The 72,089-nt window shown below is 42.3% G+C and overlaps 1 long non-coding RNA gene across 1 annotated transcript; it reads right to left on the bottom strand.

Moving 5' to 3' along the window:
* Window positions 1-12,860: 12,860 nt before the first annotated feature.
* On the bottom strand, window positions 12,861-43,125 carry LOC311272723. The gene is made up of 4 exons (XR_014624593.1): window positions 43,026-43,125; window positions 39,044-39,518; window positions 36,298-36,337; window positions 12,861-13,049 (listed from the first exon to the last, which is right to left on the bottom strand). It is a non-coding gene; the product is annotated as an uncharacterized lncRNA (long non-coding RNA).
* Window positions 43,126-72,089: the final 28,964 nt, after the last annotated feature.

Raw genomic sequence — 72,089 nt, 5'->3', positions numbered from 1 at the left:
ATTTTATTATTCTGCTTGCAGTCAAAATTGAGGCGCCAGACTACTCCATCAGAACTGCTCGTCAGGCAGTCGAATAGCTTCAGAAACCATCTCCCCCCTGAAGCTTTGGGGCTGTTTCTGACAACTTAACTGACAATCTGACATTCACACCCACCTCACTCCATGAATGACCAGCGGTGCTCTTTTGTTTTTCATTCTTTACACCGCTAGTTTTTCGTCACTTTTCATGCGAAAAAACGAGTGCTACACTATGTTTTACAAAAGAAACAGTCTGAAAATGTGCATAGTTATCCCCAAATTTGAATGATTTTATCTGACATTTTAATTTACCACTAAATACTGTAGAATATATATTCCAACTTGTGGTTAAATCTTGAGCACCAACGCAGCTACAATATTGGTACCTGTCAGCCGCGTTGTTTGGAGCAACTGTTCACACTCGCCTTCGGAGCTGGTCGGAAAAACACAAGCTTTTAAAGCATATGGCTGATGTGCGCACCTTCGCCTGGCTGTAAAGCAAAATTGACATCTGCTGTTACACAAAAAAGGATATGTAAAATTTTACCCACCTGAAAAAATGTGAGTGGAAAGATCAGAAATGTAGAAAATTATGCAAAATCTTACAAAATGGTTTTGACGTAACAGTATTTGTTTATTTCCTCTTAAAGTCCCCTGATGAATCAACACAAAAACGTGTTATACCTGCCATCAATCTTAATGTCATCTGCTTTGAATAATCTTTCATTAAGCTCTCACATTTTAATTTTGCAATTACTGTAGAATTGCGCTTGAAGCTTTACCGACTAATATAAACATGCTGTATTTTTTGTAACTCTGGCTCAAAAATTAGCAGGCTACAACATGGAACGAAGATGAGAATTATACACACATGCCATAACAGCAACTATCCCAAAATGTTACAACAGATTGCATGTGTCAAACATACATGTCTCCCTGCTCGCGCTGTGCCGACTGGGACGAGGCCATATAGAGTTCAGGGAAGAGTCAGCTGCTGCAGCTGCTGCTGCGTTTCCTTGGCAAGACGGAGATCTTCTGCATTGCCAGAGACTAAATTAACAAGCCCTCCCGTAATTAAGCAAGTTTATTGGCCCCCGGGGAGTCCCTTCTCCTCATACAATTCCCATTCAGCCTTGTTTATATCCCTTTCTTCTTCCTCTAGTTCCTTGAGCCGGGGAGCGAAGCAATCTTTATCATGATTAAACATAAATAAGTGCTGTTTGGTGCGGGCACACATACGCACGAACGCCGCCGACAGGAAACGCTACTTAATCGCCATAAGATGCTTGCAATCACATATGTTTGTATGTGTACACAAATTTGTTTGCTGAAAATCCAAACCAAACATGCATAGATGATGAGAAACACACTCACACACTCATCAAATACTCTGTTCATGCAGTTCTTTGTGGCACAGACACACACACACTGATTACACATTACACACATACATGCAGGTATGCATGGGCGAGGAGACAACATTCGCTAATGATGTGCATCAGTTCGCCTCAAAGGTTTGGACTCTAGTCTGAACCTCACATCTGTCATCCCTCTCATCTCTGTTTCTGTCCCCCTTTCAATTATATATTTATCTTTGTAGTGGCTGAGTGATGCGTTGAGCCCCGATCTGCTACTGATCCCAGCCCACATCCGACAGAAATAGAACATCCTCCTTATCCTACTATCAACCCCTGAGGCTTATGCAAATACTTTTCCTGTGATTTCACTTCCCTTTCTTGGTCAGGTATAGTGCTTTTCTCCCTCGATTTGGTTAGCGACGAGATGACAGGCTGAAAACGGGTAAACAGCTGAAGAAAAAAAAAAAAAACCCCGAACAAACAAATGTATGTGAGAGGGAGAAAGATAGAAAAGGCGGCGAGAGCTCAGAGAGGAGGATGTACATCAAGGGAGGTGTCGCTCTAATCAAATCTTAGCTGGAGGTTGATTTGATGTTTGCAATATTACTTTTACTGATTTTTTTCTCTTACATGTGTGGATCCTCTGGTGGTGCTGAGGCTCTTAGCATGGTTCCTAATATGAAAATCAAATGAAAATCAAAATGAAAGCAGATTGGTTTTTCGCAGCGGCAGTCTCACAGAATCGGTAAACAATACCTTAAATGCTCAAATAGTGGTCATATATCTATCAGATCCCATTACGATGTCATTATTTTTGGGAGATAGTCGATCTCTAAGCTGGACAGGAGTCAAAATACGTGTGGTGGTGAAGGAGTGGTGACGTCTCGCGTCATTTGGGCACTAACATGGCAGCTGACAGCAGCAGAGAAAGGGACAGATTTTAAAGTTTGACAGTAATGACATAATTGATTGCAATTGAGGTGGCAAATCTCATTGGATGAAGACAGTCAGCCGATTGAGTATCATGAAATCAAACCACATATTACAAAACAATACAATTTCTGCATTAATAATTACATGTATTTACATTTAGTACATTCACAGTATTAGTTTTTATTGTTCGTGGCGAATCCTGCCACTCCCATGCTGGATTTAGATAGCAGAAGGATTCACAGGCCCACAATGAATGTGTTTAATCTCATTGATAACATCTTAATATTTTATTGTGCAGCAGTGTTACATGCCCTAATGTTGTGTTGTTTTTCTCCTTCAGTGTTCTACTATTTCTCAGTGTCCTGCCTCTCCAGGTACCGCCCTCGCCCTCCTGCAGTGGGTGGTTGATTGCAGCTGCTTTAAACCGACTCATCAGGGCCAGGAGCTTAAAGACCGGGAGAGAGCTACAGCTGGTGCCAGTGGGCCATTTGGCAGACATCAGTCTGCATGTCTGGCCTTGTGCGAGTGTGTGCCAGGGTCAGAAAAACGAACTCTCTCTGAGGGAGGGTCAGGGTGATGTGTCTATGATCTGAATAAGTGTTTAAATTTAACATTTAGTTGTTTATAGAGTTTATTTATCTATCTTTTCTTTTGCAAGTTAGATTTGTCGTTGCTTCATGGTTTTTATTTAAGTGGCTCTGCTGAACGTCTGTGTTGTGGTGGAGGTGGACTCCGTTTCTCAACTAATGTGTTGCTCCCTGTTAGCAGAGCGGAGAGAGGCACTGAGACGAGATAAAACACAGGCTGAAATACACAGGAACTGATTAAGGAATAAAAACAAGTGAGCAGTAATGGCAGTAAAAGAGACAGAGAGGAAATGGACAGTAATGCATGACACATGAGAATATAATCTCCAAAATAAAACAGGAAATGACTAAAGCACAAACCCAAACCCAGACAACTTCCTCCCCCAAAGGGATGTATCAAGCAGCCACAGAAAAAATGTGACCGCACCTACAAAACAAGGCAATGTCTATTTTCTGCTCGTTATCATCAGGAAATGAGGTTTCTTGCAGGGAATGACGGGACACAAGAAGCCGCCACAGTGAACTGTCGATGAGAAAAGAGTTGCTGACGACAGGCAAGGCTTCCTACCTCCAGCTCCACAGCAAGGTTACCAACTCTTCTGTGTGCCCTGCTGCTGTGTGGATAGTCTGGTTCAGCTAAGCCTATTTCAGGTGGCCATCTTCTTCTTTCACTATCTGCTTATGACTGTCTGCTAGAGGAAACAACAACAACCTCTGAGGCAGCAACCTACACAGTGAAAATTACAAGTTATCCTAGCACTTACCTGGTGGCTAATGGTACGCACCTAAAGGAGCTAGGAGCACATTTTGATGCTCTCGATACCTTTGTCACATCCTGGAAAGTTGAAATTATTTTGGACTTATTAGAACGTTTATCTGGCTGCACACATTAGCATATAGATGGTAAACACGGGTTTCAACTTTTTGAACTTCCACCAGGCTTCATTACCCGTGCAATGAGTGTTCAGGGAACTAATAATTTCCGTGACATGTATCGCTTGGTAGTGTTCAGGTAAGTCTAAATTTGGAACAAATTATTCTCGGCAATAACAGATGTAGCAGCGCAGACATTGAATTTGTTAATGAAATAAACTGTGAGGAAAAACACAGTGCTGGGGAAGTGTTAATTGGCCCTGGAAGCTCCTGACAGCAGCAGAGTCAACCAGGTGGCAGGTTTCATACACACAGACACACTCAAGCACGTGTGCGCGCTATGACAATTTCATCACCTGTCACACACATTCTGACGAAATCGTACTAGGACCCAGTTTATCCACACATAAATGCTGTAGGCACACACACAAACACACACACACAACACAGCCCTGCAAAGCCCCGATTTGTCAGGAAAACACGATTACAGGGACAGAGTGAGAACAGACAAAGTGAAGACGAATAAGGGGAAGACGGAGAGGGAGGAGTAAAGCAGAGTGCAGAAGAGGAAGAAACAAGAAGGGGAGCGCCACGGGCAACATGGCATCCTCATCCCGAGGATTAGTGCAAATCTGACAGGTCGCCATGAAAACAGAGCTGGGACTGCAGCCGGCGACAGAATGAAACGGGGAAACGAGCGCGTGGGCCCCGGGTACTGTACGCTGCCAGGCAGACCAAACACACTTACAAATACACACACATACACACATGCCAGCTAAAGACATGTCAGCTGGGAAATGCCATACCTGTAGCACAGTCGGAAACCCCTAAAAGGCATGTCGCTGAGCAGAGATGATGAAAATATTTTCATTGTGTGTGTTGTCGTCTCGTCTAGGCTGGGGGTTTTAGACTGAGGCACAGGTGCATGGCCTCAAGGAGAGGATGTTGGGGACAGCAAAAGGACAAAACACGCTTGCTGCATGTGGTCTCATCGCTGTGTATTTGCATCATGTTGTCATTGCACCAGAACCTGCGGCCTGACGCAACAGATGTGGACATTTGAGCTAAACCCCCCCACCCTCAGACTAAAGCATCATTCCTTACCAAGGTCATCCATAGTAGGCTACAACATAAATTCTATGTCTATGTTCAGGTTTTAGAGCAGCAACATCACAGAAGCACTACACAGTCCTCATCTAGCACACCTGTTTGAGGGCTTCACCCTCCTGCAACCAAACCAGCATGTACTCGGTGATCTGTTATCCTCTAATTTCCTCAAAGGGTTTTTCAGTTCTGATTCACATAAATGCCGTGACAGTGTGACGAAGATCTCAGCTACGATTTCCACACAGCGGTTTGTTGCATGTGAGACAATGTGAGACTCCGCAGCCACCATTAGAGGTGTTCAGCACACGCACAAAGCAATCTTTCACATCAAATCCTTGAGATGAACTGAGCGTACTAAATCATCAGAGCCACTCACTGAGTATTTTTTACCATTGGCGCTTTCCACACTGGTCACTGGAAGTGCTACTGTGAGCTCAGGCGCAATATTCATTAGTGTGTATCTTAAGTTAAAAGCTTTCTGAATTATGATGCAAAACACTGTGTCGCAGATACAATAGGCCAAAGCCATTAACCTGATCGTCAATGCGTAAAATACAATGAGCGGAAAGAGAATCAGAAACTGACCTGAAGTGAGAAACTGCTGTAACATCTGCTCACTTAAGGATGTGCATTTGAACAATGATCCGACCACTTAGCTTAAAGAAATAGTTCGTCTTTTTAGAAAAATAACTTGTTTTTGTTCAGAGAGGGAAACAAAGTCGACACGGCCTGCCGAGTGAACGCAGCACGACGCACAGCAGCAGCAGCTTCAGCTCTCCGTGGGTGTCTACACGGCCTGTGCTCAGGCAACAAATGTTGGAGTTATGCACATCAAAAAGGAAGAAAATACACTTGAGGTGTGAAAATACACTTTTGGAAGTGCATTTTTATGTATATAATGTGGGTAAAATGAGCCGTTGCGCCGCCTCTGTGCTGTCAGGAGCTTCTATCTGTACTCATTACAGAGCTCACCTGACTCTTTAACCCCACTTTGAACTCCAAAAAAGTTCAGGGTGAAATGAAACTAATCTGATACGACAACATACTAATTTGAGTTGATTGTGAGAGCGGCCAAAGTAAAACCATTAAAATGAGTGGCTAAGTTTGTGCATCTCCATGCCGTGTGTGTTGATCCATCTCCCTTGCCTCCCTCCTAAACTCTGCTTTGTTTCAACCATCACGTATGACTTCATCCTGACTGTGTTGCTTGGGGCTAAATGAGAAGGAAGAGGTAAATTTGAGGTTATGAAACAAGTTTTTGGCAGATACAGATTTGATAATTGCTTCCTACTGAAGGAGGGATAAGTTTAGAGAGCGTACATGTTCATGATTTCTTCTCGACCGTTTTGGCAGTTTCTTCCCAGACTTTTTTTCCTTCCTGTGACTTTTTGGTGAACCCTCCCTCCTGCCTTCCTTTTTGTGAGAGCGGAGGACTCTGAATTTCGTGGAAAAAGAAAAAAAAATAAGTCTATCAGACTCTCTAGTGGTCTTTTCTTTATTCATTTCTCACCGTCTGAGCCTCCCAGGCCAAGCGCACTTTGCCTCATCGGTGGATGGGGGACTTCTAATCTATGATCCTCTCCTCTCCTGCTTCCCCCTCATCTTCACTCATTTCACCTCTTATCTCCTCACTTCCCTCCTTCTCCATCAATTCATTTCCTCTCATTTTCCCTCACTTCCTCCTCTCATTGCTCACAGTCTCACTCAGAAAATGTGCCTAGAAATGAGATGATGTAAGAAAAGCCTCTGCTTTTGCAAGAAGCAGACGGGCACCCAAACAGCGATTTCTATATTTTATTATGAAGTCTAGACATCTTTTTTCTCGGTTTGGGAGCAAAAAAAGAAGGCAAAGCACAAAAGAGTGATGGCAGCGTGTTAACTTGCACAGACATACTTCATATACCGCTGAGCCATAGTGCGGCATATTCAAAGATCAGCTGCAGCTTCTTTCTACCAGAAAGTAGAGTCGATCACCCGAGAGACTGCCTCCAGGTTAACGTCTCTAGTGCTCCAGCTTCACTCGCAGAAGAGACAACCGGTGGGGAAATAAAGATTTCTTTAAATTTACTTTTCATTGACGTGAGCAGGCGGATCAGAAGGTTTTCCCTCTGATGCTTTAATGTTTGGAAGTCTTGACAGAATTGCTCCTGATTAGCAGAATTAGCATGTTGCGCATTCTGAACAATTTTATTGTTTCTCTCTCAATACCTCGGAGACCAGAGTAATGACAGTGGCCAAGATTAATAAATAAATGAATGAGTGTCAGTGGAGTGAGAAACAAATGATGAAATAGCGCTTTATTGTTCTGTGGGCACAAGGCTCTCGCCTCCTGTCGCTGTACAACCGAGGCTGAGAAGGTTTCACTGGAAAATTAGGCGTCTCTAATGCCAGCTAAGCTTTTAAGCTGCTCATTTCTGATGCTGTTGTTACCTTGCTTCTCTCTCTCTCGCGCCCTCTTTCTCTTTGTTTCGCTGTCTCTTCCTCTTCCTCGTGTTTGCTGCTTCTTTTTCTTTTTGTTCTGTCTGCTGCATCTTTCTCACCTCTTCTACCTCGCTTTTGCGCCTCCCTTTCCTTCCCTTCTGTCTGCTATCTCTATCGCTGCTGCCCGCCGAGACTTCCATTGTTGCGGTCGGTGGCTGTGAGTTCGAGGAGAGGACGACGGTCAGGCTGAGGCAGCCAACCACGCACAGCGCCGAATAAAGCTGCTTTTACAAAAGTCCCAAGACCTCAGCTTTCAGACGCTTCGCATCTTTGTGAGGATCTTCATTGACTTCTTTTATTCCCACAAAACGCGGCCTGATTTAACTAGGCCATTTTTCGGCGCGGCTGAATTATGCCCGCATGAGAATTTGTTTGTCAAAGAGGAGACAACAGCTCTGCAGCCACTTGAACATTCAATGGGTTTAAAGTTCCCAGCAGACCCAGCCTAGAGGCAAAGCTGTCATAAAAGACAACTTAAAGGGTAACTCCACCAATTTTACACATTTGAAATGTGTTACCACGTCCTGAGGAGTACTTCTGCATGTGTGAAAAAAGTAGTGTAGAGCTTTTAGTCACTCCAGAGGAAGCTGCATGTAATCTGATAAATTGCCTACAGTAATGTCACACAGTGGCCAAGTTGCATTGTGGGTAATGTAGGTGTTGGACTCATTATGGACAGTTCAAAAACAAATGCAAATAATACAGCATGAACCAAAGATATCACCTTTTTATCCCACACATTCTTCTTTCTTTTTGAAACCTAGTGCCTACATTACCCACAATGCAACGTAGCAATTGAGTGACATCACCGAAGGCAATTTATCAGATTACATGCAGCTTCCTCTGGAGCCACAAAATGCTTTATACTACTTTTGTCTTCCACATATACAGTAGTACTCCTCAAGACCTGTAAACACACTTTAATGTGTAAAATTGGCTGACCTACCCTTTAAGTAACACTTCTATTGAAGCAGTTATCTTCAACATCCAGTTTGGAGTGGTATTAAGTTTTTTTTTTATTAGGACTGTGGTGTCCAAAGAAACAGACAAGAGGATGAGCAGGATGGTGCATTATGTTCATCACAGCTATCAAGTACTTGTTTTCATTTGTGGCACATCTGGACCACAAGAACCTGAGTATTACTGAGAAGGCAATGACAATTAAGTGCTTGGCAGTGATACTTTAGGTGATGCTTACTACCCAGATTCAACACCTTGCCACTGTTCACAGAATTCTGATTATTTAAACTTCTAGTCCTGTTTTTTTTCTGTTGAGCTTTTCAAGTTTGTTTTGAGACTTCAGCTCACCAAGAAGTCCAAACAGCATCTCTGAACATCTTCATGTAATGGGCGCACTAAAAAAAAACAGGTTTGTTGTTTGATGTTTTACAAGCATCAAGCTGAGCCCTCAGTACCGACTCGGCCCGTAACGCAGCAGCAAGCGCAGCTCACAGTGCTTATCGTGTCTACACAGCTTTGAAAATCTAAAAAATTCAAACTGCGACTTCTGTTTACAGACTTTGGTTAATTTTTTAAAGGAAGATGTATCAAAGTGTCAAAATTGTTTCTATGACTGACTTTACAGCCTAGCTGCCAAATTAACATGTTGGTGGCGTTAAACAATCACACTTGTAGACTGCTAAGAAAGTGACCGCAGTTCAAGACTGGATTTCAGCATTTGCAAGCATGAAACCACTGGATATTTTTAAGGAGACCTCAGGACAAATTCCAGCTTTAGAAGCCAAAACACGCTCTTTTCCTAACCCTAACCAAGTGTTTTTTGTGCCTGAACCTAACTAGACCACAAGCACAGCGTTGTCACAACATAAAATAGAATGTTTAGCCTAAAGAAAGGTACATTGCCAACATTTATTCTGGTGGTTGGGTTCTAAATTTAGCAAGAAATTCTGTTACATACAACATTTTGTGACATGTACTGTACTCATGAAATCTGCTGTTATATGTGATGTACTGTAAGGGACTGTACAAAAATTATTGTGGCAGGTACATGGGTCTACCCCTCATATTTTACTTTTAAAAAAGCATAGCCCTCATGTGTTATTAATGTTTGTCCTCATGACTTATTGAGTTGGTACCAATTTCTTTTGCTAAACTAAAAACGACAAAACATAAAACATTTAAGATGACGTTTTCTACTTTAAACCGCTAAATCTGTGAATGGAATAGTAATTTTCAAAATAACCACATTAAAAGGCCTTTATTATACTGTATATGATAAAGAAAGGCTAAAATAAAACATAAGAAATTAGGGTAAGAAAAATAAATAGACCCTACCCTGCTTAGTTAAATGAAAAATGTAATTAACCTCAAATATTTTGAGCTGCAGTCATGAGACAGACATGCAAAATGTGTGGAAGTGTGTGAATATCTGAAGTATAAAACGGGGAGAATGTGTGAAGGAGACATGGAGAATAGGATGGCGAGAGTAGAAAAAGAAAGCAAAACTTGAGAGAGATCGAGTCCAACTTCAGGACGAGAAGCTCCTTTTCATGTTCCAGCGTTTCATTTCCTTTCAGACAGCAACAAAGCATCAGTGGGGAGAGAAGGTGAGGCGAGAGGGGGGAGAAGGGGGAGGGATTTGAATGAAAATGAGTGGACATGTTAAGGAGAGGAAGGTGTTTTATCACAAGTCCTCCCGAGGGTCCCTCCTGTTCTGTGGCCGTGCACGGGTACCTTATGGCTGAGCGCAGGAGTTTTTAGTGAGCTCCGGGGGGAATGCATTTCTTGGTCACACACACACACACAGAAAAGAGATATCATATAGCACCCAGAGCAGTGCAGAATCCCGTTCAAAGCCTCCATATGATTCCCCTTCACACGGGATCAGCAGTGGAAGAGGAGAGCGGACGGAGAGCCTCAAAGCCCTCACCCCCCGAGGAGCCACATAGATGGATGGATGGAAAGACAGAGACGGAGATGAAGGTGGGATAAAGACGAACAGAGGGAGGACAGGAGCATCAAACTGTGGCGGCTGGCGATGCGAGGTGCATAGGAATTTTGGCAGTGAAAGAGAGAGAGAAGGAGAGGTCAAGAAGACAGGGAAGCTGGCGTGAAAACCAGATTGACAGAGACATCGGCTACAGTATTTATCTCATCAGGGAAGTTGTCAGAAAAGCTTTGAGATTTGCAAAGACAGAGTTAGATTGGGGCGTCGGCGAGAGAAAAAGCTTCTGAATGACAAAAAGAATAATTGAAGAATTATTTTCTGTGCTTTTCTGTCTCCTCATGTCTTTTACATTTCGTGCTGATTCCTTTAATGAAATAACTTTGGCAGGAAAATCAGATCGGGTGACAATGTGTGACACTTCTTTGAAGCTCTGGTGGACATTTCAAAGATATTTCAAGGGCATCCAAACCCCCTGTTTTCAAAGAGCACTTTAGCGATTTATCAAACTACTCCAACAGGCGCGTCATTGTTTATCACACAAATGTGATTTCATCCATAATTTTTTGGTAATTTTTGCAGGAAAATTTCCTTCAAAAGAGTGTGAAAACTTCCTTAAATGTTCCATCCAACTTCTCTTAAAAAAACTTATCATCCGAAAAATAATTGGACGGAATAAAAAATAACAAGACAGTTGTCAAAGCTGCTAATGTCTTCTGGCTGAGGAAGAGGAGCAAGAGATTAGCTGAAATCAGCATGAAGATGGCTGAACTCCATATGAACCCTGACAGCATTGAGTCTGCATCGCTTCTTTTTAAACATCCACTCTGGGGACACAGATTTCAAAAAGAGTTCTCCTCGACGCCTCAAACTATTTTGCATCTTTTTATTTTTTGTCTCCCGCTCTTCCTTCCTATCTTATCCAAACACCTGTAACGACGACTCACTGAAGCGTGAGCGGCACGCACACACACACACACAAACACACTCGGGGGATAGACAGGACAGGACTGCGTGACCTCTGTGTGAACCTCCGACGCCAGAGACAGACACATAGACTGAGGGACAACGAGACGAGAAGCTGACAGGCAGGTTGACACAGTCAAGTGGGAGTAGACGAGCTCCTGTTTTTGACACTCGCTCCAGACTTCAAAAAGAATTTTTAAACATTTATTTTCTGCACTCAAATCAATTTTACTGTCTTTTTCCTTTCGTCTCCTCTAACCTGTCAAAACATCTGTAACAAAGACTTCAAAAGAGCAAACGCACACTCAACTCCCTGTATACAAGCTCAACACACACAACTACTTCTCTGACCTCTAACCATATCAGACAAGCAACAGCTGGTTTGAGACAGACTCCTCTAACACACACACACACACACACACAAACACGCACGCTATGGCGGCAGGGGAGCGTAGGCTAACCGGAGTAAATGGAGAGGAGGATGGATTGTGGTTGTTTGTCAGCACAGCTTCAATTAAAGCTGTCAATAGCCATTATAGAAAGTGCCCGGCTCCTCCTGGAACTGAACACACAAACATTTACATGGCACTGCATCCCACAGGCCACACAATCACTCACACACACACACATAGCAAGACATTGGTATGTCCCACAGGCCACACATGAAGTCACCATGGCTTGGTATAATTTGCGATGTAACACAGCTCCCAGGCTGAAGGAAGCAAGACTAGGAGATTTGCTTCAACTCATTGTTGTCCAACATGGTGATAGGGCTGATGTAAACAGATGTTATTTCAGTGTAGGTGTGGATTGACACTTTTCCTATCTGCTTTTAGTAGTTGTTCATGATTTTTTTTTCTTGAATGTTTTAAAGTCCCCCTTCACAGAATAGTGTTTCTACCTCGTTCACTTGGATGTTTGACCTTCACTGTGCAAAATTAAAAAGCTATTGCTTTTCCTGTATAAACCCCTGTGCATTATTTAGAGGCAAGTCGCGAGGCAGGTGCAGTCAGTTTAAGTTGATTTGAGATTTACAGATTGCAGGTGGTTAAGTTACAAATGAGCTCATCGTTTTGATGCTCAGCAACATTTATGAATTGAACTCAAGCACACTGGTTAATATGACCTTAAGATTATGTTCAAGTATAAATGTGAGGACGTTGTGTGAGGGAGACCTACAGTGGCTTTGAGGGTCAAAACACAACAACACCTAAAAAAAACGACGACATTTCAGACACAATTACACTTCATGAAACACTACTACATTTTGAAAACACAATGACATTTTGCAAAATACAGCAACATTTTTAAAAAAAACAACATTTTGGCAAATGCAATGACATTTAACATAACACAACATGCTGGAAAACACAATGACATTTCGGAAAAGACAACAACTTTTCACAAAACTTAACAATACTTCCGAAAGACAACAGCATTTCGGAAAACACAGCAATGTTGTTATAATGTTGTTTTGTTTTGTGAAATGCTGTCTTGTTTTCTGAAATAATATAGACCCTTTTGCGTTGAAATTAACAATATTTGCAAATATTAAGTGCAATAATTAAGTAGATATGTAAATAGTAACTAAGTAACTGACCTTATAGTGGAAAAGTCAGACACAAATGATTATCCAAAGCATTATTTTATTAATTTATTCAACAGTGATCACAGAACAAACAAGTGCAACCAATGCAATGGGACTTAGCCGTAGCTAATGTGCAGTCCTTGTTCCTGTGGTGTCAGTATTGGGAGACAGACTAGAAGAGAGACGGAGGTATCACGTGAGAAGTCTAACAGGGGATGTTGCAGTTATGTGGTCTTCATCAGTCGTCCACCAGGCACAAACCGAAACAAGCAAACAGGTCATGAATCAACAGGCAGGCACAACAGTAACAGGTTGGAATTCTTCTGCTATAGTGGCACGATAGATGATCTGCTCAAGGGCTAGTTGGCATGTAGATACATTGATGAAGGGAAATGAGGGGGAGGTGGGCATTGAAGTGATGTTCATGCGGCAAGTGGGAATAGTTGAGGACTACAGCTGTGCAGAGAGGGAACTGGCTAATGGGCAGAAAAGTGCAAAAGTATATTTTGATGAAGACGCTGCCATAACAGTTTCATACTATGGTCAGTTTGATTTATAAAGAAGAAAATCATGAATCACAACTTCCCTCAAGGGGCTAGTTACCTTCAGTTCTTTGTTTACCAGCCTTTGTGTTTTGTTTTTTTTGTACTTCTCTTGTTTTGGTTTTACATGCCGTCTGTTTTATTATGAATAAAAATGGCTAATTCAACATCTGGTCGAGGAACAACATAAAAATAAAACGTTTTGCACTACACTAGGGCATTTACACATGCTGATCAATGTGCATAGTCCCTGTAAATTAAAAAAAACATGTATTAAAAGATAAAATAATTGGATGAACACACCAATTACTGTGCTGTGATTTTACTTTGCAACCTGAAAAAACATGGCAGCTGTTCTGAAACATCAAATTTTTCCCAAAACTATACACCAAAATCAATGTCTGAATAAATTTGAAGCAAGAAATAGGCCGTGCTGCTGCAGAACCGTGGTTTAATTTATACCAACTAGGCTTAATTTGAATTTAGGCAGCAAGTCATGTTAAAAAATGCAGATCAAGTTGATCTAATTCTCGAAATTTGGTTTTCAGAGTCAAATCTCATATTAAGGACTCGGCTCTCATGTGTCATGTGTAATTGGTTGTTTGAGGCTAAAAGCTCACGCAGTTGGATAAAAACACATGCACACACATACACACATGCTTAAAACCACATACATACACACAAATTAGTACCTGCTTCTCCATGGTGACACACCCACATTTATAAATCATACAATCCCCAGGCTGTAAAGCTAATGGGCGTCCTCAGTCTCCTCTACAAGCTGTCTTTCTTTTGCTACCATGGGACATGATAAGCACAAACACATGCATTCACGTGCAAGAACACCACACACACACACACGCGCACACACCTTACCAGAGGGCACTGCTATCAGCAGCAGTCTAAATGCCAAGTCACCCAGCTAACCATGCAGAACTAACACTCTTCACTGACGTACTGCTTCTCACAACAAAAGGGCATTAAACACTTACTGCATGTGTGCAGGTATTAAGCGTGAATGTAATGTCACACACACAGGCTCACACAGATTTTGGACAGGTGTGGCCAACGGAGATACAAGGACCGAGAGCATGAGAGATTACAATCAGAAACTCAGAGAAACAAGGCCAGAGCTTGCGCAAGGAGTATATCTCAATGCGTGTGCATGTGTGTGTGTGTTGTGATGAATTGTAACAGTCCAGCAGGCTTCAGGCCAGAGGACAGAACCGCACTGAGGTGAGGCCAGGCCCACCTGCCTGTGTGTGAGTGGATATGAGAGCAGAGTGCAGCAGCAGGGCAGTCTGCAGGAGGAAGGGTGTGAATCTGGGTGTGTCTTGAGTCCAGGGCTACTTTTTCTAAATATTCCAATCTGAAGATTTAATGCAATAATTTAATAAATAATGGTATATTTTATTCATTCATGACTTTTGAGATGTTCAAAGACACTGAAATTCTTATTCACATTTTTGTCCATTATGACTATTTGTCATCATAACATTTTCCTCATTACCTTCATAGTGGAGAAATGCGACATGTGGCTAATTGCTCTGAAACTGCTGTGCTGTTTGCGACAGAAACTACAAGTAATTAAAGGGGATTCTGTTCTGCAATTACTTCTTCTAAACGGCAAATATTTAGAAGACTGTCTAGCCATCCACCAGTTATCTATAAACTGCTTATCCTTTGCAGGGTTGCGTGGAGTCGGAGCCGATCCCAGTTGGCATTAGTCAAGGGGCGTGGTACACCCTGGACAGATCACTGACGCATAGAGTCAATCAACCATTCAAGCTCACAGTCACACCTACTGGTAATTCAGTCACTAATTAACCTGCATGTCTTTGGACTGTGGGAGGAAGTCAGAGCAGCAGGAGGAAACCCAGAAAAAGGGAGAACATGCAAACTCCACCCATGAGATGATGACATTGTTTGGAAAGCTGTCAGAGGTTCAAGCTTTTGTGCTCATCAACGTAGCGCTTGCTGGAGTCAATTGCTTAATCTACTGAGTAAAAGGTTATCATGACAAACAGTCTCAATAGACAAAACAAGATAAACAGTTAACTGTGGCTAGCAACTCTTTGAGCAATCACCAGCTTTTGTCCCACAAAAACCACTGAATTTTTGTCTCCTTATATCCAGCGGTTTCACACATAGAAATGTTGAAACACGGTCTTGAACAGTGGTCATTGGCTTGGCAGCCTTTCCCCTCGATATGAAAGTCAAGTCATAAACATGTAAGTTAAACCTGACATGACACACGTTGTAGTAATTTAGCCTATGACATGTATGAATGAGAACATATCCGTGGTTTGCATAGACATTACTGTCAACATTTTATTCAAGCTTTGGCACAGTGGTTTGAGCTAAATGCTAACATTGACAGTTGACTTACAGTTTAAAGGGTGCAATGTCTCAAATGTTCACTGTATTAGAGTAGCATGCTAGCACACTAGATACACAAACCAAAGTATCCAACAGAAAACTTTATTCTGATGATGGGGCTAAAAGAAGAGTTCATATCGAAGCTAAAAATGGAAAGAACCCATGTGTCTATATATTGAAGAAGGTTATTTCTTTTGGGCTTTCATGTTTGATTTTAAAGGTGTGGGACTGCACTGAAGAAAAGAGAAAGAAATGTTGTTTTGATTTTATCAGGGTGAATGTAAGGTTGATGTTTGAATCCACAACTACCTGGAGAAATGTTGCCTGTTCCTTGAACTAGGACTGGTTACTTTAAACTCAAAGTAGTGCAGCAGCTCTACTTTACTGGCCTGATAAATTGTACACGAATCTTGATTTGTACTCCACTCACTTCGCCCCCTTACCAACAGCATTGGTAATAGTAAAAGTGATGAAAAATATTTCAAGTCTGCCTCTGACATGCAGCATTGAAAATTAATCACCAAGGCCAAGATTCATAAATAAGTTCTTTGCGATGAATTCCTGTAGACAAACATTGGTATGATGAAATTTTATCATAAGGCTCATCTTTATAAATGAGGCCTCTGGCGCCTGAGTGTGAGACTCACTCCTAATGAGTCATAATGAGTGTCCTAATTTGAGGCGGCAGAGCTGAATCCAAATTTGAGTAACGCAACATAATATCAGCTATTTAGTGGAGGCTTTTATCCAAAGCACCTTGCATTACAGCAAATATAAATATTTTCAGCCTGAGTGGCCCCAGTGGGAATTAAAAAGGACCATTAAGAATGTGGGTCAGTGTTTGTTTTTCACATGAATCCTTTTGATCTGAGATAGAAGAAAAAATGAAACAGTAGTTAGTATTTAAGACCCTTTCATGCTGCTACATGAAGGTATATTTTGTAACTGTTAAGCATGTTGTGTTGACATTATTTATTTTCTACAAAGATGTTTATCTCAGAGTGTTTTCAAATGAGAATGTTGCGGCCAAGTTACCTTTACCCTTATCCTAACCTTCATTTTAAAAAGGTACCCTGTGGAGTCTTTACTTGTAAACAAACATGTTTACATTCAGTGTTTTGCGTAAAAATCTCTTACATGTGTCATCGAGGCATTGCACAGGTGTTGAACGCATTTAATTCCTCATAAATCATTTCCAAAGACAATCTTTTCATGTTTTTAAACCATCGATTACAGTCTTCTTTTGCCCAACTTTTCCTGCTACCGCCACCAACTGTAAATCAGGGCAATAGTGTTTTGTCCCTTTATATGATGATATTATAGATATTGTTAAATAATATAAAACAAGTTTGAGGTGAATGTAAAGCTTGAACAATATTGATAACAGTTTTTATGTAGACAAAAGTATCTCTTTTTCTTACAAACATTACAAATTTAAAACATTTTGACATTTCTGATTTCTACAGTACATCCATCATATTGTACTAATAATGTTATGCTAGTTAGCTTTAGCAACATTAGCTGGCTCACATTAGCAATATTATGTTATTTTTAGCTAGCATTAATAACTTTTGATAGTTGAACAAACTGGCAACCACTTGAGGGGGCAGATGATGGAACAACAGCGGACGTGAATGACTTGATGTGATCAATAACATCTTTGAGTTTTTTTAACCTCAATTTCTCGAGCCCAAAACACTGGTTCCTGCTTCTCAAACATGAATATTCACTGCATTTTTTTTTCTTCTAGGACAAAACAAGATATCTTTCGGGTTTTGTACTTTTAGCAGACAAAAAACAGTATTGGCATACATTTGGCTTCAGTAAATTGTGATGCAAATTTATATTATTTTGTGACATTTTATGGACCAAACAATGAATTGATTAATCAAAGAAGTCCTTAATTGAAAATGAAAATAACTGTTGTTTATTTATTTATTTATTTCGGCATGTTATTAGACAGTCATCATCACACATCATCTTAGTTAAAAATCAGGTAGTACACATGGCCGAAAGGGAAAGCGGGAGAAGCAGATGCTTATCTAGTCCCGCCCCCGTTGCCCACAGAATACATTATTTCCACAAGTTATATTTCTTTTGTATTTTGACGTACATGTTACAGCAGCATGCAGTGAACAGAGCTGCAGTCCAGCTCTAGACAGTCAACAGAGTCAGTTGAATTCTTCACAAAAGTGGATATTTGTACTTTTCAGTGTCAGCTATTGTTTGGGTACAGTTGGTACTTGTTTAGTCTTCCCTGTAGTCTCAACATAGCGTTTGCTGATTCCTGCCTCTGACCTTTACCAGACTCTCTTGTTGGTTCAGTTTATAACGATCAATAATCATATTTACATACTTTTTTTTGAAAACACTCAGATTTGCAGATTTTTTGAGTTCCTCATCAAGATTATTCCATTGTCTGACACCCATGACCGACATGGTAAAAGACTTTAATGTAGTTCGTACCTTTCTCTTTCTGAAAACAAAGTTCCCTCTCAGATTGTGTCCCTCCTGTCTTTGCAGCCCTAAGAAGTTAATGTCAATTTAATTTACCCTCTTATCAGTCGATTTAAATCCCAGGCTTAGCTTACAACAGATTGTCCATTTTTCTTCCTGATTTGTTTCAGCTGTTTGTCTTCTTTGTGATTTATAGCCTGCATGGACTAAATATTTGCATAACCACCCCCGCAGTCAGCAGGAATATGTAGAGCTTCACCTGCATGCTTGTGTGCGTATATGTGCAAAACTCAGCTCTATAGCACCGCTAGTGGTGAAAAACTCTACATGGCACCTTTAACCCAAACCCTTTACCCTCATTCCTAACCCTTATCTGCCCTCTCCGACGTATTTAAAAACAGATATTTTGCATCTTTACACCCTCTGCATTGCTCATATCCGTTTCTAGTCACATCTTTTGCTCTATCCATTTATCCCTCTTCATCTCCTCCTGTCTTTATCAATCCATCTCTAAGCGAGTCAGTGGCAAGAGTATCCAGACTATACATCATAGCTCATCTTGTCATCTATCATCATACTGGACGGATCTGTCGCTGGTTCATTATCTACAAGTCATCTGGTGCACTGTTCAAAGGCCACCTCCTCGGGCAAACAGTGGCAAATTTCTTGCATATGTTCTTGAGAATGAAAGGATTCAGATTTTGGGGGGTTTTTACTGCTTTTTTCAAATTAATATTCACAGAAAAGACAAGAACGTTCCTCTTCCACTTTATTCTGGCCAAAAGGGTTGACTTTGCCCTCAAGATATTAAAATTGTATTATGCAGTTTGGAATTAAGTTTGCTGGACACATGCAGTTTCTGCTGTAGTACCACCAAGTTTTAAATTTTTCTACTGGCAAGGCTGTAGAAATAATTCAGGAATAATGAAGGAATATTCTAGTGAGGTTTGGTTCCAGGTAGACATCAAAACACAAAAGCGGATTCATCTTTCCTATTCATTTTTATGAATCAGCGCTTGAATTGAATTTCATGTTTCAGCACGTCAAGGTAGTCCCAAAAAAGGTGAGGATGATGAAACCCTGATTCATGAAGCTAAAAAAATAAACAGGTTGCATCAGGGTTTTGCATTTTAGCCTAGTTACTTGTTCTGTCCATTGCTGCTGTGACACAACGGGCTCGCATTCTTGCTTTATGGTGTCATTCTTTTGTTTATTAAGCCTCAGGACCAATGAAGCATAATGTTTACCTGTTTTATGCAAGTCAGAAGAGAATAGAGCATTGAGAATGTTCCTGCTTTCAACTCTCATTATTGTTAGTTTCACATGCCTTCTGAGTACAGGTGCAGGTGTAAAGGGACCAGTAGTTGTGATTAGGAATGTTTAAACATCAGATGTGGGATCCAAATCACCAGGCAACCACCGCTTTAGGAGGAAGCTGTAGTGAACTGTGGATAGCCTGCAGGCAGAGAGCCAAACGAGTGGGTTTATGTTAGACGAGAAAAAATAACGTATTATATGTTCCCTGTTGGTTGAACATCAAACACTGGAGAGGCCTACCAAACTAATGTACAACAGTAGACACACAAACACAAGCACACACTCCAATCCCCCAATTACATATGTACACTTAAATTTTTGCTTTTTTAAAAATGCCTACGGTAACACACACGGTTCTTTCCTTTTCAATTAATCAAAGGCTGGTTCCTCAGACACTGTGACAAGTTTGCAAACACGTCTTTTCTTAGCCAAAAACAAGATATACTTGTACTTGCAGAATCTCAGAGGAGAGCCTGGTAAAAGAAAGATGAATAGTGAGACAACAAAAAACTAGGCCAGGAAATTTAGTGGGAATAAGCCAAAAATGAATATCATCACCATTTACCCCAGTCACAGATGTTTCTAACTGGAATATTCTTGTAATCAGATGAGGCATTCAACTTAATTCCAAGAATGTGACAGTGCATACATAAGTCAAACACAGGCAGCTGTATTGTCCATTCCTAATATGACTATATGTAACTGTATTACAGGATGTTGCTGTTACTGTTCTGAAACACACATTTAACAATGTTCCTCACACAGATACAGTACAGGCAACCAGACCAATCCATTCATAATTAAATACACTCTAACACAATCACATTTACAAACAGTTACATGTACATGCAAACACCTACACGCGTGGCCTCTGGACCCCACACCAGGTGCAGCTGTGCTTTACAGAGCAACAGCAGGACTGGAGCGGGGCTATTTCGGGCTGTGGCGGCCAGATTGAATTAAAGCCGGATTAATCCCTGTAGAATTTGTGTCATTCTTCCAAGCAACACTAAATCCAAATCAAATTATACAACCCGTCCCCCGCTGCTGCCACCGCCGCCATCCATCCATCCATGGTACTGTAGCAGTCAGCCTCGAGTGTGCGCATGTGTGTCTGTGTGTGTGTGTATCACTGTCTTTTTCTCCCCCTCACTTTCCTCCCCTGTTTTCGTCCCTCATTCTCAACCACATGATCTATCTGTCCTCCATCGTCCCCTCCGCCAACCTTTTGCTCCTCTCCAGCTGTGACTGATGTAAGGGAGGTTAATTGATAGTGACAGCCCCTAAATCCAGTAGAGGAATCGTTAAATGAAAGAGGACTTTGGGACGGTCAATCGAGTTCAGCCAACTAAGGCTTTTTTCCTGGTACTAGCCTAATACTGAGGCACACTTTCACTTATTACAATAACCCACACGGACAAAAACACACCCAGACAATACAAAAACAACAGGACTGTACATACAGACATCTGGATCTTAGCCATCTGGCACCGACTCACATTTAAAGGAACACATCATGTTTTGGGGAGAATGATCCCCCTCGTAAACAAACACTGAGTTCATCCCTGGGTATCGTGTACATTTTAAACCATGCTGGCTGCTGCTGGGTGATTGGCTTTTTGTCAAAAGTTTAAAATTGAGAATTACTAGCAGAATATGGGTTCAGATCGGGTGTTTGCCTAAAATGGAAACATTAATGTTTCAACAATATTAATCAAATAATATTTTGTTTTTTTTACACTTAAGTTGATGCATCTTAATCTAATTAGTCAATTGAATTTAATTTTAACAGGTCTCATTGAATTAATTTGATTTAGCACGCTGAACTTAAAAAATATGAGAAAATGTAATTGAATATTTAAGTTCAGAAAATTTTTAGAGAGAAATCAATTGAGTTAACTGAAAATATACATTTTTTAAATTCTATTTTACTTAATAACATTATTACTTAAACGTTACGTTGAATATTTTCAAATTATTTGGTTTTACAGTGTACTTTTACTATTAAAACTACAGTGACAGTTGTGCATGCTGATTAATATGAGTTTTGAGCTTCAGCTTAGGCTGGATTGATCTGGGCTGGGTTGGACTCAGGCCAACATTTCAGGCCTGTTCAGTGCTCTAATGTGCATAAAAATCTATCTGACGTGACTCGGGCAGAAATTGTCAAGGACAAGGACATTTATTAGAGTTTTAGTCATGTTGCGCTCATGTGAAGTGATGTTCACCGACTTTCCTTCCTCATGATCGGATGTTTCCCTGGACGTTACAGCAACAGTCAAATGAAACACAGCCAAGGCCGGATTAACCATATGGGCAACTGGGCAATTGCCCAGGGGCCAACGACCTCTAAAGGGCCCAGGGCAGTGAGGGCACAAGCAAAATATCTGGTTATCTCTCGCTTATATATGTTAAACTGTCTGCCGGAGCCGTTGCGCTGCACAGAGACCCTGCCCCTGTCTGTGACTGTGACCGTGAGCTGAGACCCTCTTCTCATTGGTCAGGCCGTATGAGGCGGATCAAAGGTGACGCCAATCAACGTGCACTGAGCGGCTTGCGTGACGTCAAACGCCGCTACACAACTCAAAAAATGCAGACATGGAGAAGCTAAGTGGGAGCGCTAAACGGAAATTAAAAAAGGAGAAGGACATCAGAAACGCAGAAAATTTAAAGTATATGCCGAAAATAGGTAATTTCTTCACTCCAGTTAACGTTACCAACTGTTCTGCTAAGGCAGCTTCCGTCAACGAGGACAGCTCAGCTAGCCAGGACATTTCTTCACTGCCGGCGCTAGCTAATGTTCACAGCCCGGACTCGGAGAGCGAAGAGCCCCCGGCAGCATCTTCAACCGACAGCCCGGATTCTGCTGCGAGTGCGACCGTTGAGGGAAGCGGTGATGGGTCTCGAGTCTCACCGCCATCTGAGCCGCTCGTCGAGTCTGCGAGCAGCCCCTGTACCTCAACGCCTCTACTCCCTGGGGATCCTGCACTGTGGGGGCCCGTTACGGAGCAGCTCCGGGAAGAGGCGATCTACCGAGGGCCTGCAGCTTTCCAGAACCGGGCTACCAAGTATCCTGCATCAGTAAGGGAGTCCGGACTTGGGAGTAGGACACGCTCCCTCACCAACGACTTGCTTCATTGCCGTCTCCCAAACAACCAAATTGTGCCAAGGGAATGGCTTCTTTACTCGCCATCAACTGGATCGGTTTATTGCTATGCCTGCAAACTCCTGTCATCCCAAAAGCATACATTTATCAGCGGATTCTGTGATTGGAAACATCCAGAGAGGATTAGTGATCACGAAAAGAGTGCAGAACATAGACAAAACATGCTTTCTTTATTGCACAGGTCTCAATACGCAAGCAGAGTGGACGCTTCTCTTGCCCGACAGTGTGAGGCAGAACAGCAGTACTGGAAAGAAGTCCTTAGACGTGTGGTTGCTGTTATTAAATTTTTGGGAGCGAGAGGACTGCCATTTCGAGGCGACAACGAACTGCTGGGCTCCGCGCACAATGGGAACTATTTGGGACTGCTTGAACTGATAGCGGAGTTTGACCCCTTTTTAAAGGAGCACCTTGAGAAGCATGGCAATAAGGGTAGAGGTAAGCCATCTTACCTGTCCTCAACTGTGTGTGAAGAATTTATTTCATTAATGGGTGACAAAACTAAGCAAGTGATAGCAGAGGAAATCAGACACGCTCAATATTTCTCTGTAATCGTTGATTCAACACCAGATTTAGCACACGTAGATCAGCTCACATTTGTTTTTCGTTTTGTCAGTGCAGATGGCAGAGTAGTGGAAAGATTCATCGGGTTTGAGCCCATCCACAGCCACACAGGTGTAAGCCTAGCTGAATCTGTGATTGAAATGGTGCGAGGCTTGGGGTTAGACTTGTCAAACTGTCGTGGCCAAAGTTACGATAATGCTAGCAACATGTCTGGCAAATACAGCGGGCTCCAGGCACACTTGAAAAAACAAAACCCACTAATTCATTATACACCGTGTGCTGCCCATTCGCTGAACCTCGTAGGTGTTAACTGCATTGATAATTGCTGTGAGGAGGTTAACTCTTTTTTTGAACTGCTGCAGTCTCTGTATACATTTTGCAGCGCATCAACACATCGCTGGAATACAGTTTTCCATAACAGCGAACATTACATTAGATACACTCTAAAATCCCTAAGCACCACTCGATGGAGTTGCAGAGCAGACTCCACAAAAGCTCTCAATGAAAATTACGGGGCAATTAGAGATACATTAGCCAAACTAGCTTCAGACTGTGATGAGAAAACACAAACTAAACTCGAAGCTGCTGCATTGGTCGCAAAACTTGATAAACTGGAGACAGTAATAATGACTATGTTGTGGGACCGGGTACTGCATAGATTTAAGGCAACAAGTGACCAACTCCAAAAAAGCGATATGGATTTAGCTACTGCTCTTGGCCTTTTGCGGTCACTGCATTCATATGTTGGCACTCTACGAGAACAGTTTGCAGAGCTCGAAGAATCAGCACGAGCTGTCAGTGCTACACAAAACTACCAGTCTGACACTCGACGCGTGAGAAAAAGAAAGAAATTTGCAGACGAGTCTGGTGATGACAGCGAAGTAGCTTTTACTGATAGTAGTCAGAGATTTAAGGTTGAAACATATTATGTCATCATTGACAGACTTTGTTCGTGCCTATCCAAGCGCATCGAAGCCTACACACATGTGTGTGACCTCTTTGGAGTTTTATTTGAGAGGGACTGTGATGATTGTGATGTGCGTGAAAGAGCTGCCAAGCTAAGCTCCACTTATCCGACAGATCTGGATGCTTCCTTGTCAGACGAACTTATTCAGTTCAAGCACTTTGTGCAGAATGAGACTTCACCTGTACAGCTGCTGCAAGCTCTTGAGAGACATGGACTTAAGACAACATTTCCGAATGTTTATGTTGCACTAAGACTGTTTTTAACCTTGCCTGTGTCTAACTGTGAGGGTGAGAGGTCTTTTTCTGTTTTGAAACGAGTTAAAAATGAGCTGAGGACCACAATGTCACAGACAAGGCTCTCTGCACTTTCTCTCTTGGCCATCGAACATGAACTTGTTAGTGGCCTTGATTTTGAAGATATTGTACACCAGTTTGCACATTCAAAGTCAAGAAAAAAGCCAGTGTAAGATGTGTTTGCCAAATGAAATCAAGCATTTCAAATTTAAACATGCACTTCCCCATTATTTAGGATTAAAACTGTGTATGTTGCCAGATTATGTAGCATTTCTTTTTGTCTTGTCTAATTGAGAGGAATTGACAGATTTCCAAATGTTTATGTTGCACTAAAATGGCTAACCCTTGCCTGTCCTGTTGAATTCTGAGGTGACAGGTTGTTTTCTGTTTTAAAATAAGTTAAAATGAGTTTAGGACCAAAATGTTTATTTGAACAGATGATACTGCATTTTATTGATTTTTTTCCTTGTGGTGGCTCCATGAAAATGCTGTAAATTGTTTATTGTTGTTGAGAGAAATCTGGCAGATTTCACAATGTTTATATTGCACTATAACTTGATTGTCCTGTTGAATTCTGAGGTGACAGGGTGATTTCTGTCTTAAATGAGCTGAGGACCATAGCAGATTATGGATTTTTGTTTGTGTCTTGTCTGTGGACTTCCTCTGTGATGGCTCCATCAATGCAATACATCTGTGTTGGGAATAAGTGTTGTTAAATAAATACTGGATGCTTTGAAAGTGGTTGCTTTTTTTGTTGTTGTGAAAATGGAGGACACTTCCCTCCCTCTCTATGTAGTGGGTAAATTTTGCCAGATTATACTGATGCTGATGTGTTTTGTTTTCATAACATCATATGCGAGTGAGTGGCCTTGACAAGAGGACATAGTGGTGCATTTGTAGCTCTATGAGCATTTGCACATCTGTACATCAACATACACTTGATGACAGTTAGATATTGAAGTATTGAGTACATTTACTGTATATTACTGTAATTTATTCTGTATTTTGCCAGATTATAGTGATCCTGGGGTCGTGATGATGGGGCCCTTGAATATTGTTGCCCAGGGTACAGCAAAGTGTTAATCTGGCCCTGAACACAGCCTGATGTTGAGCAAAATGACAGCTTTTTCTGGGTTTGAAATATTTGGGATAATGTAATGACACAGCTCAACAAAATATATAACAAAGGTCTAGTCGACATTTAAATGCAGAATAGTGCATATTATATCTTTAACTGATTGTACATTTTTCATTTCTTACATCAAAATTGAACTAATTCATTAATCTACTGTGAACAAAAGTCAGGTGTGGAAGCTCTTCATCTTGTTTTAAACTAAATTTAATGACGTGTTGATACATTCAGTATAGAATACATGGAATCAGGTAAGAAACTTCCACATGTTGGTTAATTTAAATTGCAGAACATAAATTCTCAGAAAATACAGAAGGACGTGACCTCGGTGCCCTCAGTGGTAGCTATGACCCTGACCTCCTTTGGTGTTTTTATCATGTAAATGAATAAGGGTCACTGTACATTAATTCCACTTCAACTGCATTTATATGATTATGTGTACAGATCTGTATATACCAACATCATTTTATTATTAAATCATTCATCATCATCATCATGATATTCTACAGGGAACTCTTTTTTTCAAAGTCAACTACAAATATCTCTTCAAATCTGCTGAATACATTTGAGTATATTTAAATTTCATGTTTTCACCAGAGACTGTAAACAGACATGAGATGAAGAGGAAAAAAAGAGTGACGTAAGCGAGATATTCAGAGGAGACTGGGTCACTGGGTCTCAGTTTGTCCTGGTAGCGAGTCATAATGGGGTTTGCGCTTAAATCAGAGAAACCCACTGCACTGCTCTAATCTGGGAAATGTTAATCTGCAATCCCCTGAACCACTTTGTAAATCTCCTGATAAGAATTCAAGAACTACTTTTTTTTATTTTTTTTATGTCAACCACACGAACCTACACAGATTTGTAGTGTTTCCATGTTTGATTTGTAGGACTGAAAAAAAGGGATTGTAAGTGTGAGTTGAGTATCATGCATTGTGTGTTTCTGCGTGGGTGGTTAAGTTTATATTTGAGTGTGTGAGTTTTCTCTCTCTCGCTCTGTGTTTGATGGACATTTCGGAGGTGTGTGGAGAAAGAGCGAACATGCACGAGGGGGGAGTTGGGAGAGGAGAGAGAACAGCAGCAGCCGGTGGCGTGAGGCTGGGAGATGAGTTCATTTCCTGACAGGGCTGACATGCTCAGCCAGCAGGGGAAATCTTGTACTTTCTCTCTCTCTCACACACACACACACACACACACACACACACACACACACACACACACACTCACAGAAACTCATCATTTTCTCCCTCAAACACGATTTCACATCTTGTTGAGCAACACCTTAGTAATGTACCGTCTTTAACGTATACATAACGCACACACGTGCACGCCGACTGACAGCATGCGATGAAGATGGAGACCGAGTGTGTTTCTCTCATGGGAAGATTTCTTTGTAATTGTTTGAGAGCTTGAGAGCGCTCACCAAATTAAAAACAACACTTTTAACTCAAGATGTCCCCGGCAGATTTCTCTGTCTGTCTCTGCCAATAGAGCCATGGAATGTCTTTGAGTGAGGTTGGACTGAGTAGCCTATTGAACCTCACTGCTTTTTTGTAAGAATCAAAATCATAATTTTTAAAGACTCAAAATATTTTTTTGAGGGAATTCAGCATATCTGATGAAGTTGATGTACTTGCACTGACTGTCAAAGGCCACAATCACACAGAGACCTGTCACTACAGGCACAGTCGCTTAAAAAAACACCTTGGAAAAGTGTGTTTTGGGCAAAACAGCATGGCTGTCATGTGTAATTAATGGAAAAAGCAGTGTGACTCCGTGCCTTGTGCTTAAAAGTTCACAATACTTCTGTAAGAAACGGCTAGAAAAACATGACGTGGTGCACTGGAGAGGAGCGCATGCAGGGCACGATTAACCATAGGAAACCGGTTGTTTTGCCTGACGATGTGTTTTTAGCAAAGCGTCTCTGTAATTGGTCGCTAAGTTAAGTGTGTCTGCGTGCTAACTTTTGTTAAATAGCCCTAAAAATTCAAATTTCAACACCATGCTGGGAGAAAAACTCATAATGCATAATCCAGCCTGGTCTCGCCAAATAGCATACAAATAAAACATCATTCTCTTTGTAAGGTGACTTTATATATATTGTATTTATAATAAGCCCAACCATCATCTTTTCCTTAACCTAACTGAGTCATTTTAATGCCCAAACCTAACTGAACTACTCGCTTTTTAGTGTTACTGTGACAGCTAAGGTCACCCAGCTATGGTGACGAAGTTAGCCTGATAAAGGTTACCTGACTTTGTTGATTCAAAAACTGGGAGTTAAATGACTAGAAAAGCTTAAATGGAAAAGCTTAAAGCTTAATTCTGTCGGTATGACACATAACATGTCTTTATAGGGGGAAATTCCACTAAAATCCAATAAAAACTGCTGTGTCTCATTCTACCAGTATAACAAGACATTTGGCCGTTGATTTGGAGTCGATGGCTCAAATGACCTGGGAGCTATTGAAAAAAATCGGGCGGGATATTCGCCAAAAATGGTGATTTTTCGTTAAAAAAGAATTTCCACTAAAATCCAATAAAAACTGCTGTGTCTCATTCTACCAGTATAACAAGACATATCGGTGCTATGGCCATCCAACAAACTGCCATCAATGGAGCCATGCCGATAGTGTGGCTAAAAAATTTAAACAACACCCAGCTGTCCTCTCTATTTGAACCCTAGGCAGAGTCTTTGTTGCCCGAGGCTTGACACAGCTGTAGTGCCAAACAAAGAGACAGACATGATGATGAACAGAGGAGCAGCAGAGGAGAGACGGGGTGGAAGCATAACTCCGCACTTTTTTCTTTTTCTTGGCGGTGGAGGTCAGAGGAGGAGGTGGTATGTAAAGGTGTGCAGGAAAGACAACAGGAGCAAAAATAAGGGGAGGCAGGGGATTGAATCGGTGAGACGAGGAGAGTGACTTGTGAAACCAAAGGCTATTGTTTTTCTGGACTACAGGATAAGAACAGAGACGGACAGAGACGAGAAACCCAGAAGAAAGAAAGAAAATTAAAAATAGAGCAGGAGATTGAGAAATATTGTAACATGTTATGATAGCCCAATCCACAGCGCAGCCTCTGACACTTGCTTTTTCCTCTCCATCGTTCTCCGCACCTCTTTGAAATGCTCCTCATCTCACGGGGCAAGGAGTAAAAGATGAAAGACAAGACACAGAAGAACAAGAGAGAGTCAGGAAACACGGTAGCTGTAGGTATAAAAGAAAAAGAAGAAGAGGAAGACAAAAGGTGTGGAGAGATCAAGATAAAGGTGAACAGAACAAGGTTAGAGCAGGGGGAGAAAAAGAGGCAACCCATCATCCAACCACCTCGCCTCTCCTCTTATCATCTCATCCCATCTCGCCCTGTCAAGGAACGAGCCAAGCAGAATGAAAAACCGAGGGTAACATGCGAAAAAAAAAAAGAAAAAAGAAAGATGAAGAGGGTGGAGCGAGGTGAGTTTGACAGTACTGTATTATCCCCCGTCTTCTAAATCCTTTTTCCCACGCAGGTGCATCCTGAGAGAATAAGCCCTGTTTCATGAAACTGTTTGTTATAGAAGCCCTATTCTGTCTGCCATCTTATTTCCCTTTTTCTAATAAATCACTCAAAAAGTAGACATCATACCACATGATGTGCCCGATGTAGAGGCATTTATAGCCCTACAGTAAAGACATATATAGATATAGAGACAAAAAGTCTGGATATCTTTTTTTTGCTCTTCTCTCCTCTGAGCTACTGTGAGATTGGTTTTTATGATTATGGTTTATCTGATTCACACCGCCACACAATTTAAACCTTCAAGACCTCCGAAAAGCAATACTGCTAACAGTAAAATTTATTTTTATAGCACTTCTTAATGGCATTACAATGCGCTTCATAATAAAATTAAACTACAAGAGACGCATTAAATAAGATAACCAATAAAACAGCAAATACAGGTACGGAGAATAAAACAGGAGCAAAGAGGCAGACACAATAAAATGTGAAGGGAGGGGAGAGTATATAAACAGTAAAGTGAAAGAGCAAATAAAGCTGTTCAAGGAATAAAAGAGCGGAAAAAGCTCAATTTTAAGGTCACATGTGCATCTTTTTGAATCATAAAGTAAGTTTTAATAGTCGGTAAACCTTCAGCTTAGACGCTACACTTAAATCCACAACACCTCTGAGAGCGTTTTGTATTTATTGAGGAAGGTCAGGTTGTTTCTAACGCAGGCACGGCAGGCAAATGGGCTTCTAAATCACAAGAAGGTCACTTACGTATGGCGTCCCATCTCCAAACACTCATAGCTATTCAATCAGATGCAAACATGTCTTTCAGTATGCCCATGTAAGCTCTCAAGTAACCCCTTTGAAAGTGGACAAAACACCCACTAACATCTGTTTTTTGCCTTCAATGTGAATGTCTAGAATCGGCATTTAATCCCACATCAATTGATTGTGCAGTAGTCACGGGTATTTAGCAGCTCCGACTTCAATCAGCTGTGACGAAAACACAACGCTCGGGTGAACACGTGAGTTGCGGCCCTTTTCAGGCGCCATGATAGTTAAAGGTGATATATTATGCTCATTTCTGCTTGTTGACATGAGTCCTTGATGTCTAAATGGAATGATAGTAACATGCTTTGGTCGAAAAAACCGAAGGATTGAGCACAGCAGGGTTGTTTACACACCAGTTTCACAGCCGGTTTCAGTGCCTTTCCCTTTTATGCTAATGAGCTATTGTGTGCGCCGCCCACTTCTTCCTGCCGGCCGGAGAACGTGAGGACGGCATCGCGTGACCATGGCAACGAGCGATACACAGCAACTTTCAATAAAGTTGAGGAAAAAAAACAAAACAAAAAAAACAACGAGCAATACACAGCGCGACGCAGCTTTTCTGTGTCCGTGCCTGCATACAACTGATAGTAGCACAGCAGACATGTAGCAGGTAGCCCCTGTCTCCAGCTCCAAAACAAAGTAGTGATTGCTTTACTGCAGATAACGTTTTGGTACTCTCAGGTCTGGTCTCTCATGCCAGCAGCTAACGCTACAGGCTGTAGCATTCGCTATACCGTTAGCTGTAGCCTACAGCTAACGCTACGGCTAATGCCACGGCTAACGCTACACACGTATTACATGTATACCAACACACAGAAAAACGGTCAGAGGACAGTCTCCCAGAGCCATGACATCTGCCCAACTACAGCAGCTCCTCGGGCTGTCACACAGTCAGCAGTGCATTCAGACAAGACACGCTTCTAGAAATTTGCTTACACACTGTCCTTTAGCACAACATGCTAATGAATTAACGTAGCTCACTGGCTGTGAATAACAGAGACCCGTTCACACCGTTTCCTCTGCATGTTCACCGCGGAACAGCAGCGAAACGTCCGCGAACAACTGACACACACAACTGAGACGATCTCACACCGTCTCCTCTGTTTGTTCACAGCGGAGCAGCAGCTCACTGTCCGCGAACAACTGAGACATTTCACCCCGTCTCCTCCCCATGTTAACGGCCGAGCAGTGGTTCACCGGCTGGTTAGAAGCGATAAAATGTCAATATCCTAATTCATTTTCTCAATTCACCGTCATGTTTTAAAAGAGTGCTGATATGACAAATTAACGTTGCGTATCATTAACATTATCGTGAATCCTACGGCCAGTAAGCCCAACGTTGATAACTTCACATGTAATGTTAGTTCAGCCTCATATTTACACCCATGGTTAGCGTTAGCTCATGTGCTAAACGGCCAAAGTAACACAAACTATACTGTTTTTTAAATACTTACAGTTCCATCACTGACAGCGGGTATGGATCCATGTTTTAGGGGACAATCTCGTTGCCAGTCCAGCGTTATACTGACCCTGGTTGCTGAAACAGTCCGGGGTGAAGTGACTGGCACAGACCATAACGCTTCTGCTCACTGAAGCTGGGACCCTGATAAATAAAAAGTAGCCTCTTCGCTCTGATATCCTCTTTGGTAGGGAGGCGATGTAGCGAAACATGAGGATCCGTGCATCCGACGACAGAGCAGCAGTGCTTGGCTTTCGGGGTGTACATGGTAGCGGTCAGGCTGTAGCGTACAAGTTAGCGAGGAGGAGAAAATGGCGGATCCTCGTTCAGGTAGCTGGCGTAATGTGGGAGGAGATACCCAGCGCGAGGGCGGGGAGTATGCAAAAGAGTCGAAATCCAAACGGCTCATTTAGAGACTCAATTCCTGACTCTGCCAGGTACAAAATATTGACTTAGTTGTCAAAACTCATGCTTAGGGGGTGGGGAGGCACTCCGGATACGCAAATATACATACTAAAGCAAGGAAAAAGTCAGTTTTGCATAATATGTCCCCTTTAAGGATGCTGGCTTGTTCATACTTTTTCATCTGTCTCTGTTCAAGAAGCGCTTTGTTTTTAAGATGCAATATGTAAGAATCATATCAAAACAAATAGGGGGCAGCATACCACCAGAGTAGCCGATGCTAACTGTAGCTGCCATTGGCTAGTTAGCTCAGTTAGTCGTGCAACTAGCAGTTCGGACTAGAAGCTCAGGACCGGGGGAGTGTTAGGAGCTTTGGACCGGGACGGGCTGGGGCTAGCTGGTTAGCAGTAGATATCGCAGTAGATATCAGTAGATATCAACACAATACAAAGACATCATATTGTCAAAAATTGCTAATTTAGATGATTCTTGATTGTTTTCAACGAAAATTCTTACAAATTGCCCCTTTAAAGAGAGACTTCCACGCTAGTGAGCTGCCTGATCGGTATTAACTCGCAACAAGAGATGGGAAAGAAGCAAGACATGTCACTCCTTTAGCATCTTCCGTTATCAGATTCGGAAAAAACAATGTGTCAAAATCCAGAATTATATTAAGACTTTTAAAAACAAGTTTAAAGTCTTCTGGATGTACTCTGATGAGGTGTTTGATCTGCTGCTTTCTACCTCTCCCTGCTTCTCCGGTGCATCATGATGGAGAACGTGACGCACAAGAAAAAAACACAAAGGCAAACTTGTTTTTTATCAATGTGAATGAGTGTACCTGCGCATAAAAAACCCTGCACGTACGCGCTAATTTTGGTGTGGTAACAGAGAAAGAGGAGAGGGAAAGACGGGAATGTGATATCAGAAAAACTGAGAGAGAAAGAGAACGAGTGTATAATCCATGTGGCTATTTTATAATTAGCTGACAAAGCTGACAAAAACCCCAGCAAGTGACTGAAGCATTAGATTAAACAACGTTCTGTATTTAACAGCCACGACCGCACGCTCCAGTGCTCGGGGAGTGTAATCAGAAAACCTCACACACATATCCATACACACCCTCATACTCATGTCAGACAAGTACATGCACACACCCACCCTAACCTTCCATGGCTGCCACAGCGCCGCAACCACCACTGGCTCTTGACAACAGTCTAATTGGTAATTATTCACATGCCCCCCTCCTGGGAACCAGCAATCCTAATGAAACCGCTTCGGTGTCTGGTGCACAGACAGGTCTTTAGCACGCACACACACCCCCGCGGAAACACACACACACACACACACACACACGGACAAAACTTGGGGTGTGTAAGAGGTCGTCGGGGTCAGGCGGGAAGTGAAAGGTTACGGGTGGATGAAAATCAGGCTGCAGATACAGGGTAATTAAGTTGACCTTTGCAACTGACATTGACCCTGCACACAAAGAGTGTATCAGTGAGACATTGTTGGTGATTAATAGAAAATGGTTCATGCATGAACTCTGCATAAATGCTGCTTTAATTATATGTTTGGTGGCTTACAGAAAACCTCTCCATGTTGCCCATTTTGTTGTTGTTTGAGATGTTAATTAAAGTCAGAAACTCCGAGAATTCATTTCTAAAAAGCAACAAAAAACGAACGTGCCTCTCTGATCTGCTTCCATCTAGAAACACAAAGTACTTGCATGACATGAATGATATGGATTATACACGTCTTAGAAGCGCACGCTGACTGCCGAGGCATAATCACACTTGACGCATTATGACTCACTAATGCTTGGCGTTAGTGTCATTCTGTACAGCATGTGAGAAGGTTGGCAGACATTTTTAGATCCAATATGATGATGGCTAAAAAGGGCCCCGCTGATTGCTGTCATGTTATAATCAAGTCATTTGCATATCATCACATTTGATGAGGTAGATTACTTGGCGGAGAATTCTGTGACTTATAATATCAGGGTGGGTTGATGGCAAGAGCCGGGGAGAGGGGGAAGAGATTGGCAGAAAGACAGCTGTGAGAAAAATAGCTGAGGGACGGAACAGAAAGTAAGAAAAGTAGACTTTAACTTCTCAAAGACGGGCAGGTTACTCACCGTCCCGCCACTCAGAAGAAAGTCGGAGAAGATAGTGAAGGTCACCGTGAGGGAAGAGGGAGAATCAGTATTGTCAATCACAATAAATTAAAGAAAATGACAAAGCAAATATATTGTGAGAAAGGTCTCTCACCAGGATAAATAAAGGTGAAACACGGTTTACGCCGCAGACTGTTCCTGCTTACAGATGCTCTTTACAATTATCGGATTATAAACCAAGTCTCAAGAACAAAATATGTTCCTGTTAGCTTGTCAAGTGTCTGTTTCTGACTGTTTCTACTAAAAAGAAAGTATAAACTCATACAAACAAAAGGCTTTGAAATGCATCCAGCCAGGCGTGTAATGCAGAGTACATAACATCAGAGTCACTGGGTTTTTAAGCACTACTGCTGCATAGACGTATGTGTTTATTAAAGGGGAAATGTCTTCTGTGACCACAATGAGGTGAAATTTACATTTGCTCAAGTGGAGTATTTACTGTAATGACAGGCCTGAGATGCTATGGTTTTATTTGAGTACTGTTGTCCCATTGTAGTCCCAGATTTTCACTCCAGGTTTCAGGGGAAATACATAACAAACCCTCCTAATTAAACAACAAATACATCCTTTTTGAAAGGCCGACTGGCATTTTCTGATCCCATGGCTCTATTGGCAGCATGACATTATTTCTCAGTGGCTTCCAGTTCTGTTACAAATGATCTGGCACTGTTATAGATCAGGTTTGGTTTAATACAGGCACAATAATGACTTGTTAGGTGTAGAAAAGCTTGTGGTCAGTGATTAAGGGTACCTCGGTTGCATTGTGGGTAATGTAGGCACCGAGTTTTGAAAAGTTAGAAGAATGCGTGGAATAACAAAGGTGATGTCTCAGGTTCTGTTGTATCAGATTTGATCGTTTGTTTTTAAAGCAACATCATGAGGAAATCAGCAGTTTTGAGCGGTTTGGTGCCCCCTACAGTTTGAGTGCAACACCACTGTCGCAAATAGAAAATTTCCAGGTTTGACGTAATACTCATTACGTCCTAACAATGTTATGTGCTGTAAACATGTATGTAACACTGTGATCCTACCCTCTCACTGAAGTTACAAGTGATGAGACACAGTCACCATTCACTCGATTACAAGACACTGTTTCATCAAAATTAGTTTGAAGTTGTTATTTTACGGTGAAGGAAAGTTGCATAATGTTGCTTTAAACTGTCCACAATGAGTCCAACAATGTTATACAATACAGACCAGTGGACTGCTTTCCAAAAACCTGTTGCCAACAAGTTAGTTTGCACTAAGCTGTTGCTGCCTCTTAATGCACAACCCAACCTGCCTCAATGCTACTTTGCACCTTTTGCATCTTTTCAGTTTATTTAGTGTATTTTATTCTATCTGACTTGTTTTGCGTCTGTGTACAACTACTCCACCTGCCTTAAATTGCCCCCCGGGGACAAATAAAGTTTTTTGAATTGAACTGAATTGAATAATGCTGCACAGCTACTGAGTGACATCACTGGAGGCGATTTTTAAGGTTACATGCAGCTTCCTGTGGAGCCACAAAAGGTTTTATAGACTATAACTTTTTTCAAATATGCAGTACTACTCCTCAAGACCTTTAAACACACTTTAATGTTTAAAGTTGGAGGAGTTACTCTTTAAGTGCTGACAGGAAACAGGAAGAAAAAAAAGCCATCTCCTGCATCAAACTCCATCAAACAAATTTTGAAAACTTTAAATTTTTTGCGCCGTCCATCCACAGACCTTGTCCCTTTATGGACTTTCTGGCTCCATAACTACATGACACACACCAGTTCCTTGTTTGCTCCCATGACAGGAGTCATAATTCTTAAGGGAGAAGAGGGCATTTGCTACTTAAATGTAAACATGTCATAGTTGGGTATTTATTGAAATAGACAATTCAAATGTAATTCCCAGGAAGACAGTTTCTAGTTATCAGTTACTTTGTAGATTAGGATTTCAACACAAGGCTGGTAAAACTTTGTTTTCAATGGTTCATTTTTAAGGAACTTGAAGGAATTTGTAATCCTCCAACTAAAATTTGTACAAACAAAACTTTTCAAATTATGAGTGAAAAATCTTGTGTCCAAGATTGAGTTTATTTATTTCATTCAGCATCATTTGGGGGGTCTCATCATCTCATTAAATCCAATTTGCGGGATTTAATTAAATCATTTGATTTAACAATCTAATAATTAAACACTCTGAAAGGGATTTTTTTTTTCTTACAGCGGAAGAATGAGGACATTTTTTCTTAATTTTTCACTTCCAATGAAGGCTTTAACTTCTTATTTTTTAACCCTTACTCAGACCACGAAGAAGAAACAAAGCCTCAGCACTGACCTGTGTTTCAGTTTGCCGGTCTGGATCAGCGGGCGAATAGCTGTAAATGAGAACAGCAGTGAATATATGTATTAACGGTGCCAGTGTCAGCCGACTAAGATCACAACCTTTGTCACACCACCTCCCCCTTATCTCTGAGTATAGACCGACTATATGATGAGATGAAAGTAGCATGAACATTAATTATGAATGCAGTAACCTACAGTCATCCTCAAGTTTAGCCTTGCTAAATCGTAGATGAGGCCTTGGAGGGGAGATGTATGTGGGTTGTAGGTAGTATAGGAGGGAAAACATGTATTCTGCATCAGCCAAAAACAATATGGAGTTCATGAATAATATAGGAGCCTATAGGCAGGCTGCAAAAGACAAATGAAAACCTGTGTGAGGAGGGGGAGGTGAGAAACTGAAAGAAAAATAACAAAGAGACAAAAGAGTAAAAGGCGTGATTCTCAGTAAACCACAACTAATGCATCCGACTTTGACTTTGTTTGTGAGTGAACGCCGGGTATTAATTAAACAGACGCAATGGGACCATGACATGACAACGAGAAAATGAACGACTGTTCAGATCAGACAGATAGCATGACTGCGGCAAAACATCTGGCGCTCCTCTGACTGACACACAAACTCCATGACGGCGCACAGATGTCTGCGTGTCTTAAAGAGTCACACCGAATGCGCACACACACACAGACACACACGCAAACACACACAAAAGCCAGATGAATCACTGTGTCATTCATTACCCCTCAGGGTGCCATCCTCTGCACCACGGAAATATGGCGGATTCCCTCTTTAATAAATGTGGAGGCTGCTCCCATTAATATATTTATATCTGCTTATGCACCTTGTTGAAAGCACATCCAGGGAGATTTCAAGCTATATGAGCTTATTTCTTATCTACTAAGACAACTGAGCATGCCAACCCCCACCCCCCCGTCCTCCCCCAACATCTTTTCTTCCCACTCTCCCCCCCATGCCCATCTCCTTCCCTACATTTTTTTTCCCCATTTCTCCACACTGCAGAAATGGGATTTGAGCATTTGGGGTTCACGCAGCGGCCAACGAGTCTTGAGGACTTAAAGTTTCTGTTCCGTTTCAATCGTTTAGTTTGGGGAAAGTTTGAGCGAACCCACTCACAGCCTGAAGACATACAATATGATAAGAAGGCTGGCTCATATCTGATAACTAGTTGCATAAACACAGCGAGAGGGGAGGACAGCCTACGCCGGCTGATGCAACACAAATAAAGCGAGTTGTGTACCGCAGCTTATATTACAGCCTTGTGTTCATATATAATAGCACTTCATTTTCCGACTGGCCAAGCTGAGCGAATGTGCACAAACCCACCCACGCTCCCTCCTCCTCTCTCTCCGTGGCTATTCCTCCTTCTTCTCTCTTGCTCTGGAAAGTTTCAGAAGTTTTCATAAAGTTGTGAAGCACCTCAGGAGGTCTCACTAGCGCCGTCAACAAGCCGGAGCCGAGAGTTTGTGCGTCTCACCTGAGAGCAACATAACAGAGAGAGCGAACAGGGTTTCGGGTGTTCGGAAATCTGCATCTGGATTTTTGGCTTTTTGTAATAATCCCTGTACTATTATCTGTGCAAACTGTGTTGTTTCTCCAACGTAAGAAGGGAGTTTGATTTTAGCGGATGTAAAAAGCGAACTACCAAATTTGAACCCTCTCAATCTCTCTCCCTTGTCGCCTCTAGTTACTTTATTCATATAAATTTCTATGAATGCATATTTTGTTTCATTTGTTTGTTTGGATTTGGAGTTTTAGGCATTTTGGTGCTGCAAATATGTAATATTATTGAGTCAGGTGAATATAAAATGGGCGAAATAAAGTTCTGATTTGTTTTCATAAATGTTTTTATAAATATAATGTTTTATATATTCATTATTTATTAAAGTTGTATTTCTTGTTTTTAAGCCTCTGCGCTGGCGATATCTGTGGCCCATGGCAAGAACATGTAGAGGGAATTTCTTCAAATCTGGCACAAAAGGATGAACTGACTAGATTTTGGTGGTCAGAGGTCAAAGGTCAAGGTCACTTTGACCTCATTGTGTCCCGTTCTTGTGAATTGGACAACTTTAGAAATGCATCTAAGGAATTTCTTCAAATTTGGCACAAACATCCACTTGGACTCAAAGATGAACTGATCAGAATGTTGTGGTCAAAGGTCAAAGGTCACTGTGACCTCACAAAACATACTTTTGGCCATTTCTCAACAATTCATATGGTAATTACTACAAAATATTACACAAATGTGTACGGGATAAAATTATGGAAGTCAAAGGTCAACTTCACTGTGATGTCATAAAGTTCTGCAAACAATCTTCTGGCCATTATTAAATGTCACAGCTCAGGAACAGCAGCTTGACTGGTGTGCTGATGCATACAACTCAAGCTATCTACCTGTATTTTTAGCACCATCTCTGTTTATCTAATACTTTGGTGTTTTGGAGCAAATGAAGGCATGCTAACGTATGAACATCATACCTGCTAAACATCAACATGGAAGCATTGTAACTGTGAGCACATTAGCAGTTCTAGCATTGAGATCAAAGCCCCACCGTGCCTGCTGTAACTACAGCCTTATTATTGTTGACTCTTGATTTTAGAGTTGTTGATTGTTCTTTTTCATAATTCTTAAGACATCAACTACTATTTGCATGCAACCAGAAATTGTTCTGTTGTCATCCCCCAGTTCTTGTATTGCAATTGTGTGTTGCTCTTTACTCACCAACTGCTAAATACTCTTGACCCTGCTGGGATATTATCCAACGCTTTCACGTCCTTGTGATGCAGGACTCAGCCTCACAAACACAGAGACTGAGAGCGTGAGCATCTCTTTAACTGTCCTATGTCTGACCTCTGTGGTTTAAATGGTCCTGGGCCCTTAAACCAAAACCTTTCTCTTGCAGCAAGTGACAAAGGAGCATCACCTCACACCTATTACCTACATGTCTGTGTGCACTGTCTATAGCCGGGACTGTCATGTGCTGTGGTTGTTATTAGGGAGGTTACGGAGAGGTGACGCTGAGGCTGAGTTTGTGTTCATGTGTATGAATGTCACATGTACTCAGCAAATTCTCCAGACACAAGTGATCGGTGTCGTCACTCTGGCTACGGGCTTTCCTGTCATGGGAACTGTTCCAGATGTGGTTTGTTCGGATCAAAGGAGGGATGATGTTGAGTGCTTTGGGGAAAAGAGGAAGCTGAGGAAGAAGGAAAAAAGGGAAGAGTCATACCACAGCACTGTTTTGTTTGAAGTTGTTGCTCATCAATTACAATTACAATATTTTCCCTCTACCTATTAACTAGTCTGTTGTAACCACTAACAGAAGTAGAATGAAACTTAGTTCACTTATTCAAGACTGTACTAAGTTTTAAGGCATTGGTACTTGACTTTTACTCGTCTACAATATTTGGTTACCTTACAGATTAAGATTTTACATACAAATGTATTAATAATCTTACAATATAAGATAAAACAATTAAAATTAAATCCAACTTGACATTTAGATAGGATTGAAACAGTACTGCCTATGGGAAGAATGAACAAGAGTCCATTCCTTTATTAAAAGGTCTGTTTTTTCGTCTTGTCTCTTGTCTGTGTGTATCTGTCTGACTCGAATTGCGATGCAATACACATATCTGATTGGTTGGGTAGTGTCATGTGAGCGATTAACAACGCATGCAATTGGTCTGCGAGTTTCCCTGGCTGCTAGTACTGTAAAAGGTGTAAAAATGTAACGGTAATTGATCAGTCCGGGTCTGGATAGGATGTCGTCTGGGTCTGGACATGCACAGTGGTGCACCTATTAGTGATTTCAGGAGGCATGGAGAGGGATGCCAGGATAACAAAAGGGGATGCATTTTGGTCATTTTGCCAAAAAGGAGGATGGCATCCCCCCTCAAATCTCCTACACGTTCACAAATCAGTAAATCAGTTTAATATAATCTAATGATAATATAAAACAGGTATGGCCTGTGGATATTATATCTCTACTTTTATGACGTGATTTCGATTGAAGCATTTTCACTCATAGAACTATTTCCGTGGAGGTCACAGTGAGTGGAGTGACTTCAATCATTGGTTTTAGGCACACATTAATAATATTCAGGAGAGAGACATGGACTTAAACTCTGATCTCTCTAGGGAAAAGGAAGCAAAAATAAATAAATAAATAAATACAAATATAGTCTGAAATCTACATTACCAGTACTGACCAGACATTGGTCTTTATTTTATTTTTAGAGGTTTATTTTAGAGGAATGTGTGTATCAGAAACTATTTTGAAAGAGCATGGTCGTGATGATTTGTCAAATTGAACCAGTCACACCCAACACGTAATCATCTCCCCTACGCACTGCACAGAGCTCGAGCACAACAAAATCATTTATGAGTCAGCGCTGAGTAAAAAATAGTAGGAGCTGAGGAAGTTGTCTCTTTGCTGGAGTAAGCTTCTCTGTCTGTTATGACGCAGCAATCCCTGCAGAAATTCAAGTCTTGCACAACCATGCGAAGGGAATGTATATTTGGGGGTGCGGATAACGTTTTTCAAAACAGAATATCGACAGCGGTGAGGTGAAAGAGAGTGCATTTCAATAACAGATCCCCTGCACGCAGAGGGAAGCAGAAGTTTTTCAGACCGGAGAAGTAGTGCGACACAAATAAAAACAACAGTTTGGAGAATGGAAGTTTTAGCGGGTGCGTGCACACGTTTAAAAACGACTGTTAACCTCTGTGCTTATAGGAAAATTGTTGTCATTTTTGATTTTCCCTTTTTTTTTTAATTTTGTTCGACAGGAAAACGCCTGCAAACAACAAAAGTCTGAATTCAATAAAAGACAGATTTGGCTGAAAGTATGTCGTCTGATTTTTACATTTCCTATAAACTCTTAGAAAGTGTTCTCCTTTCATTCAAGGGCACACTGTGTGCATGTAAGATGCTGAATGGCAGCCAGGCAGGTGGTGTCTAGCAACAGAGGAAGCTAATGACACTTTAAGGTTTCACCACAGGGGGTTCTGCTCACTGCCTGCCTGCCTGCAGCACGCTGACATGTCCACTGCTTTGCCCTCGCTAACACTGGTCTGATGTGTGTGTGCGTGTGTGTGTGTGTGTAGTGCACGTATACGTGTGTGTATGTGTGTGTGCTCTCCATCCCCCCTCTCCCACGGTGCCAGTAGGAAGTGAAAGGTAGAATTTATTCTGAATATCGATCGTCTGGCATCTCTGTGGGTGTTCTGTGGCGCGGCGTTCAGCTGGGAGCACAGATTGATGCCTTGTCAGTCTGTCGTTGCAGTGAGGAGAGAAGGGCTGTCAATGATACATAAATCTACAGCAGAAGGGTAACCGGGGGGGCAGAGGGAGAAATACAGACATGTGTTATTGACTAATTTGTTGCCATATTTGTTCTCAAGTTTGCAACACTAATGAAGTGGCCCCACAGCTGGTGCGGCTGTGGGAAACAGGCCATGGAGTAACTTTTCTTTTTCACACTCGAGTGCAAAGACTCAGTTTTGTCGATGTATGTAGTCATTTTAATACTTATATTTGTCTAAGAATCCGTCTAGCAAAATTTTAGATACTTTCTTCTTGCACTGTTAAAAGCTTTATCAGTGTGTTGCTTCAGAGAGGAGGGAAAGAAAATAAGACAGAGCTATTGGCGGGACATGAATTGAGAGTAAATAACACAAAGAATGCAGACACCTTAAGTAAATGTGCAAACAATATTTCAGATTAAGGACAGTGCTTTTCTAGTTTGTTTCGTCTCAGTGTCTTCTTTTGTAGGCAAGCAAGCAAGATTTAAGAGTTACATATTTAATTCTTTGTTTAGTTTTTATTGTGAAGTTTATCATCAACGCTTTCTTGGGAATTATTTTGCTTTCGAGACCAATGGCCCACTGCAACTATTACTGACATATAGTCAGTAGTTATGTGTAAAACTGGTGCCTTACGTTCTCTTTTGCAAAATGTAATGAGTTTTTCCAAATATTTCAACTTTTGAAACTACGGCTGACACATCAGAGTGTCACGGAGAACAGAGACAGCCGTCCCAAAGTATCTTCAGTCTGGTCTTACCAAATTTGTATGAAAAACATCAGTATATAAAAGTCATTTTGCATTACCACAGTGCATTTTTTGCTTTTCACGTGTCATTTTAAGCACCGAAAGTCAAGCAGGAAAAAAATGTGAGAGTCCATATATACGGAGGAGGACAGGGTGGATGGATGGGTCAAACAAAAACAGAACTTTTACCCAGGACACCTGCGTTCGTGTCCCATGTGAAACCAAACGTCAACAGTTACTTGTTGAGTTAAAGCAACATTATGTAGAAATTGGCAATTTGTGCGATTTGGCTTAACTACAAACAAAACTCATGACATCATAACAATATTATGTGTAGAAAACTAGTTTGTTGAAGTAAACACGTGTGTAACGCTGTGATCCAACCCTCTCACTGAAGTGACACAAGTGATAGAGACACCATTCACCTGATTACAAGACACTGAACCATCAACATGATTTTGATGATATTTCAAGGTAAAAAAGTTACATAATGTTGCTGGTAACCCATGTCAACAAAGGGCACCTGATTATGATGAGCATCCAAACAATGTCCAAAAGATCAAAATGCATAGACATGACACATCAAATGTTCTTGTGCTATTTAAATGTCATCACATGAGATCACATTGGTATTTTCTCTGGTGTTACCTTCTGTTTTCTTCTTTCTCTGTGTCTCCTGTGCTCCTGTCCGTCTCTCTCTGCCTCTGTGTGTCTGCGGCGTGGGCGTGGCAATCCCTCTCGTCTCTCCTGGCTCCCCGCTGATTATGCACACCTGCCAAACTCGCCCACCTGCCGTCTATCTACTCATCAACCCAGCGGTATGTCTTCACTGGCTCTTCACCCACCTGGGGCCGGATCATTTTTTAGCTTCTGTGGTATCCAGTGCTGGGTATCTCTGCTTACTATTCCTTGTGTGGATTACTTTTTGGATGGTCACTACCTTTAAATAGATTTTAAAATGAAGAGTAAAACAAAAACCTACTACTCAAACCACCTAAATGAATATTGTCAACTGTTGCTAAAAAAAAAGTCTCAACCTGTGTGAATTAAAGAGCAGCAGCAAAGAAACAATGCACCAGAAAGCAAAAAATATCATGATTGTAGCCAGGATCAATTTGTCAGAGGTTTTGTTTACTCTACATTAGCAGCTCCCTCTGAACAGATGTGCTGCGCTGATCTATTCGGTTCACTCAGTTTCTCAACAGACTAAGGAAGGTGACAAACAACAGAGGCTTCATTAAATTCAAAGAGCTTCCTGCACAGTCGCCTGAATGAATTCATATTTGCTACATTTCTTAAATGTATTGTGTGTATTGCATATTTTCGTTGTTGCTGTTCATTCGTACATGTTGTTCAGTTTTAATGAAAGAAAGAAACAAATCATTTTAATCTTAATCAGCTAAATTTAACGAGGTTGTTAAAAATGTTTACACCCACTTTAAAGTTAAACACAAAATGTTTGACACAACTCGATGTCAACGGGGGGGAATGGTGTGGATAATACATGGTACAATCACCGGATGCCAACTAACTTTAATCTCCCCTTAAATCCCTCCTGGAAAACGGTCTGTGACAGTGCGATGCCTGCCAGCTGTTACCTCCATGAATGTGACTGTCGTTCAAGAAAAAAAAAAAAAAGGAGCACGTCACAAAAAAGTGTTTCATGAAAAGATGTAACCAACAGCCCTTCCTCAAATGATGGTCACATCTGTGCTCGCACGCAACCAGCCTCTCTCCACTGATGGCACCACGGAAGTGGGCCGTGGAGAAAGCACTTACTGGCATGATGAGGGCACAAATAGCACGAGAGAGCGAGAGTTGGGCGAGATTAGGTTGTTGAAATGTACTATAAATACACAGCTGTGACAGAATTTACTTTTGCCCCCGTTTCAAATAAGCCGAGTTACTGTTTCTGCCATTAAATTCAAAGCATGTAAATGTGCTGATTTATTCAGCAGGACTGAGGTGGACTGGAGCGGAAACCCAGAGAGGATGGCAGGATGTAAGAAAAGTGTTTTGGATGCTCGGTAATGCATCTGAATGTGAGTCAGTTCTTGTAGTAATCACGTGGTTACACACATTTTTGAAGACAGGCATGTGAAATAAAAAGGAAAGGAGATTTGTTCAAAGGGAAAGTACAGGTCATTACAACTTGGGTTTATATCCTGATACAACTGTACTCAACGGAATGGACTGCTTATGTCTCGGAACACAAATTACAGCTAAAAGTAGGTCAAAAGGACAATCATAGAAGACAATCATAGAAAACAAGAACTTTTTTGTAAGCAAGCGCACCTGTAGGACAATACACATACGTGATGCGTTCAATGTAGCCAGCCCTTTAGTGTCCATAGAGTTCAGGAGTATTAAAGTTTCCATTAATGCTTCTGTTGTTTGTTCAATAAACATCTTTTTAATTCCTCAAGCAAATTTTACAGAGAGAAGTGTCAAAAAGCAACGATGTAAAACACATACCCAACTTCTTCAGTTAGCTAATGCTTACAAATCTCAGTTTGCTTTTTGTCAAACCAGCATCTCTGCAAAAGTGGCCATACGAAGAAAAACTATCAGGAATTTTTTAGGCGGGGGGATCAAACCATCAACCCTGCAACTGGTGGATAACCCACTCTACTCTACCAGCCCTCTGTCTTAATGGGTGGTGATCAGTATACCTGTGTTGGATCTGGCACTCCTTATGTATTACTCCCAGTCTTACAGTTTGAGCCCCTTTTCATTTTAGAAACCATGCTGATGGCTCAAGAGCTGAAGTAAAAAGAGCTGAAGTAAGGAGATATAAAGGCAGTTACATACACATATCAAAAGACACACACAGGTGGGTGATCAGGTTCTCGCTACCGCCTTCCTCTTCGCTTCCTCTTATTTTTTTACTTCCTCCCATCACCCCTCAGCCCCTGGTGAATTCATCTGTGATTCTAAAGATGTAATTTTCTGCGGTACGTCATAAATTATTCATGAGTGAGCCTGGGACGACAGGTTGAAAAAAGATACACACACAGTGGCAGGGGTCCTGCTGTGGCTGATCACTAGGCTGAATAACATTAGCAAGGTTTCACATGCGACCAACACCATCATGGGTATCTGAAGTGGACCCCACACCCTCTACTCACCCACCCTCTCTGCCTTCATCAAGTGCTCTCTGCTGTCTGTTATACCTCCTGCCAGTGTTTATTCAAAGGATTTAAAATATCACAGCTGCTGTAATTTAACTTATTTCCCATTGTCATTATTGCTAATGAAAGTCTTCAATTTGCTGCTCTACTGCAGTTTTGCTCTACCTCCTACCTCTACCTTGCTCATGTTGTTTTGAAAAAAATCCATTAAAAACAGCTTGCACCAACACCACTGCCTAGACTAATGTAATTTATAATGCTGATCAACGCAGGTATTGCAGTTTTCACTAAATAGGCAGTTAATTATTGTTTAAATGTAATTTATGCTACTGTATTTTCACCTTTTCAATTATTGCACACTGTCACATGCAGAGGTGGTTAAGGCTGAGGTTAGGGTTAGGGTTTCGAGCTACGGTCGTCTTTTGACTGATTGACTCAAAATTGATCACAAATGTTTCCATACTGGCGAAAGAAAGAACAGCCGATTGTTTCAATAGCTTCCAGGTCTTTGGACCGATTGAGTCGAAATTTCCCCAAACATAGTCCTATACTGGCTGAACGAGACACAGCAGTACCCATTGGATTCGGGTGGAATTTGTATTTTTGGCGAATATTTTAGTGAGAGGGACAATGTTTCATGAGGCCGGCTTAAGGCTGAGGCTAGGGTTAGGGTTAGGGTTAGGGTTGTGGGGCTAGGGTTAGGGTTATGAGGCTAGGGTTAGGGTTACGGTCGTCTTTTGACCGATTGACTCGAAATTGCACACACATGTTGTCCATACTGGCGGAAGAAAGGCCAGCAGTTTTTATGGGATTCCGGTGGAATTTGTATTTTTGGCGAATATTTTAAAGAAAAAAATGGCCTTTTTCATGAAAACGTCGGCCAATTTTTTCAATAGCTTCCAGGTCTTTGGACCGATTGACTCGAAATTTCTCCCACATGTGGTCCTATACTGGCTGAACGAGACACAGCAGTCCGCATTCGATTCGGGTGGAATTTGTATTTCTGGCGAATATTTTAGTGAGAGGGACAATGTTTCATGAGGCCGGCTTAAGGCTGAGGCTAGGGTTAGGGTTAGGGTTAGGGTTGTGGGGCTAGGGTTAGGGTTATGAGGCTAGGGTTAGGGTTACGGTCGTCTTTTGACCGATTGACTCGAAATTGCACACACATGTTGTCCATACTGGCGGAAGAAAGGCCAGCAGTTTTTATGGGATTCCGGTGGAATTTGTATTTTTGGCGAATATTTTAAAGAAAAAAATGGCCTTTTTCATGAAAACGTCGGCCGATTTTTTCAATAGCTTCCAGGTCTTTGGACCGATTGACTCGAAATTTCTCCCAGATGTGGTCCTATACTGGCTGAACGAGACACAGCAGTCCGCATTCGATTCGGGTGGAATTTGTATTTTTGGCGAATATTTTAAAGAAAAAAATGGCCTTTTTCATGAAAACGTCGGCCGATTTTTTCAATAGCTTCCAGGTCTTTGGACCGATTGACTCGAAATTTCTCCCACATGTGGTCCTATACTGGCTGAACGAGACACAGCAGTCCGCATTCGATTCGGGTGGAATTTGTATTTTTGGCGAATATTTTAGTGAGAGGGACAATGTTTCATGAGGCCGGCTTAAGGCTGAGGCTAGGGTTAGGGTTAGGGTTAGGGTTGTGGGGCTAGGGTTAGGGTTATGAGGCTAGGGTTAGGGTTACGGTCGTCTTTTGACCGATTGACTCGAAATTGCACACACATGTTGTCCATACTGGCGGAAGAAAGGCCAGCAGTTTTTATGGGATTCCGGTGGAATTTGTATTTTTGGCGAATATTTTAAAGAAAAAAATGGCCTTTTTCATGAAAACGTCGGCCGATTTTTTCAATAGCTTCCAGGTCTTTGGACCGATTGACTCGAAATTTCTCCCAGATGTGGTCCTATACTGGCTGAACGAGACACAGCAGTCCGCATTCGATTCGGGTGGAATTTGTATTTTTGGCGAATATTTTAGTGAGAGGGACAATGTTTCATGAGGCCGGCTTAAGGCTGAGGCTAGGGTTAGGGTTAGGGTTAGGGTTGTGGGGCTAGGGTTAGGGTTATGAGGCTAGGGTTAGGGTTACGGTCGTCTTTTGACCGATTGACTCGAAATTGCACACACATGTTGTCCATACTGGCGGAAGAAAGGCCAGCAGTTTTTATGGGATTCCGGTGGAATTTGTATTTTTGGCGAATATTTTAAAGAAAAAAATGGCCTTTTTCATGAAAACGTCGGCCGATTTTTTCAATAGCTTCCAGGTCTTTGGACCGATTGACTCGAAATTTCTCCCAGATGTGGTCCTATACTGGCTGAACGAGACACAGCAGTCCGCATTCGATTCGGGTGGAATTTGTATTTTTGGCGAATATTTTAAAGAAAAAAATGGCCTTTTTCATGAAAACGTCGGCCGATTTTTTCAATAGCTTCCAGGTCTTTGGACCGATTGACTCGAAATTTCTCCCACATGTGGTCCTATACTGGCTGAACGAGACACAGCAGTCCGCATTCGATTCGGGTGGAATTTGTATTTTTGGCGAATATTTTAGTGAGAGGGACAATGTTTCATGAGGCCGGCTTAAGGCTGAGGCTAGGGTTAGGGTTAGGGTTAGGGTTGTGGGGCTAGGGTTAGGGTTATGAGGCTAGGGTTAGGGTTACGGTCGTCTTTTGACCGATTGACTCGAAATTGCACACACATGTTGTCCATACTGGCGGAAGAAAGGCCAGCAGTTTTTATGGGATTCCGGTGGAATTTGTATTTTTGGCGAATATTTTAAAGAAAAAAATGGCCTTTTTCATGAAAACGTCGGCCAATTTTTTCAATAGCTTCCAGGTCTTTGGACCGATTGACTCGAAATTTCTCCCACATGTGGTCCTATACTGGCTGAACGAGACACAGCAGTCCGCATTCGATTCAGGTGGAATTTGTATTTTTGGCGAATATTTTAAAGAAAAAAATGGCCTTTTTCATGAAAACGTCGGCCGATTTTTTCAATAGCTTCCAGGTCTTTGGACCGATTGACTCGAAATTTCTCCCACATGTGGTCCTATACTGGCTGAACGAGACACAGCAGTCCGCATTCGATTCGGGTGGAATTTGTATTTTTGGCGAATATTTTAAAGAAAAAAATGGCCTTTTTCATGAAAACGTCGGCCGATTTTTTCAATAGCTTCCAGGTCTTTGGACCGATTGACTCGAAATTTCTCCCACATGTGGTCCTATACTGGCTGAACGAGACACAGCAGTCCGCATTCGATTCGGGTGGAATTTGTATTTTTGGCGAATATTTTAGTGAGAGGGACAATGTTTCATGAGGCCGGCTTAAGGCTGAGGCTAGGGTTAGGGTTAGGGTTAGGGTTGTGGGGCTAGGGTTAGGGTTATGAGGCTAGGGTTAGGGTTACGGTCGTCTTTTGACCGATTGACTCGAAATTGCACACACATGTTGTCCATACTGGCGGAAGAAAGGCCAGCAGTTTTTATGGGATTCCGGTGGAATTTGTATTTTTGGCGAATATTTTAAAGAAAAAAATGGCCTTTTTCATGAAAACGTCGGCCGATTTTTTCAATAGCTTCCAGGTCTTTGGACCGATTGACTCGAAATTTCTCCCAGATGTGGTCCTATACTGGCTGAACGAGACACAGCAGTCCGCATTCGATTCGGGTGGAATTTGTATTTCTGGCGAATATTTTAGTGAGAGGGACAATGTTTCATGAGGCCGGCTTAAGGCTGAGGCTAGGGTTAGGGTTAGGGTTAGGGTTGTGGGGCTAGGGTTAGGGTTATGAGGCTAGGGTTAGGGTTACGGTCGTCTTTTGACCGATTGACTCGAAATTGCACACACATGTTGTCCATACTGGCGGAAGAAAGGCCAGCAGTTTTTATGGGATTCCGGTGGAATTTGTATTTTTGGCGAATATTTTAAAGAAAAAAATGGCCTTTTTCATGAAAACGTCGGCCGATTTTTTCAATAGCTTCCAGGTCTTTGGACCGATTGACTCGAAATTTCTCCCAGATGTGGTCCTATACTGGCTGAACGAGACACAGCAGTCCGCATTCGATTCGGGTGGAATTTGTATTTTTGGCGAATATTTTAGTGAGAGGGACAATGTTTCATGAGGCCGGCTTAAGGCTGAGGCTAGGGTTAGGGTTAGGGTTAGGGTTGTGGGGCTAGGGTTAGGGTTATGAGGCTAGGGTTAGGGTTACGGTCGTCTTTTGACCGATTGACTCGAAATTGCACACACATGTTGTCCATACTGGCGGAAGAAAGGCCAGCAGTTTTTATGGGATTCCGGTGGAATTTGTATTTTTGGCGAATATTTTAAAGAAAAAAATGGCCTTTTTCATGAAAACGTCGGCCGATTTTTTCAATAGCTTCCAGGTCTTTGGACCGATTGACTCGAAATTTCTCCCAGATGTGGTCCTATACTGGCTGAACGAGACACAGCAGTCCGCATTCGATTCGGGTGGAATTTGTATTTTTGGCGAATATTTTAGTGAGAGGGACAATGTTTCATGAGGCCGGCTTAAGGCTGAGGCTAGGGTTAGGGTTAGGGTTAGGGTTGTGGGGCTAGGGTTAGGGTTATGAGGCTAGGGTTAGGGTTACGGTCGTCTTTTGACCGATTGACTCGAAATTGCACACACATGTTGTCCATACTGGCGGAAGAAAGGCCAGCAGTTTTTATGGGATTCCGGTGGAATTTGTATTTTTGGCGAATATTTTAAAGAAAAAAATGGCCTTTTTCATGAAAACGTCGGCCGATTTTTTCAATAGCTTCCAGGTCTTTGGACCGATTGACTCGAAATTTCTCCCAGATGTGGTCCTATACTGGCTGAACGAGACACAGCAGTCCGCATTCGATTCGGGTGGAATTTGTATTTTTGGCGAATATTTTAAAGAAAAAAATGGCCTTTTTCATGAAAACGTCGGCCGATTTTTTCAATAGCTTCCAGGTCTTTGGACCGATTGACTCGAAATTTCTCCCACATGTGGTCCTATACTGGCTGAACGAGACACAGCAGTCCGCATTCGATTCGGGTGGAATTTGTATTTTTGGCGAATATTTTAGTGAGAGGGACAATGTTTCATGAGGCCGGCTTAAGGCTGAGGCTAGGGTTAGGGTTAGGGTTAGGGTTGTGGGGCTAGGGTTAGGGTTATGAGGCTAGGGTTAGGGTTACGGTCGTCTTTTGACCGATTGACTCGAAATTGCACACACATGTTGTCCATACTGGCGGAAGAAAGGCCAGCAGTTTTTATGGGATTCCGGTGGAATTTGTATTTTTGGCGAATATTTTAAAGAAAAAAATGGCCTTTTTCATGAAAACGTCGGCCGATTTTTTCAATAGCTTCCAGGTCTTTGGACCGATTGACTCGAAATTTCTCCCAGATGTGGTCCTATACTGGCTGAACGAGACACAGCAGTCCGCATTCGATTCGGGTGGAATTTGTATTTTTGGCGAATATTTTAGTGAGAGGGACAATGTTTCATGAGGCCGGCTTAAGGCTGAGGCTAGGGTTAGGGTTAGGGTTAGGGTTGTGGGGCTAGGGTTAGGGTTATGAGGCTAGGGTTAGGGTTACGGTCGTCTTTTGACCGATTGACTCGAAATTGCACACACATGTTGTCCATACTGGCGGAAGAAAGGCCAGCAGTTTTTATGGGATTCCGGTGGAATTTGTATTTTTGGCGAATATTTTAAAGAAAAAAATGGCCTTTTTCATGAAAACGTCGGCCGATTTTTTCAATAGCTTCCAGGTCTTTGGACCGATTGACTCGAAATTTCTCCCAGATGTGGTCCTATACTGGCTGAACGAGACACAGCAGTCCGCATTCGATTCGGGTGGAATTTGTATTTTTGGCGAATATTTTAAAGAAAAAAATGGCCTTTTTCATGAAAACGTCGGCCGATTTTTTCAATAGCTTCCAGGTCTTTGGACCGATTGACTCGAAATTTCTCCCACATGTGGTCCTATACTGGCTGAACGAGACACAGCAGTCCGCATTCGATTCGGGTGGAATTTGTATTTTTGGCGAATATTTTAGTGAGAGGGACAATGTTTCATGAGGCCGGCTTAAGGCTGAGGCTAGGGTTAGGGTTAGGGTTAGGGTTGTGGGGCTAGGGTTAGGGTTATGAGGCTAGGGTTAGGGTTACGGTCGTCTTTTGACCGATTGACTCGAAATTGCACACACATGTTGTCCATACTGGCGGAAGAAAGGCCAGCAGTTTTTATGGGATTCCGGTGGAATTTGTATTTTTGGCGAATATTTTAAAGAAAAAAATGGCCTTTTTCATGAAAACGTCGGCCAATTTTTTCAATAGCTTCCAGGTCTTTGGACCGATTGACTCGAAATTTCTCCCACATGTGGTCCTATACTGGCTGAACGAGACACAGCAGTCCGCATTCGATTCAGGTGGAATTTGTATTTTTGGCGAATATTTTAAAGAAAAAAATGGCCTTTTTCATGAAAACGTCGGCCGATTTTTTCAATAGCTTCCAGGTCTTTGGACCGATTGACTCGAAATTTCTCCCACATGTGGTCCTATACTGGCTGAACGAGACACAGCAGTCCGCATTCGATTCGGGTGGAATTTGTATTTTTGGCGAATATTTTAAAGAAAAAAATGGCCTTTTTCATGAAAACGTCGGCCGATTTTTTCAATAGCTTCCAGGTCTTTGGACCGATTGACTCGAAATTTCTCCCACATGTGGTCCTATACTGGCTGAACGAGACACAGCAGTCCGCATTCGATTCGGGTGGAATTTGTATTTTTGGCGAATATTTTAGTGAGAGGGACAATGTTTCATGAGGCCGGCTTAAGGCTGAGGCTAGGGTTAGGGTTAGGGTTAGGGTTGTGGGGCTAGGGTTAGGGTTATGAGGCTAGGGTTAGGGTTACGGTCGTCTTTTGACCGATTGACTCGAAATTGCACACACATGTTGTCCATACTGGCGGAAGAAAGGCCAGCAGTTTTTATGGGATTCCGGTGGAATTTGTATTTTTGGCGAATATTTTAAAGAAAAAAATGGCCTTTTTCATGAAAACGTCGGCCGATTTTTTCAATAGCTTCCAGGTCTTTGGACCGATTGACTCGAAATTTCTCCCAGATGTGGTCCTATACTGGCTGAACGAGACACAGCAGTCCGCATTCGATTCGGGTGGAATTTGTATTTCTGGCGAATATTTTAGTGAGAGGGACAATGTTTCATGAGGCCGGCTTAAGGCTGAGGCTAGGGTTAGGGTTAGGGTTAGGGTTGTGGGGCTAGGGTTAGGGTTATGAGGCTAGGGTTAGGGTTACGGTCGTCTTTTGACCGATTGACTCGAAATTGCACACACATGTTGTCCATACTGGCGGAAGAAAGGCCAGCAGTTTTTATGGGATTCCGGTGGAATTTGTATTTTTGGCGAATATTTTAAAGAAAAAAATGGCCTTTTTCATGAAAACGTCGGCCGATTTTTTCAATAGCTTCCAGGTCTTTGGACCGATTGACTCGAAATTTCTCCCAGATGTGGTCCTATACTGGCTGAACGAGACACAGCAGTCCGCATTCGATTCGGGTGGAATTTGTATTTTTGGCGAATATTTTAGTGAGAGGGACAATGTTTCATGAGGCCGGCTTAAGGCTGAGGCTAGGGTTAGGGTTAGGGTTAGGGTTGTGGGGCTAGGGTTAGGGTTATGAGGCTAGGGTTAGGGTTACGGTCGTCTTTTGACCGATTGACTCGAAATTGCACACACATGTTGTCCATACTGGCGGAAGAAAGGCCAGCAGTTTTTATGGGATTCCGGTGGAATTTGTATTTTTGGCGAATATTTTAAAGAAAAAAATGGCCTTTTTCATGAAAACGTCGGCCGATTTTTTCAATAGCTTCCAGGTCTTTGGACCGATTGACTCGAAATTTCTCCCAGATGTGGTCCTATACTGGCTGAACGAGACACAGCAGTCCGCATTCGATTCGGGTGGAATTTGTATTTTTGGCGAATATTTTAGTGAGAGGGACAATGTTTCATGAGGCCGGCTTAAGGCTGAGGCTAGGGTTAGGGTTAGGGTTAGGGTTGTGGGGCTAGGGTTAGGGTTATGAGGCTAGGGTTAGGGTTACGGTCGTCTTTTGACCGATTGACTCGAAATTGCACACACATGTTGTCCATACTGGCGGAAGAAAGGCCAGCAGTTTTTATGGGATTCCGGTGGAATTTGTATTTTTGGCGAATATTTTAAAGAAAAAAATGGCCTTTTTCATGAAAACGTCGGCCGATTTTTTCAATAGCTTCCAGGTCTTTGGACCGATTGACTCGAAATTTCTCCCAGATGTGGTCCTATACTGGCTGAACGAGACACAGCAGTCCGCATTCGATTCGGGTGGAATTTGTATTTTTGGCGAATATTTTAAAGAAAAAAATGGCCTTTTTCATGAAAACGTCGGCCGATTTTTTCAATAGCTTCCAGGTCTTTGGACCGATTGACTCGAAATTTCTCCCACATGTGGTCCTATACTGGCTGAACGAGACACAGCAGTCCGCATTCGATTCGGGTGGAATTTGTATTTTTGGCGAATATTTTAGTGAGAGGGACAATGTTTCATGAGGCCGGCTTAAGGCTGAGGCTAGGGTTAGGGTTAGGGTTAGGGTTGTGGGGCTAGGGTTAGGGTTATGAGGCTAGGGTTAGGGTTACGGTCGTCTTTTGACCGATTGACTCGAAATTGCACACACATGTTGTCCATACTGGCGGAAGAAAGGCCAGCAGTTTTTATGGGATTCCGGTGGAATTTGTATTTTTGGCGAATATTTTAAAGAAAAAAATGGCCTTTTTCATGAAAACGTCGGCCGATTTTTTCAATAGCTTCCAGGTCTTTGGACCGATTGACTCGAAATTTCTCCCAGATGTGGTCCTATACTGGCTGAACGAGACACAGCAGTCCGCATTCGATTCGGGTGGAATTTGTATTTTTGGCGAATATTTTAGTGAGAGGGACAATGTTTCATGAGGCCGGCTTAAGGCTGAGGCTAGGGTTAGGGTTAGGGTTAGGGTTGTGGGGCTAGGGTTAGGGTTATGAGGCTAGGGTTAGGGTTACGGTCGTCTTTTGACCGATTGACTCGAAATTGCACACACATGTTGTCCATACTGGCGGAAGAAAGGCCAGCAGTTTTTATGGGATTCCGGTGGAATTTGTATTTTTGGCGAATATTTTAAAGAAAAAAATGGCCTTTTTCATGAAAACGTCGGCCGATTTTTTCAATAGCTTCCAGGTCTTTGGACCGATTGACTCGAAATTTCTCCCAGATGTGGTCCTATACTGGCTGAACGAGACACAGCAGTCCGCATTCGATTCGGGTGGAATTTGTATTTTTGGCGAATATTTTAAAGAAAAAAATGGCCTTTTTCATGAAAACGTCGGCCGATTTTTTCAATAGCTTCCAGGTCTTTGGACCGATTGACTCGAAATTTCTCCCACATGTGGTCCTATACTGGCTGAACGAGACACAGCAGTCCGCATTCGATTCGGGTGGAATTTGTATTTTTGGCGAATATTTTAGTGAGAGGGACAATGTTTCATGAGGCCGGCTTAAGGCTGAGGCTAGGGTTAGGGTTAGGGTTAGGGTTGTGGGGCTAGGGTTAGGGTTATGAGGCTAGGGTTAGGGTTACGGTCGTCTTTTGACCGATTGACTCGAAATTGCACACACATGTTGTCCATACTGGCGGAAGAAAGGCCAGCAGTTTTTATGGGATTCCGGTGGAATTTGTATTTTTGGCGAATATTTTAAAGAAAAAAATGGCCTTTTTCATGAAAACGTCGGCCAATTTTTTCAATAGCTTCCAGGTCTTTGGACCGATTGACTCGAAATTTCTCCCACATGTGGTCCTATACTGGCTGAACGAGACACAGCAGTCCGCATTCGATTCAGGTGGAATTTGTATTTTTGGCGAATATTTTAAAGAAAAAAATGGCCTTTTTCATGAAAACGTCGGCCGATTTTTTCAATAGCTTCCAGGTCTTTGGACCGATTGACTCGAAATTTCTCCCACATGTGGTCCTATACTGGCTGAACGAGACACAGCAGTCCGCATTCGATTCGGGTGGAATTTGTATTTTTGGCGAATATTTTAAAGAAAAAAATGGCCTTTTTCATGAAAACGTCGGCCGATTTTTTCAATAGCTTCCAGGTCTTTGGACCGATTGACTCGAAATTTCTCCCAGATGTGGTCCTATACTGGCTGAACGAGACACAGCAGTCCGCATTCGATTCGGGTGGAATTTGTATTTTTGGCGAATATTTTAGTGAGAGGGACAATGTTTCATGAGGCCGGCTTAAGGCTGAGGCTAGGGTTAGGGTTAGGGTTAGGGTTGTGGGGCTAGGGTTAGGGTTATGAGGCTAGGGTTAGGGTTACGGTCGTCTTTTGACCGATTGACTCGAAATTGCACACACATGTTGTCCATACTGGCGGAAGAAAGGCCAGCAGTTTTTATGGGATTCCGGTGGAATTTGTATTTTTGGCGAATATTTTAAAGAAAAAAATGGCCTTTTTCATGAAAACGTCGGCCGATTTTTTCAATAGCTTCCAGGTCTTTGGACCGATTGACTCGAAATTTCTCCCAGATGTGGTCCTATACTGGCTGAACGAGACACAGCAGTCCGCATTCGATTCGGGTGGAATTTGTATTTTTGGCGAATATTTTAGTGAGAGGGACAATGTTTCATGAGGCCGGCTTAAGGCTGAGGCTAGGGTTAGGGTTAGGGTTAGGGTTGTGGGGCTAGGGTTAGGGTTATGAGGCTAGGGTTAGGGTTACGGTCGTCTTTTGACCGATTGACTCGAAATTGCACACACATGTTGTCCATACTGGCGGAAGAAAGGCCAGCAGTTTTTATGGGATTCCGGTGGAATTTGTATTTTTGGCGAATATTTTAAAGAAAAAAATGGCCTTTTTCATGAAAACGTCGGCCAATTTTTTCAATAGCTTCCAGGTCTTTGGACCGATTGACTCGAAATTTCTCCCAGATGTGGTCCTATACTGGCTGAACGAGACACAGCAGTCCGCATTCGATTCGGGTGGAATTTGTATTTTTGGCGAATATTTTAAAGAAAAAAATGGCCTTTTTCATGAAAACGTCGGCCGATTTTTTCAATAGCTTCCAGGTCTTTGGACCGATTGACTCGAAATTTCTCCCACATGTGGTCCTATACTGGCTGAACGAGACACAGCAGTCCGCATTCGATTCGGGTGGAATTTGTATTTTTGGCGAATATTTTAGTGAGAGGGACAATGTTTCATGAGGCCGGCTTAAGGCTGAGGCTAGGGTTAGGGTTAGGGTTAGGGTTGTGGGGCTAGGGTTAGGGTTATGAGGCTAGGGTTAGGGTTACGGTCGTCTTTTGACCGATTGACTCGAAATTGCACACACATGTTGTCCATACTGGCGGAAGAAAGGCCAGCAGTTTTTATGGGATTCCGGTGGAATTTGTATTTTTGGCGAATATTTTAAAGAAAAAAATGGCCTTTTTCATGAAAACGTCGGCCAATTTTTTCAATAGCTTCCAGGTCTTTGGACCGATTGACTCGAAATTTCTCCCACATGTGGTCCTATACTGGCTGAACGAGACACAGCAGTCCGCATTCGATTCAGGTGGAATTTGTATTTTTGGCGAATATTTTAAAGAAAAAAATGGCCTTTTTCATGAAAACGTCGGCCAATTTTTTCAATAGCTTCCAGGTCTTTGGACCGATTGACTCGAAATTTCTCCCACATGTGGTCCTATACTGGCTGAACGAGACACAGCAGTCCGCATTCGATTCGGGTGGAATTTGTATTTTTGGCGAATATTTTAAAGAAAAAAATGGCCTTTTTCATGAAAACGTCGGCCAATTTTTTCAATAGCTTCCAGGTCTTTGGACCGATTGACTCGAAATTTCTCCCACATGTGGTCCTATACTGGCTGAACGAGACACAGCAGTCCGCATTCGATTCGGGTGGAATTTGTATTTTTGGCGAATATTTTAGTGAGAGGGACAATGTTTCATGAGGCCGGCTTAAGGCTGAGGTTAGGGTTAGGGTTAGGGTTACGGTCGTCTTTTGACCGATTGACTCGAAATTGCACACACATGTTGTCCATACTGGCGGAAGAAAGGCCAGCAGTTTTTATGGGATTCCGGTGGAATTTGTATTTTTGGCGAATATTTTAAAGAAAAAAATGGCCTTTTTCATGAAAACGTCGGCCGATTTTTTCAATAGCTTCCAGGTCTTTGGACCGATTGACTCGAAATTTCTCCCACATGTGGTCCTATACTGGCTGAACGAGACACAGCAGTCCGCATTCGATTCGGGTGGAATTTGTATTTTTGGCGAATATTTTAGTGAGAGGGACAATGTTTCATGAGGCCGGCTTAAGGCTGAGGCTAGGGTTAGGGTTAGGGTTAGGGTTGTGGGGCTAGGGTTAGGGTTATGAGGCTAGGGTTAGGGTTACGGTCGTCTTTTGACCGATTGACTCGAAATTGCACACACATGTTGTCCATACTGGCGGAAGAAAGGCCAGCAGTTTTTATGGGATTCCGGTGGAATTTGTATTTTTGGCGAATATTTTAAAGAAAAAAATGGCCTTTTTCATGAAAACGTCGGCCAATTTTTTCAATAGCTTCCAGGTCTTTGGACCGATTGACTCGAAATTTCTCCCACATGTGGTCCTATACTGGCTGAACGAGACACAGCAGTCCGCATTCGATTCAGGTGGAATTTGTATTTTTGGCGAATATTTTAAAGAAAAAAATGGCCTTTTTCATGAAAACGTCGGCCAATTTTTTCAATAGCTTCCAGGTCTTTGGACCGATTGACTCGAAATTTCTCCCACATGTGGTCCTATACTGGCTGAACGAGACACAGCAGTCCGCATTCGATTCGGGTGGAATTTGTATTTTTGGCGAATATTTTAAAGAAAAAAATGGCCTTTTTCATGAAAACGTCGGCCAATTTTTTCAATAGCTTCCAGGTCTTTGGACCGATTGACTCGAAATTTCTCCCACATGTGGTCCTATACTGGCTGAACGAGACACAGCAGTCCGCATTCGATTCAGGTGGAATTTGTATTTTTGGCGAATATTTTAAAGAAAAAAATGGCCTTTTTCATGAAAACGTCGGCCAATTTTTTCAATAGCTTCCAGGTCTTTGGACCGATTGACTCGAAATTTCTCCCACATGTGGTCCTATACTGGCTGAACGAGACACAGCAGTCCGCATTCGATTCGGGTGGAATTTGTATTTTTGGCGAATATCTTAAAGAAAAAAATGGCCTTTTTCATGAAAACGTCGGCCAATTTTTTCAATAGCTTCCAGGTCTTTGGACCGATTGACTCGAAATTTCTCCCACATGTGGTCCTATACTGGCTGAACGAGACACAGCAGTCCGCATTCGATTCGGGTGGAATTTGTATTTTTGGCGAATATTTTAGTGAGAGGGACAATGTTTCATGAGGCCGGCTTAAGGCTGAGGTTAGGGTTAGGGTTAGGGTTACGGTCGTCTTTTGACCGATTGACTCGAAATTGCACACACATGTTGTCCATACTGGCGGAAGAAAGGCCAGCAGTTTTTATGGGATTCCGGTGGAATTTGTATTTTTGGCGAATATTTTAAAGAAAAAAATGGCCTTTTTCATGAAAACGTCGGCCGATTTTTTCAATAGCTTCCAGGTCTTTGGACCGATTGACTCGAAATTTCTCCCACATGTGGTCCTATACTGGCTGAACGAGACACAGCAGTCCGCATTCGATTCGGGTGGAATTTGTATTTTTGGCGAATATTTTAGTGAGAGGGACAATGTTTCATGAGGCCGGCTTAAGGCTGAGGCTAGGGTTAGGGTTAGGGTTAGGGTTGTGGGGCTAGGGTTAGGGTTATGAGGCTAGGGTTAGGGTTACGGTCGTCTTTTGACCGATTGACTCGAAATTGCACACACATGTTGTCCATACTGGCGGAAGAAAGGCCAGCAGTTTTTATGGGATTCCGGTGGAATTTGTATTTTTGGCGAATATTTTAAAGAAAAAAATGGCCTTTTTCATGAAAACGTCGGCCAATTTTTTCAATAGCTTCCAGGTCTTTGGACCGATTGACTCGAAATTTCTCCCACATGTGGTCCTATACTGGCTGAACGAGACACAGCAGTCCGCATTCGATTCAGGTGGAATTTGTATTTTTGGCGAATATTTTAAAGAAAAAAATGGCCTTTTTCATGAAAACGTCGGCCAATTTTTTCAATAGCTTCCAGGTCTTTGGACCGATTGACTCGAAATTTCTCCCACATGTGGTCCTATACTGGCTGAACGAGACACAGCAGTCCGCATTCGATTCGGGTGGAATTTGTATTTTTGGCGAATATTTTAAAGAAAAAAATGGCCTTTTTCATGAAAACGTCGGCCAATTTTTTCAATAGCTTCCAGGTCTTTGGACCGATTGACTCGAAATTTCTCCCACATGTGGTCCTATACTGGCTGAACGAGACACAGCAGTCCGCATTCGATTCGGGTGGAATTTGTATTTTTGGCGAATATTTTAGTGAGAGGGACAATGTTTCATGAGGCCGGCTTAAGGCTGAGGTTAGGGTTAGGGTTAGGGTTACGGTCGTCTTTTGACCGATTGACTCGAAATTGCACACACATGTTGTCCATACTGGCGGAAGAAAGGCCAGCAGTTTTTATGGGATTCCGGTGGAATTTGTATTTTTGGCGAATATTTTAAAGAAAAAAATGGCCTTTTTCATGAAAACGTCGGCCGATTTTTTCAATAGCTTCCAGGTCTTTGGACCGATTGACTCGAAATTTCTCCCACATGTGGTCCTATACTGGCTGAACGAGACACAGCAGTCCGCATTCGATTCGGGTGGAATTTGTATTTTTGGCGAATATTTTAGTGAGAGGGACAATGTTTCATGAGGCCGGCTTAAGGCTGAGGCTAGGGTTAGGGTTAGGGTTAGGGTTGTGGGGCTAGGGTTAGGGTTATGAGGCTAGGGTTAGGGTTACGGTCGTCTTTTGACCGATTGACTCGAAATTGCACACACATGTTGTCCATACTGGCGGAAGAAAGGCCAGCAGTTTTTATGGGATTCCGGTGGAATTTGTATTTTTGGCGAATATTTTAAAGAAATAAATTGCCTTTTTCATGAAAACGTCGGCCGATTTTTTCAATAGCTTCCAGGTCTTTGGACCGATTGACTCGAAATTTCTCCCAGATGTGGTCCTATACTGGCTGAACGAGACACAGCAGTCCGCATTCGATTCGGGTGGAATTTGTATTTTTGGCGAATATTTTAAAGAAAAAAATGGCCTTTTTCATGAAAACGTCGGCCGATTTTTTCAATAGCTTCCAGGTCTTTGGACCGATTGACTCGAAATTTCTCCCACATGTGGTCCTATACTGGCTGAACGAGACACAGCAGTCCGCATTCGATTCGGGTGGAATTTGTATTTTTGGCGAATATTTTAAAGAAAAAAATGGCCTTTTTCATGAAAACGTCGGCCGATTTTTTCAATAGCTTCCAGGTCTTTGGACCGATTGACTCGAAATTTCTCCCACATGTGGTCCTATACTGGCTGAACGAGACACAGCAGTCCGCATTCGATTCGGGTGGAATTTGTATTTTTGGCGAATATTTTAGTGAGAGGGACAATGTTTCATGAGGCCGGCTTAAGGCTGAGGCTAGGGTTAGGGTTAGGGTTAGGGTTGTGGGGCTAGGGTTAGGGTTATGAGGCTAGGGTTAGGGTTACGGTCGTCTTTTGACCGATTGACTCGAAATTGCACACACATGTTGTCCATACTGGCGGAAGAAAGGCCAGCAGTTTTTATGGGATTCCGGTGGAATTTGTATTTTTGGCGAATATTTTAAAGAAAAAAATGGCCTTTTTCATGAAAACGTCGGCCAATTTTTTCAATAGCTTCCAGGTCTTTGGACCGATTGACTCGAAATTTCTCCCACATGTGGTCCTATACTGGCTGAACGAGACACAGCAGTCCGCATTCGATTCAGGTGGAATTTGTATTTTTGGCGAATATTTTAAAGAAAAAAATGGCCTTTTTCATGAAAACGTCGGCCAATTTTTTCAATAGCTTCCAGGTCTTTGGACCGATTGACTCGAAATTTCTCCCACATGTGGTCCTATACTGGCTGAACGAGACACAGCAGTCCGCATTCGATTCGGGTGGAATTTGTATTTTTGGCGAATATTTTAGTGAGAGGGACAATGTTTCATGAGGCCGGCTTAAGGCTGAGGCTAGGGTTAGGGTTAGGGTTAGGGTTGTGGGGCTAGGGTTAGGGTTATGAGGCTAGGGTTAGGGTTACGGTCGTCTTTTGACCGATTGACTCGAAATTGCACACACATGTTGTCCATACTGGCGGAAGAAAGGCCAGCAGTTTTTATGGGATTCCGGTGGAATTTGTATTTTTGGCGAATATTTTAAAGAAAAAAATGGCCTTTTTCATGAAAACGTCGGCCGATTTTTTCAATAGCTTCCAGGTCTTTGGACCGATTGACTCGAAATTTCTCCCAGATGTGGTCCTATACTGGCTGAACGAGACACAGCAGTCCGCATTCGATTCGGGTGGAATTTGTATTTTTGGCGAATATTCTAAAGAAAAAAATGGCCTTTTTCATGAAAACGTCGGCCGATTTTTTCAATAGCTTCCAGGTCTTTGGACCGATTGACTCGAAATTTCTCCCACATGTGGTCCTATACTGGCTGAACGAGACACAGCAGTCCGCATTCGATTCGGGTGGAATTTGTATTTTTGGCGAATATTTTAAAGAAAAAAATGGCCTTTTTCATGAAAACGTCGGCCGATTTTTTCAATAGCTTCCAGGTCTTTGGACCGATTGACTCGAAATTTCTCCCACATGTGGTCCTATACTGGCTGAACGAGACACAGCAGTCCGCATTCGATTCGGGTGGAATTTGTATTTTTGGCGAATATTTTAGTGAGAGGGACAATGTTTCATGAGGCCGGCTTAAGGCTGAGGCTAGGGTTAGGGTTAGGGTTAGGGTTGTGGGGCTAGGGTTAGGGTTATGAGGCTAGGGTTAGGGTTACGGTCGTCTTTTGACCGATTGACTCGAAATTGCACACACATGTTGTCCATACTGGCGGAAGAAAGGCCAGCAGTTTTTATGGGATTCCGGTGGAATTTGTATTTTTGGCGAATATTTTAAAGAAAAAAATGGCCTTTTTCATGAAAACGTCGGCCGATTTTTTCAATAGCTTCCAGGTCTTTGGACCGATTGACTCGAAATTTCTCCCAGATGTGGTCCTATACTGGCTGAACGAGACACAGCAGTCCGCATTCGATTCGGGTGGAATTTGTATTTTTGGCGAATATTTTAAAGAAAAAAATGGCCTTTTTCATGAAAACGTCGGCCGATTTTTTCAATAGCTTCCAGGTCTTTGGACCAATTGACTCGAAATTTCTCCCACATGTGGTCCTATACTGGCTGAACGAGACACAGCAGTCCGCATTCGATTCGGGTGGAATTTGTATTTTTGGCGAATATTTTAGTGAGAGGGACAATGTTTCATGAGGCCGGCTTAAGGCTGAGGCTAGGGTTAGGGTTAGGGTTAGGGTTGTGGGGCTAGGGTTAGGGTTATGAGGCTAGGGTTAGGGTTACGGTCGTCTTTTGACCGATTGACTCGAAATTGCACACACATGTTGTCCATACTGGCGGAAGAAAGGCCAGCAGTTTTTATGGGATTCCGGTGGAATTTGTATTTTTGGCGAATATTTTAAAGAAAAAAATGGCCTTTTTCATGAAAACGTCGGCCAATTTTTTCAATAGCTTCCAGGTCTTTGGACCGATTGACTCGAAATTTCTCCCACATGTGGTCCTATACTGGCTGAACGAGACACAGCAGTCCGCATTCGATTCAGGTGGAATTTGTATTTTTGGCGAATATTTTAAAGAAAAAAATGGCCTTTTTCATGAAAACGTCGGCCAATTTTTTCAATAGCTTCCAGGTCTTTGGACCGATTGACTCGAAATTTCTCCCACATGTGGTCCTATACTGGCTGAACGAGACACAGCAGTTCGCATTCGATTCGGGTGGAATTTGTATTTTTGGCGAATATTTTAAAGAAAAAAATGGCCTTTTTCATGAAAACGTCGGCCAATTTTTTCAATAGCTTCCAGGTCTTTGGACCGATTGACTCGAAATTTCTCCCACATGTGGTCCTATACTGGCTGAACGAGACACAGCAGTCCGCATTCGATTCGGGTGGAATTTGTATTTTTGGCGAATATTTTAGTGAGAGGGACAATGTTTCATGAGGCCGGCTTAAGGCTGAGGTTAGGGTTAGGGTTAGGGTTACGGTCGTCTTTTGACCGATTGACTCGAAATTGCACACACATGTTGTCCATACTGGCGGAAGAAAGGCCAGCAGTTTTTATGGGATTCCGGTGGAATTTGTATTTTTGGCGAATATTTTAAAGAAAAAAATGGCCTTTTTCATGAAAACGTCGGCCGATTTTTTCAATAGCTTCCAGGTCTTTGGACCGATTGACTCGAAATTTCTCCCACATGTGGTCCTATACTGGCTGAACGAGACACAGCAGTCCGCATTCGATTCGGGTGGAATTTGTATTTTTGGCGAATATTTTAGTGAGAGGGACAATGTTTCATGAGGCCGGCTTAAGGCTGAGGCTAGGGTTAGGGTTAGGGTTAGGGTTGTGGGGCTAGGGTTAGGGTTATGAGGCTAGGGTTAGGGTTACGGTCGTCTTTTGACCGATTGACTCGAAATTGCACACACATGTTGTCCATACTGGCGGAAGAAAGGCCAGCAGTTTTTATGGGATTCCGGTGGAATTTGTATTTTTGGCGAATATTTTAAAGAAAAAAATGGCCTTTTTCATGAAAACGTCGGCCAATTTTTTCAATAGCTTCCAGGTCTTTGGACCGATTGACTCGAAATTTCTCCCACATGTGGTCCTATACTGGCTGAACGAGACACAGCAGTCCGCATTCGATTCAGGTGGAATTTGTATTTTTGGCGAATATTTTAAAGAAAAAAATGGCCTTTTTCATGAAAACGTCGGCCAATTTTTTCAATAGCTTCCAGGTCTTTGGACCGATTGACTCGAAATTTCTCCCACATGTGGTCCTATACTGGCTGAACGAGACACAGCAGTCCGCATTCGATTCGGGTGGAATTTGTATTTTTGGCGAATATTTTAAAGAAAAAAATGGCCTTTTTCATGAAAACGTCGGCCAATTTTTTCAATAGCTTCCAGGTCTTTGGACCGATTGACTCGAAATTTCTCCCACATGTGGTCCTATACTGGCTGAACGAGACACAGCAGTCCGCATTCGATTCAGGTGGAATTTGTATTTTTGGCGAATATTTTAAAGAAAAAAATGGCCTTTTTCATGAAAACGTCGGCCAATTTTTTCAATAGCTTCCAGGTCTTTGGACCGATTGACTCGAAATTTCTCCCACATGTGGTCCTATACTGGCTGAACGAGACACAGCAGTCCGCATTCGATTCGGGTGGAATTTGTATTTTTGGCGAATATTTTAAAGAAAAAAATGGCCTTTTTCATGAAAACGTCGGCCAATTTTTTCAATAGCTTCCAGGTCTTTGGACCGATTGACTCGAAATTTCTCCCACATGTGGTCCTATACTGGCTGAACGAGACACAGCAGTCCGCATTCGATTCAGGTGGAATTTGTATTTTTGGCGAATATTTTAAAGAAAAAAATGGCCTTTTTCATGAAAACGTCGGCCAATTTTTTCAATAGCTTCCAGGTCTTTGGACCGATTGACTCGAAATTTCTCCCACATGTGGTCCTATACTGGCTGAACGAGACACAGCAGTCCGCATTCGATTCGGGTGGAATTTGTATTTTTGGCGAATATTTTAAAGAAAAAAATGGCCTTTTTCATGAAAACGTCGGCCAATTTTTTCAATAGCTTCCAGGTCTTTGGACCGATTGACTCGAAATTTCTCCCACATGTGGTCCTATACTGGCTGAACGAGACACAGCAGTCCGCATTCGATTCGGGTGGAATTTGTATTTTTGGCGAATATTTTAGTGAGAGGGACAATGTTTCATGAGGCCGGCTTAAGGCTGAGGTTAGGGTTAGGGTTAGGGTTACGGTCGTCTTTTGACCGATTGACTCGAAATTGCACACACATGTTGTCCATACTGGCGGAAGAAAGGCCAGCAGTTTTTATGGGATTCCGGTGGAATTTGTATTTTTGGCGAATATTTTAAAGAAAAAAATGGCCTTTTTCATGAAAACGTCGGCCGATTTTTTCAATAGCTTCCAGGTCTTTGGACCGATTGACTCGAAATTTCTCCCACATGTGGTCCTATACTGGCTGAACGAGACACAGCAGTCCGCATTCGATTCGGGTGGAATTTGTATTTTTGGCGAATATTTTAGTGAGAGGGACAATGTTTCATGAGGCCGGCTTAAGGCTGAGGCTAGGGTTAGGGTTAGGGTTAGCGTTGTGGGGCTAGGGTTAGGGTTATGAGGCTAGGGTTAGGGTTACGGTCGTCTTTTGACCGATTGACTCGAAATTGCACACACATGTTGTCCATACTGGCGGAAGAAAGGCCAGCAGTTTTTATGGGATTCCGGTGGAATTTGTATTTTTGGCGAATATTTTAAAGAAAAAAATGGCCTTTTTCATGAAAACGTCGGCCGATTTTTTCAATAGCTTCCAGGTCTTTGGACCGATTGACTCGAAATTTCTCCCAGATGTGGTCCTATACTGGCTGAACGAGACACAGCAGTCCGCATTCGATTCGGGTGGAATTTGTATTTTTGGCGAATATTTTAGTGAGAGGGACAATGTTTCATGAGGCCGGCTTAAGGCTGAGGTTAGGGTTAGGGTTAGGGTTACGGTCGTCTTTTGACCGATTGACTCGAAATTGCACACACATGTTGTCCATACTGGCGGAAGAAAGGCCAGCAGTTTTTATGGGATTCCGGTGGAATTTGTATTTTTGGCGAATATTTTAAAGAAAAAAATGGCCTTTTTCATGAAAACGTCGGCCGATTTTTTCAATAGCTTCCAGGTCTTTGGACCGATTGACTCGAAATTTCTCCCACATGTGGTCCTATACTGGCTGAACGAGACACAGCAGTCCGCATTCGATTCGGGTGGAATTTGTATTTTTGGCGAATATTTTAGTGAGAGGGACAATGTTTCATGAGGCCGGCTTAAGGCTGAGGCTAGGGTTAGGGTTAGGGTTAGGGTTGTGGGGCTAGGGTTAGGGTTATGAGGCTAGGGTTAGGGTTACGGTCGTCTTTTGACCGATTGACTCGAAATTGCACACACATGTTGTCCATACTGGCGGAAGAAAGGCCAGCAGTTTTTATGGGATTCCGGTGGAATTTGTATTTTTGGCGAATATTTTAAAGAAAAAAATGGCCTTTTTCATGAAAACGTCGGCCGATTTTTTCAATAGCTTCCAGGTCTTTGGACCGATTGACTCGAAATTTCTCCCAGATGTGGTCCTATACTGGCTGAACGAGACACAGCAGTCCGCATTCGATTCGGGTGGAATTTGTATTTTTGGCGAATATTTTAAAGAAAAAAATGGCCTTTTTCATGAAAACGTCGGCCGATTTTTTCAATAGCTTCCAGGTCTTTGGACCGATTGACTCGAAATTTCTCCCACATGTGGTCCTATACTGGCTGAACGAGACACAGCAGTCCGCATTCGATTCGGGTGGAATTTGTATTTTTGGCGAATATTTTAAAGAAAAAAATGGCCTTTTTCATGAAAACGTCGGCCGATTTTTTCAATAGCTTCCAGGTCTTTGGACCGATTGACTCGAAATTTCTCCCACATGTGGTCCTATACTGGCTGAACGAGACACAGCAGTCCGCATTCGATTCGGGTGGAATTTGTATTTTTGGCGAATATTTTAGTGAGAGGGACAATGTTTCATGAGGCCGGCTTAAGGCTGAGGCTAGGGTTAGGGTTAGGGTTAGGGTTGTGGGGCTAGGGTTAGGGTTATGAGGCTAGGGTTAGGGTTACGGTCGTCTTTTGACCGATTGACTCGAAATTGCACACACATGTTGTCCATACTGGCGGAAGAAAGGCCAGCAGTTTTTATGGGATTCCGGTGGAATTTGTATTTTTGGCGAATATTTTAAAGAAAAAAATGGCCTTTTTCATGAAAACGTCGGCCAATTTTTTCAATAGCTTCCAGGTCTTTGGACCGATTGACTCGAAATTTCTCCCACATGTGGTCCTATACTGGCTGAACGAGACACAGCAGTCCGCATTCGATTCGGGTGGAATTTGTATTTTTGGCGAATATTTTAAAGAAAAAAATGGCCTTTTTCATGAAAACGTCGGCCAATTTTTTCAATAGCTTCCAGGTCTTTGGACCGATTGACTCGAAATTTCTCCCACATGTGGTCCTATACTGGCTGAACGAGACACAGCAGTCCGCATTCGATTCAGGTGGAATTTGTATTTTTGGCGAATATTTTAAAGAAAAAAATGGCCTTTTTCATGAAAACGTCGGCCAATTTTTTCAATAGCTTCCAGGTCTTTGGACCGATTGACTCGAAATTTCTCCCACATGTGGTCCTATACTGGCTGAACGAGACACAGCAGTCCGCATTCGATTCGGGTGGAATTTGTATTTTTGGCGAATATTTTAAAGAAAAAAATGGCCTTTTTCATGAAAACGTCGGCCAATTTTTTCAATAGCTTCCAGGTCTTTGGACCGATTGACTCGAAATTTCTCCCACATGTGGTCCTATACTGGCTGAACGAGACACAGCAGTCCGCATTCGATTCAGGTGGAATTTGTATTTTTGGCGAATATTTTAAAGAAAAAAATGGCCTTTTTCATGAAAACGTCGGCCAATTTTTTCAATAGCTTCCAGGTCTTTGGACCGATTGACTCGAAATTTCTCCCACATGTGGTCCTATACTGGCTGAACGAGACACAGCAGTCCGCATTCGATTCGGGTGGAATTTGTATTTTTGGCGAATATTTTAAAGAAAAAAATGGCCTTTTTCATGAAAACGTCGGCCAATTTTTTCAATAGCTTCCAGGTCTTTGGACCGATTGACTCGAAATTTCTCCCACATGTGGTCCTATACTGGCTGAACGAGACACAGCAGTCCGCATTCGATTCGGGTGGAATTTGTATTTTTGGCGAATATTTTAGTGAGAGGGACAATGTTTCATGAGGCCGGCTTAAGGCTGAGGTTAGGGTTAGGGTTAGGGTTACGGTCGTCTTTTGACCGATTGACTCGAAATTGCACACACATGTTGTCCATACTGGCGGAAGAAAGGCCAGCAGTTTTTATGGGATTCCGGTGGAATTTGTATTTTTGGCGAATATTTTAAAGAAAAAAATGGCCTTTTTCATGAAAACGTCGGCCGATTTTTTCAATAGCTTCCAGGTCTTTGGACCGATTGACTCGAAATTTCTCCCACATGTGGTCCTATACTGGCTGAACGAGACACAGCAGTCCGCATTCGATTCGGGTGGAATTTGTATTTTTGGCGAATATTTTAGTGAGAGGGACAATGTTTCATGAGGCCGGCTTAAGGCTGAGGCTAGGGTTAGGGTTAGGGTTAGCGTTGTGGGGCTAGGGTTAGGGTTATGAGGCTAGGGTTAGGGTTACGGTCGTCTTTTGACCGATTGACTCGAAATTGCACACACATGTTGTCCATACTGGCGGAAGAAAGGCCAGCAGTTTTTATGGGATTCCGGTGGAATTTGTATTTTTGGCGAATATTTTAAAGAAAAAAATGGCCTTTTTCATGAAAACGTCGGCCGATTTTTTCAATAGCTTCCAGGTCTTTGGACCGATTGACTCGAAATTTCTCCCAGATGTGGTCCTATACTGGCTGAACGAGACACAGCAGTCCGCATTCGATTCGGGTGGAATTTGTATTTTTGGCGAATATTTTAGTGAGAGGGACAATGTTTCATGAGGCCGGCTTAAGGCTGAGGTTAGGGTTAGGGTTAGGGTTACGGTCGTCTTTTGACCGATTGACTCGAAATTGCACACACATGTTGTCCATACTGGCGGAAGAAAGGCCAGCAGTTTTTATGGGATTCCGGTGGAATTTGTATTTTTGGCGAATATTTTAAAGAAAAAAATGGCCTTTTTCATGAAAACGTCGGCCGATTTTTTCAATAGCTTCCAGGTCTTTGGACCGATTGACTCGAAATTTCTCCCACATGTGGTCCTATACTGGCTGAACGAGACACAGCAGTCCGCATTCGATTCGGGTGGAATTTGTATTTTTGGCGAATATTTTAGTGAGAGGGACAATGTTTCATGAGGCCGGCTTAAGGCTGAGGCTAGGGTTAGGGTTAGGGTTAGGGTTGTGGGGCTAGGGTTAGGGTTATGAGGCTAGGGTTAGGGTTACGGTCGTCTTTTGACCGATTGACTCGAAATTGCACACACATGTTGTCCATACTGGCGGAAGAAAGGCCAGCAGTTTTTATGGGATTCCGGTGGAATTTGTATTTTTGGCGAATATTTTAAAGAAAAAAATGGCCTTTTTCATGAAAACGTCGGCCGATTTTTTCAATAGCTTCCAGGTCTTTGGACCGATTGACTCGAAATTTCTCCCAGATGTGGTCCTATACTGGCTGAACGAGACACAGCAGTCCGCATTCGATTCGGGTGGAATTTGTATTTTTGGCGAATATTTTAAAGAAAAAAATGGCCTTTTTCATGAAAACGTCGGCCGATTTTTTCAATAGCTTCCAGGTCTTTGGACCGATTGACTCGAAATTTCTCCCACATGTGGTCCTATACTGGCTGAACGAGACACAGCAGTCCGCATTCGATTCGGGTGGAATTTGTATTTTTGGCGAATATTTTAAAGAAAAAAATGGCCTTTTTCATGAAAACGTCGGCCGATTTTTTCAATAGCTTCCAGGTCTTTGGACCGATTGACTCGAAATTTCTCCCACATGTGGTCCTATACTGGCTGAACGAGACACAGCAGTCCGCATTCGATTCGGGTGGAATTTGTATTTTTGGCGAATATTTTAGTGAGAGGGACAATGTTTCATGAGGCCGGCTTAAGGCTGAGGCTAGGGTTAGGGTTAGGGTTAGGGTTGTGGGGCTAGGGTTAGGGTTATGAGGCTAGGGTTAGGGTTACGGTCGTCTTTTGACCGATTGACTCGAAATTGCACACACATGTTGTCCATACTGGCGGAAGAAAGGCCAGCAGTTTTTATGGGATTCCGGTGGAATTTGTATTTTTGGCGAATATTTTAAAGAAAAAAATGGCCTTTTTCATGAAAACGTCGGCCAATTTTTTCAATAGCTTCCAGGTCTTTGGACCGATTGACTCGAAATTTCTCCCACATGTGGTCCTATACTGGCTGAACGAGACACAGCAGTCCGCATTCGATTCAGGTGGAATTTGTATTTTTGGCGAATATTTTAAAGAAAAAAATGGCCTTTTTCATGAAAACGTCGGCCAATTTTTTCAATAGCTTCCAGGTCTTTGGACCGATTGACTCGAAATTTCTCCCACATGTGGTCCTATACTGGCTGAACGAGACACAGCAGTCCGCATTCGATTCAGGTGGAATTTGTATTTTTGGCGAATATTTTAAAGAAAAAAATGGCCTTTTTCATGAAAACGTCGGCCAATTTTTTCAATAGCTTCCAGGTCTTTGGACCGATTGACTCGAAATTTCTCCCACATGTGGTCCTATACTGGCTGAACGAGACACAGCAGTCCGCATTCGATTCGGGTGGAATTTGTATTTTTGGCGAATATTTTAAAGAAAAAAATGGCCTTTTTCATGAAAACGTCGGCCAATTTTTTCAATAGCTTCCAGGTCTTTGGACCGATTGACTCGAAATTTCTCCCACATGTGGTCCTATACTGGCTGAACGAGACACAGCAGTCCGCATTCGATTCGGGTGGAATTTGTATTTTTGGCGAATATTTTAGTGAGAGGGACAATGTTTCATGAGGCCGGCTTAAGGCTGAGGTTAGGGTTAGGGTTAGGGTTACGGTCGTCTTTTGACCGATTGACTCGAAATTGCACACACATGTTGTCCATACTGGCGGAAGAAAGGCCAGCAGTTTTTATGGGATTCCGGTGGAATTTGTATTTTTGGCGAATATTTTAAAGAAAAAAATGGCCTTTTTCATGAAAACGTCGGCCGATTTTTTCAATAGCTTCCAGGTCTTTGGACCGATTGACTCGAAATTTCTCCCACATGTGGTCCTATACTGGCTGAACGAGACACAGCAGTCCGCATTCGATTCGGGTGGAATTTGTATTTTTGGCGAATATTTTAGTGAGAGGGACAATGTTTCATGAGGCCGGCTTAAGGCTGAGGCTAGGGTTAGGGTTAGGGTTAGCGTTGTGGGGCTAGGGTTAGGGTTATGAGGCTAGGGTTAGGGTTACGGTCGTCTTTTGACCGATTGACTCGAAATTGCACACACATGTTGTCCATACTGGCGGAAGAAAGGCCAGCAGTTTTTATGGGATTCCGGTGGAATTTGTATTTTTGGCGAATATTTTAAAGAAAAAAATGGCCTTTTTCATGAAAACGTCGGCCGATTTTTTCAATAGCTTCCAGGTCTTTGG

The sequence above is a fragment of the Pagrus pagrus genome (genome assembly GCF_965226575.1).
Source record: "Pagrus pagrus genome assembly, chromosome: 17".
Classification (NCBI taxonomy): Eukaryota; Metazoa; Chordata; class Actinopteri; order Spariformes; family Sparidae; genus Pagrus; species Pagrus pagrus.
Note: the sequence above shows the minus strand (reverse complement) of the source record. Positions and strands in the feature narration are given on the sequence as shown.